This window comes from Elephas maximus, chromosome 3 (assembly GCF_024166365.1).
Source record: "Elephas maximus indicus isolate mEleMax1 chromosome 3, mEleMax1 primary haplotype, whole genome shotgun sequence".
NCBI classification, from domain to species: Eukaryota; Metazoa; Chordata; class Mammalia; order Proboscidea; family Elephantidae; genus Elephas; species Elephas maximus.
In genome coordinates this window covers 19,655,871-19,727,959 of record NC_064821.1, presented here as the reverse complement: position 1 = coordinate 19,727,959, position 72,089 = coordinate 19,655,871, and the positions used below count along the sequence as shown (strand labels likewise).

The following is a 72,089-nucleotide window of genomic DNA, read 5'->3' as shown; positions in this document are numbered from 1 at the left end:
TTCTTCTTCTCTCACACTTCACAGATGGGAATGCCCTTGTCAGGAACTAGAACCCCACCCTCACCCTTTCCTCTTTCTTGTCCCTCAGTCAGGGGATTTTAGATCAGGAAATATTTTACTGTATCCATGGAGAGTTAGACCCTACCTCCTCTCCCTCTTGGTAGAATCTCATCAAAATCCAATTCCAGAATGACTAAGGTTAAACGTTGTCTCCTGGCAGAATTTGTACTATGGCCAAGGTTTAGAATCGTACCTTCTCTGTCCCCTCAGTCTCCTGCAGGATCCTGGAAGAGTGACCCTTGGACCTTTTGAAGGAGATCAGAAAGAGCCACTGGGTGACCTGACAGGGCCCATTTTCTACCAGTCATTCTTAACAGGGCAGATATATGAACCATCCATCATGAAGCCCAAGGTGTTAGAGTAAAAATTTAATGAGACCCAGAGCTCTCAGCCCCCAGACTTCCTTCTCCATGAGCCAGGTGGACAAAAGAGAGGCGGAGATTGATGGGTTGGTTATTCTCCATAAAGACAGCACATTACTATAGCACAGTAGCTCCAAACCTTAGTGTACATCAGAATCACCCAAAGGGATTGTTAAGACACAGATCTCTGGGTTCTACCTAGGAGTTTCTGATTTAGTAGGTCCAGGTTGGGATCCAAGAAATTGCATTTCTAACAAGTTCCCAGGTGATACTGATGCTGCTGGTCTGGGTAATCACACATTAGGAAACACTGCTATAGAAATGTCTAAAGTGGATATCCTGTTTTCTTAGAGCTGCTGTAACACGAATAGAACAAGTGGGTGAATTCAAAGAACACAAGTTCACTTTCTCACAGTTCAGGAGGCTAGAAGTCCAAATTCAGGGTAGTAGGTCTAGGGGAAGTAGGTTTCTTGTTGGCTCTGAGGGAAGATCCTTTCTCAGCTTTTGTAGCCCTGGCATTGCTTGGTTCCTGGGTGGTCTTACTGTGGCATCTATCTTCCGCCATTTATGTTTCTTTCTCTTTGTCGATGCTGCTCTTTGTAGGAGCCTGGTGGTGCAGGCATTAAAGTACTTGGCTACTAGCCAAAAGATCAGCAGTGATTCACAACCACCAGCCACCCAATAGGAGAAGATATGGCAGTTTGCTTTTGTAAAGATTACAGCCTTGGACAGCTACCAGCACTGACCACTCTGACAGGGATCTTAATAGAGGATTCTGGACAGAGTAGGAGAGAAATGTAGAACAAAACTCAAATTCACAAAAAAAAATCAGACTTACTGGTCTGACAGAGACTGGAGGAACCCCTGAGAGTATGACCCCAGGACACCTTGCTAACACAGATCTGAAGCCACTCCTGAAGTCCACCATTCAGGCAATGAGTAGACAGTCCTATAAAACAAACAATAACACACTTGGGAACATGCTTCTGAATTCAATCAAGTATATGAGAACAAATGGGCAACACCTGTCCAAAGGCAAAGATGAGAGGGCAGGAAGGGACAGGAAAACTGGACGAATGGACACGGAGAGCCTGAGGTGGAAAGGGAAAGGTGGGAGTGCTGACACACTGTGGGGATTCCACCAATGTCACAAAACAAAGATTACAGCCTTGGAAACCCTAGGGGGCAGTCCTACTCTGTCCTATACTGTCACTGAGCGGGAATCCACTCGAAAGCAAAGGGTATTTTATGCTGTTCTTCATATCACTCAGAAGTGATTTGGTTTAGGAAACATGCTACACTGATATGGTGACATTAACAAAACAAAGAAAAGACTGTCCCCAAATGGAATTACACTCACAGGTATGGGGTGAGAATTCTAACTCAGATTTTGAGGGGACACAATTCAATCCATAATACATGGAGTATCATAAGCCCAAACTAGATCCAAATCCTGTCTAAAGCCAGGGGTGAAATCCTTGAGCTTGCCTGAGCTTTAGTTTCTCATTTGTGTAATGGGAATGATGATAGCGTACCTACCTTCCAGAACTACAAAAGAAAACGAAAAAAGTTAAGCATTCCACACAGAGTGCGTGCCCATTGCTCATACAATTTATACTGCTATTGCTATTACCAGAGCTGCTAACAGAAAGCTTGGAGGTTTGAGTCCACCCAGAGGTACCTTGGAACAAAGGCCTGACAGTCTACTTCTGAAAACTCAGCCACTGACAACCCTGTGGAACACAGTTCTACTCTGATACACATGGGGTTGCTAGGAGTTATGTCACCTCAATGGCAGCTGGTTTGCTGTTGGTTGTTACTATTTCCAGGATGTGAGCAGAGATCCTGACATGATTGCTTCCCCAGAAGGGCATGTGGTGTGGGGAGAGGGTATGATAGGAAAGGGCAAGAAAATTAAAGAGGAGGAGGAAGGTGGAAGGGAGAACATCCTCAAGGCAACACCTGTGATTTCTGAGGAAAGAAAACCATTTTGAAAATTCCACTAGGACCCTTGATCATATCAAGGAGCAAGTGGACTACGGAGACTAATCTTCTTACCCTGAATCTCAGTGTCTTCCCTAAAGGTGTGAGTCCAAAATCAGGAATGTGATGGTGCAGCCCATGGGTCCCCTCCTGCCTTTCATGGGAAGAAAGAGGAGGTATCAGAATGGCGTTGAGTGTTTAGAACCTTTTAGAAAATACTGATTGCTCTGAGTAAGAAATCAGTGCCTGCAATTCTAGGTTGAGAGAAAGGGGTCAGCAGAGTCAGGAGCAATTGCAAATCCACTGCTTGGGGACTTGGAAATATGCCAAGATGATAACGAAAAATTGGAAGGTATCTGATGTATAAGGCAGTAACTTTAGGTGGTGAGTCCCTGGGTGGATCAAATGGTTAAAGCACTCACTGCTAGCCAAAAGGTTGGAGGTATGAGTCCACCTAAAAGAACCTTGGGAAACAGGCCTGATGATCTACTTCCACAGAAATCAGCCACTGAAAACCCTATGGAGCACAGTTCTACTCTGACAGGCATGGGGCTGCCATGGGTCAGAGTCGACTGGAGAGCAACTGTTTTTTTTTTTTATTTTTTGGTTTCTCAATTTTTAGCATGCACCAGGGTCACCTGGAGGGCTTCTTAAAAGACAGATTTCTGAAGAAATAACAAAAATCAACTATAAAAAAAAAAAATCCCCATAGATTTCTGGGCTCCATCCACTGTTTCTGATTCAGCAGGTCTAAGGTTAACCCCGAGAAATTACATATCAAAGAACTCTCCAGGTGATGCTCAGACTGCTGCAGGACCAGCTATATAATTTTGGGGACAAGTGCATAATGTCGTGGTACCTTGTTCAAAAATTTCAGAGCATTAAACCAAGAGAGTGGGTCACAGGCCCATGAAGCCATCCCTGGATGCTGGGTTTGGGGACAACATTTTGAGAACCACTGCTTTAGACTTCCTACTTAACTAACCCAAGACTACCCCCAGATGGGATTAATAATAATAAATCCTTCTCTCTTTCCTTTGTAACTTACAAGGGATTTCTGTATCTCCACAACCGTCCCCGAGAGGATCACAGGCTGAGTTTCTTCCAAGGTTGTGAATACTGAAGACAGATCAACCAACTTCAAGGAGACAGTGGAGTTTATGGACAAGGCACATTCCCTGAGAGGAGAGAAGTTTTCTTCCTTTCTGGTGTGGTAGTGGTTAGGTTGTGTTGACAGGAAAGAGAGGGTCAATTTACAGATTTTTCTGGCCCTGGGGCCCTTATCACCAAAGGCCCTCATTAGCCAAATTGTTCTCCCGTCATCCCAGTCCTACAGCACAAAAAAGGAAACCACTGGCCGTAATGACCTGCCTCTGTCCTGTTCCAGATTTGAAGGTCACAGCAAGGGGCTGATCCAGGTACTGAAGGGCAGTGAATCTTTCACCAAGTGCTTTTGCAGGTGGCAGTTGCTCAAACGTCATTAATTTTGGAACCATCATTATGAATGTCACTAGTACACTCACCCACATAAAAATGACTCTTAATGAACTCAGAGTTTTAACTCAGCCTAATCATGAACACAGGAGCCCTGGAGGCTTAATGGGTAAGTGTTTGGCTGCTAACTGAAAGGTTGGTAGTTCAAACCCACCAGCCACTCCATGGGAGAAAGATGTGACAGTCTGATTCTGTAAAGATCACAGCTTTGGAAACCCAATGGGGGCAGTTCTAGTCTGTCTGAAACGGTTGCTATGAGTCGGAATCAAGTATATGGCAACAGGTTTTTGGTTTTGGTTAATCCTGAGCAAGGGGTCCCTGGGTGGTGCAAATGGTTAACATGCCCAGCTGCTAACCAAAAGGTTGGAGGTTCACGTTCACCCAGAGGTGCCTCAGAAGAAAGGCTTGGTGATCTACTTCCCAAAAATCAGCATTGAAAACCCTATGGAGCATAGTTCTGCTCTGACACACATGGGGTTGCCATGAGTCAGAGTCAGCTCAATGACAACTGGTTCTTTGGTTAATCCTGAGCAGAGGATATTTTAGTGTGTGCTGGTAATATATTTCCTAATGTATACCAAAATATGTACATAAATAGGAAATATTTGAAACACTCTTTGTATCCCATTTTGGAAACACTAATTATAAATTCTCCACAGCTTCTAGATTTTTGCTTTAAGTTCACCTGCCCAGGATAGCTTCCTCTGCCTCCTACTCTAGAGTAGGGTCCTTCGTGCTCTCTCATGGGGCTCTCTCATGTGCTGTTCCAGTCTTCGATGGCACTCATTTATGATTATACAGAGACCCAGGACTTGTATAATTATTTGATTAAAGCCCATCTGGCCCTACAGATACAAGTTTAAGAGAAGAAGAACTTGTGAGTTTCTGCTCACCATGGTTTGAATAGCATCGGATCCAAATGGGAGTCCAATAAATATTAATGGTATGCGCCAAGAAATTATTCCAACTGACTTAGTCATCTAGTGCTGCTATAACAAGAATACCACAAGTGGATAGCTTTAACAAAGAGGAATTTATTTTTTTCACAGAAAGTAGGTTGAAAGTCCAAATTCAGGGCCTCAGCTCCAGGGGAAGGTTTTTTTCTCTCTGTCAGCCTTCTCATCAATCTTCCCCTGGACTAGGAGCTTCTCCACACAGGGATCCCGGGTTCAGAGGACACGCTCTGCTCCTGGCGCTGCTTTCTTGGTGGTTTGAGGTCCCCCTCTCTGCTCACTTACCTTTCCTTTTTATCTCTTGAGAGATGAAAGGTACTGCAGGCCACACCCCAGGAAAACTCCCTTTACATTGGATCAGGGATGTGGCCTGGTTAAGGGTGGTACAATCCCACCCTACTCCTCTTTAACATAAAATTACAATCACAAAATGGAGGACAACCACACAGTACTGGAAATTATGGCCTAACCAAGTTGATGCATATTTTGGGGGGACACAATTCAACCTATGAAACCAACATATAGTTTATGCCTCTTCTGAATCCAACTTGAATTTCTGATAGTTTCCTGTTCTCATACTGCTGCAACCTTTTTTGAATTTTCTTCAGCATACTTTTATTTGCATGTGATATTAGTGATATTGTTTGATAATTTCTGAATTCCATTGAATCACGTTTCTTTGGAATAGGCACAAATATGGATCTCTTCCAGTTAATTGGCCAGGTAGCTGTCTCCCAAATTTCTTGGCATGAATGAGTGAGCTTCCAGCCTTGCATCCGTATGTTGAAATATTTCCAGAAATTCAAATGGGATTCAAAAGAGGACATGGAACAAGGGACATCATTGCCGATGTCAGATGGATCTTGGCCGAAAGCAGAGAATACCAGAAGGATGTTTACCTGTGTTTTATTAACGATGTAAAGGCCTTTGACTGTGTGGATCATAGCAAATTATGGATAACATGGTGAAGAATGGGAATTCCAGAACTCTAAATTGTGCTCATTTCAACCTGTACATAGACAAAGAGGCACTCATTAGAACAGAATAAGAGCATACTGAGTCGTTTAACATTAGAAAAGGTGTGTGTCAAAGCTGTATCCTTTCACTATACTTATTCAATCTGCATGATGAGCAAATAATCTGCGAAGTTGGACTATATGAAGAACAACCGCAGCATCAGGATTGGAGGAAGACTTATTATCCACCTGTGATATTCAAATAACACAATCTTACTTGCTGATAGCCAAGAAGACTTGAAGCACTTCTCAATGAAGATCAAAGACTACAGCCTTCAGTATGGATTACACCTCAGCATAAAACAAAAGCCCTCATAACTGGACCAATAAGCAACATCATGATAAACGGGGAAAGACTGAAGTTGTCAAGGATTTCATTTTACTTGGGTCCACAATGCCCATGAAGCAGCAGCCAAGAAATCAAACAGCACATTGTGTTGGGCAAATCTGCTTCAAAAGACCTCTTTTAAGCGTGAAAAAGCAAAGATGTCACTTTGAGCACTAAGGTGAGCCTGATCCAAGCCATGGTATTTTCAGTCACCTCATATGCACGCAAAAGCTGGGCAGTGAATAAGAAGAATGAAGAATTGATGTTTTTGAATTACAGTATCGGCAAAGACTACTGAATATACCATGGACTGCCAGAAGAATGAACAAATCTGTCTTGGAAGAAGTACAGCCAGAATGCTCCTTAGATTCTAGGATGGCGAGACTTTGTCTCACATAGTTTGGACTTATTATCAGGAGGTCCCAGTCCCTGTAGAAGGACATAATGAAGCTGGCAGCACGCCTGCCATTTTGAATAAGCAAGGGGTGGCACCTGCCATCTTTTGTGATTTAGGAACTAACTCCCTGTGTTTAAGCTAACTCCTTATTAGCTAATAGAGGAACTAACCCTTTGTCTTTCAGATATCTCCTTATTTAGGCTTACTTTCTGTTCTGGCTTTGTTAAGAAAAATAAGAGACTAGGGTCTCGAGAACAGTTAAAACTTGTCTTGAGCTAGGTGTGACCTGCCTGACATGCGAAGTACCAACAACTGTGTCCTTTGGATGACCTATTGATGTCAGAGGCCGAAAAACACACCCCTGTCTAAGCCCTGGACGTGGACAAAACACCATTTTTGTGGTCCCCCTTCAGACTGAGCAGGCACAGAAGACCTGACCACCCCAGGAACGCCTTTACGGGCCAAACCAATCAGCAAGCTGGCTCCACTTTGAGGTGTCCCTGAAGACCCCAGACCCAATTTACTTTACCCATATAAACCCCTTGAACTATTGTTCAGGGAGCCACCTTGGGGACATGAGTCCTGGTGTGCTCCTTTACTTGGCCAACTAAATAAAGCGTCTTCTTTCACTTTCACCCGCTTCTGTCTTCTTAGCCTCACCAAGCAGACCTGGAAGTGTCCCGTTACAATAATGTTGGTAAAGTAGAGGGTCAGTGAAAAAGAAGAAGACTCTCAACTAAATGAACTGTCACAGCAGCTGCATCAATGAGCTCAAACCTAGCAATGATTATGAGGATGGCTCGAGGCTGGGCAGTGCCTCGTTCTGTCGTAGGGAGGGTTACTATGAGTCGGAACCAAAAACAACAGTAATGAGAAAGAGCTTGGTATGCATTAATGTTATTTTTGTTGGTATGATTTATTCACTGTAAGAGTTAGGTGTTATTATGCCCACTCCTCACTTATCAACATGGTTAGGGTCCAAACACCAGGTCATTATGGGAAATAGGCGTTACATGAAAATACAGGTTTTTTTTTCTTTCTGACAACCCATTGTTCAATTTTTTTTTAATTTAGAAAATATGATCATAGAAATAATAACAGCTAAGATTTATATTGGTGTACTCATCAGTGTGATGAGTTCAGTTATGGATTATTCTGCTGAGAAGGAATCTTGGATGAGACAAAGCTGGATAAAGCCAGGTTGTTGAGTGAAGGGCCCAAGACTTAATCACTTCGCCTACCTCTTGTGCTGGGTCAGAGCCTCCCTCGAGGAGCTGCCAACAGGGCTTCACCCCCACCCCTGTAAGCCCTGCTTCATGATCCCAGAGTCTGTTCTGCTCTCCAGGCTTGGTGAGTTACCAAGGCTTCCTGCGAGGGCACTGTGACCCTGGCCAAACACCCGGTCTCACAGAGGCAGAGGCTTCAGGCCCAGTTCTGGTCACTTCGGGATGACATCAAACTCACACGCATTTCTTCTAAACACTATCTCTGATGCCTCTTTTTTTCCTCCCTTTCCACCCCACAGCAGTTTTGAGCTGCAGGGTCTCAGGCTGCGAAGGTACTGATAACCCAGGACAGGTACCATCGGTGCTACCTGCGCATTCGCCCGAGGCCGTGTCCTAGGAAAAAGACACCCCGCATGGCAGCTGGATGTGGCACCCACACCAGCAGAAGGGAGTGGAGGTCATAAGGCAGTGTGACCCAGTTTCCTGGAGGCCACCTGGAGACTGTCCTCAAGGGAGGGGATGCTCCACAGCAGTTCCTGCCATACCTGCTGCCTTGTTAATGCACAAAACAGTCAGGTAGGAGATTTTTTACTGTTGTCGTAAATGCGAAATGTTGGATAGCAAGATAGTCAATAAGGGAGGAGTTTTTTGTTTTGTTTTGTTTAGGTGTATATTAATATCTAATAGGGCAAGACTTTGGTTTGGGGTGTTTCAGGGCCCTAACAGACCCTGTAGATTTGCTATACTAGTTATTTTGATTGGCAAAGAACATATAGCTCAGGCTCAAGTGGGATATTTTTTAGAAGGAACCCTGAACCATGAATTTATACCTAAGGATAGGAGAGCTCCAGAGTGAAGAAAAATATATGATTGCCTCTAAATTTCCCACTTGGGAATAGAATTGCTGGCAGTTTCCATTTTGTTATGGTTTTCTTTTCAAAGGGCTAAGTTGCTCAGAAATAGAGTAACACTGGAACATTTCATTTAATTAAAGAGCTTTGAGATTTCAACCCTAGTTTCCCTGATAGGGTAAATATTCCAGCTCACCAACCCAGGCCAAGAGGAGAAATATCACTGCCCTGCCAACTTTCAATCTTATCCATGACTAATGCCATCTTTCTGCCATTTCTGAGGATCTCTCACCACCTGTCATTCCATCCATCAACACAAACAAGTTCTTCTTCCGTGCTACAATCTGGATGATTCATTTGGGCCTAGTAAGTGCATTTGGAAAAATGTGTGTGTGTGCATGCATGTAACTCCAGGAACACTGACATGGGTCTAAAAAAAAAAAAAAAAACTGATTACAATTGAGTCATTTCCAACTCACAGGACAGATTAGAGCTGCCCCACAGGGTTTCCAAGGTAGTGGTCTTTACAGAAGCAGACTGCCATGTCTTTCTCCCACAGAGTAGCTGGTGGGTTCAAACCACTGACCTTTTGGTTAGCAGTAGAGCTCTTAACCACTGTGCCATCAGGGCTCCTCTGACACAGGTAATGGATAAAAAAAAGTCTAATTAAAAAGTCCTGGAGAATTCACCTTTGGGACTCTGAAGGAGACTCCAGACTCCAGAGTGAGTGAAATCAAGATGTTGGTGACCGCAGACACACTTATCTTGTTTATAATTTTAATGGAAATCCAAGTACTGGTTTAATATTTGGTATGATGTTGCCTGTTGGTTTAAAGTAGATGTTCTTCATCACCTAGAGAAATAGCCTCTCTCTCCTTATTTACCAAAAGTTTCCCTCCAACCACCCAACTTTCATCATAACCCCCTGTCCTTTGGAAGCACTTTTAATTTACAATTTAAGATTTTGGCAAATGGTTTTATCATTTTTTCATCATGCATCTAATTATGTGAGGTATAGATTTTTTAATTTGCAATAGATTAGTTAGTCAACATCCCTGGACTCTGCATATTAACACTTCTGTCATGAACAACTCATTTTAATTTTCTTTTTTGTGTTATCTTTGACAACTCTTTGTATTACTGTTGTAACAATGTCATAAACTTATTGTGCAGACAAGTTTTACTCTCCCAGAAGAGTTTTAAAGACCGTTTGACCAAGAGTAATTTTTAGAAGATCATTTTGTAGCCTTATTAATTTTTTTTCCTGTTAATTGACATATCTCTCATTGGAATGTATTTTGGCAATCCCTATTTTTTCTAGAAAATTATCTACTTTATTGATATTTTAATAATTCAGTGATAAATTTTATGTGTTAATCTATTTTAGATGTTTGGTTTTCTCTCTATCTAATTTTTATCCCCTTTCTCCTTCTTAGTGTTATAAATTAGTCACAATTTTGACTATATGTTGTTGTTTTTAAAAGAATAAGCTTTTGGATGAATAAATAAGAACTTTTTTTTATTCTTAAATAAAGAAAAAAGTTGTACCACTTGAACAAGCAGAGTAAGGGCCAGGCCAGGGGCCAAGAGGCCAAGGTGACTATGAGCCTAGGGGCCAAGAGAGATAGAGGCCTGCCTGTGGCATGGCTGAGAAGAGGCTGTCTTGACTGAAGAACTGTATTTTGAGTTATTCTTGATCCTGAATTGTAACCTGTCACTCCCTTAATAAACTCCGTAATTGTGAGTTTAGTCTCTACCTTCTGTGTGGCCACTGCAAGGAATTATCAAAACCAGCAGAGAGGTAGAGAGTGCCATGGGAGGGATGGCTGGTGTCAGAGTTGGTAAAAAGGTCTGAGAGAGGAGGTATGTCTGATTTCCACCGCGTAAGAATCAGCCTTGGGCTGATGTTCATCTTGATTCTCTCTCCTCCCCCTTGTGAAGTTAGGCAAGTTCTGATGCACCCATGCTGCCATTTTTACTTAGTCATTTATTTTTTCCCTCAATATTTAAAACCCGTCTAACACTTCAGCTATTAGGTGATAAAAAAGTAATAGATATTAATGTTGGACAAGTTGGAAAATGATAAAAGATATGATAAGAAATCCCAAGGAAATCGCCATTAACAAAATGATGCATTTACTTATGGCCACTAACCATATCCATGTGCATTTATGTGCTTAAATACAAAATCATATTTTTCTGACTGGGCCATTCCAGGTTGACATAAGTACTCTCCCACCCGAGGAATGTGAGATTGATAAATTTGATAGAGTTTATACTTCAAAGTATTTGTACTTTTGGAGATAAAAAGAGAACGTCCTTTTTGTTGCTATTTACTGTTATTTTTGGTGAAATTGCAGACTGTTTAATACTTGTTCAGCTTTGGAAGTGCACTTATGTAAGGGACACACGAAGTGCACAGTAGGGTCTGGAATTGGGATCCTGAGAGCTAAATCCCAATCTAATTGGGTATGTAGCCTCAGGCAAGTCATCTCGCCTTCCTGTGCCTCAATTCAGTTGGAGATTAAAATAATACCTGCTGCCTGGAGCTGCTGGGAGGATTAAATGAGTTCATATTGATATAGTGTATCGAATTATGCCTGTTGTTATTATGTATGTGAGAGCCATTGTTGTTGTTAGACAGGAAAAAAGTTGCATGTTATTTAGAGAGTTGTTGCTGTTGTTATTAGGTGCCGTCGAGTCAGTTCTGACTCATAGTGACCCTATGCACAACAGAATGAAACACTGCCCAGTCCTGAGCCATCCTTACAATCATTGTTATGCTTTTGCTCATTGTTGCAACCACTGTGTCAATCCACCTCATTGATGGTCTTCCTCTTTTCCACTGACTCTGTACTCTGTCAAGAATGATGTCCTTCTCCAGGGAGTGATCCCTCCTGACAACATGTCCAAAGTATGTAAGATGCAGTCCCGCCATCCTTGCTTCTGTGGAGCATTCTGGTTGTACTTTTTCTAAGACAGATTTGTTTGTTCTTTTGGCGGTCCACGGTGTATTCAATATTCTTCGCCAACACCACAATTCAAAGGTGTCAATTCTTCTTCAGTCTTCCTTATTCATTGTACAGCTTTCACATGCATATGATGTGGTTGAAAGTACCAATGCTTGGGTCAAGCTCACCTTAGTCTTCAGAGTGACATCTTCATTTTGTGACACTTTAAAGAGATCCTTTGCAGCAAAATTTCCACTACTCAAAATGAGAAGAAACAGCTGTAAAAATCCATTAATAATTGGAACCTGGAATGTACGAGGTATGAATCTAAGACGATTGTAAATCATCAAAAATGAAATAGAATGCCTAAACATTGATATCCTACGCATTAGTGAGCTGAAATGGGCTGACGATGGCCATTTTGAATTGGGCAGTAATATAGTCTACTGTGCCAGGAATGACAACTTGAAGAGGAATGGTGTTGAATTCATCGTCAAAAAAGAATATCTTAAGATTTATCCTTAAGTCAATGTTGTCAGTGATAGGATAATGTCCATATGCATACAAGGAAGGCCAGTTAATATGACTGTTATTCAAATTTATGCACCAACCAGTAAGGCCAAAGATGAAGAAACTGAAGATTTTTGTCAGCTTCTGCAGTCTGAAATTGATCAAACATGCAATTTGGATGCAATGGTAATTAGTGGTGATTGGAATGTGAAAGTTGGAAACAAAGAAGAAGGATCAGTCGCTGGAAAATATGGCCTTGGTGATAGAAATAATGCTGGAGATTGAATGACAGAATTTTGCAAGACCAATGACTTCTTCATAGTAAATATATTTTTTCAACAACATAAACGGTGACTATACACATGGACCTCACCAGATGGAACACACAGGAATCAAATCGACTACATTTGTGGAAAGAGATGATGGGAAAGCTCAATATCATCAGTCAGAACAAGGCCAGGGGCCAACAGTGGAACAGACGGTCAATTGCTCATATGAAAGTTCAAGCTGAAACTGAAGAAAATCAGAGCAAGTCCACAAGAACCAAAATGTGACCTTGAGTATATACCACCTGAATTTAGAGATCATCTCAAGAATAGATCTGACACACTGAACACTAATGACCAAAGACTAAACGAGTCGTGGAAAGACATTAAACATGAAGAAAGCAGGAGGTCATTGAAAAGACAGGAAAGAAAGAAAAGACCAAGATGGATGTCAGAGGAGGCTCTGAAACTTGCTCTCGAACATTGAGCAGCTAAAGCAAAAGGAAGAAATGATGAAGTAAAAGGACTAAACAGAAGATTTCAAAGGGTGGTTCAAGAAGACAAAGTAAAGTATTAAAACGACATGTGCACATTACATACTATGGAGTAAGGGACTATTAATAATCCCATTTCCCAAAGAAGGAATCTGAGGCACCAAGAGATCAACTAACTTGCCCAGAGCAATAAGGGGTAGGGCCAGGGCTCAAGTCTGAGTGGTCAGATTCCAGTGTCCATCTTTTTTTTTTTTTTTTAATTGTGGTAAGTAGACATGTAACAAAATGTTTGACATTTCAACATCATTTACATGTACAATTCAGTGGCGTTAATCAAGTTAATCATGTTGCTCAACCATCACCACTATTCATTTCCAAATTTTTATATCACCCTTAACACAAAGCACCATGTCCCCTAAGCAATGTCAGCCCTTCTTTCCCCCTCTCTCTTTCCCACTCCTGGTTGAGATGTTGATGTTGTGTGCTGTGGAGTCCATTCTGACTTATAGAGACCCTATATGACAGCGTAGAACTCCTGCATAAGGTTTCAAAGGCTGTAATCCTTACAGGAGCAGATCACTGATGGGTTCAAACCACTGATCTCTAGGTTAGCAGCTGAGCACTTAACATTTGTGCCAACAGGGCTCCTTCCCATCACTGGTAATCACTAATAAACTTTGGTCTCTATACACTTGCCTGTCCTAGATACTTTTTGTAAGTAGGCTCATAAAATATTTGTCCTTTTGTGACTAACTTGTTTCACTTAGCATGATGTTTTCAAGGCTCATCCATGTTGTAGAATGTATCAAGATTTCATTTCCCTTTATTGCTCATATGCAAGTTCAAGTTAAAACTGAAGAAAATTAGAACAAACCCATGAGAGCCAAAGTATGACCTTGAGTATATCCCACATGTATTTAGAGGCCATCTCAAGAATAGATCTGATGCATTGAAAACTAATGACCAAAGACCAGACAAGTTGTGGAATGACATCAAAGACATCATACATGAAGAAAGTAAGAGGTCATCAAAAAGACAGGAAAGAAAGAGTAGATCAAAATGGATGTCAGAAGAGACTCTGAAACTTGCTCTTGAACGTTGAGTAGCTAAAGCAAAAGGAAGAAAGGATGAAGTAAAAGAGCTAAAAAGAAGATGTCAAAGGGTGGCTCAAAAAGACAAAGTAAAGTATTATAATGACGTGCAAAGATCTGGAGATAGGAAATGAAAAAGGAAGAACACACTCAGCATTTCTCAAGCTGAAAGAACTGAAGAAAAAGTTCAAGCTCCCAGTTGCAACAGTGAAGGATTCTTCAGGGAAAATATTAAATGACACCAGAAGCATCAAAAGAAGGTGGAAGGAATACACAGAGTCACTATACCAAAAAGTATTGCTTGATGTTCAATCTTTTTAGGAGGTGGCATAAGATCAGGAACTGGTGGTACTAAAGGAAGAAGACCAAGTTGCACTGAAGGTGTTGGAGAAAAACAAGCCTCAAGGAATTGACGGAATACCAACTGAGATGTTTTGACAAACAAATGCAGCACTGGAAGTGCTCACTCGTCTATGCCAAGAAATTTGGAAGACAACTACCTGGCCAACCAAATGGAATAGATCCACATTTATGCCTATTCCCAAGAAAGGTGATCCAACCAAATGTGGAAATTATCAAACAATATCATTAATATCGCATGCAAGTAAAATTTTGCTGAAGATCATTCAAAAGTAGCTGCAGCAGTACACCAACAGAGAACTGCCAGCAATTCAAGCCAGGTTTAGAAGAGGATATAGAACCAGGGATATCATTACTGATGTCAAATGCATCCTGGCTGAAAGCAGAGAATACCAGAAACATGTTTACCTGTGTTTTATTGACTATGCAAAGGCATTGGACTGTGTAGGTCATAACAAATTATGGGTAATATTGCAAAGAACGAAAATTCCAGAACATTTAATTGTGTTCATGAGGAACCTGTGCATAGATCAAGAGGCAGTCATTACAACAGAACAAGAGGATACTGCTGGTTTGAAGTTAGGAAAGATGTGTTTCAGGGTTGTATCCTTTCACCATACTTATTTAATCTGTATACTGAGCAGATAATCCAAGAAGTTGGACTATATGAAGAAGAATGGGGCATCAGGATTGGAGGAAGACTCATTAACAACCTGTGTTATGCAGATGACACAACCTTACATGCTGAAAGTGAAGGGGACTTGAACCACTTATTGATGAAAATCAAAGACGACAGCCTTCAGTATGGATTACACCTCAACATAAAGAAAACAAAAATCCTCACAACTGGACCAATAAGCAAAATCAGGATAATGGAGAAAAGATTGAAGTTGTCGAGAATTTCACTTCACTTGGATCCACAATCAGCACCCATGGAAGAAGAAGTAAAGAAATCAAAAGTCACATTGCATTGGGTAAATCTGCTGCAAAAAACCTCTTTCAGGTGTTGAAAAACAAAGATGTCGTCTTGAAGACTAAGGTGCACCTGACCCAAGCCATGGTGTTTTCAATCATCTTGCATGCATGTGAAAGCTGGACGATGAATGAGGAAGACCAAAAAGGAATTGATGCCTTTGAATTGAGGTGTTTGCGAAGAATGTTGAATATATTATAGAATGCCAAAAGAATGAACAAATCCGTCTTGGAATAAGTACAACCAGAATGCTCCTTAGAAGCAAGAACGGTGAGACTACGTCTCACATACTTTGGACAGGTTATCAGGAGGAATTAGTCCCTGGAGAAGGACATCATGCTTGGTAAAGGGGAGGGTCAGTGAAAAAAAGGAAGACCCTCAATGAGATGGATCGGCACAGTGGCTTCAGCAATGGGCTCAAGCATAATAAAGATTGTGAGGATGGCGCAGGACCAGGCGATGTTTCATTCTGTTGTACATAGGGCTGCTATGAATCAGAATGAACTTGATGGCACCTAACAACATCAACAATACTGCATTGTGGGCAGGTAGCATATTTTGTTTATCCATTCATCTGTTGATGGACCCTTTTTGACTATTGTGACTAGTGCTACAGTGGACTTTAGTGTACAAGTGTTCGAGTGCCCATCTTTTGACAGTTATATTACTGCCACTCCTACCTTAATGATTCAAAGTACACACTCTGGAGTGTATGTTGGCTTCTTCACAAACCTAACAATCATCACCTTTAAACTGCAGGCCTCTGGCTGATATGTCCCATCAAGTCCTTCCCCTCAGATTATTAACCAGAATCTGAGTTTCATTTTCAATTCCCAGGGGTGAAAATGTTTGGCCAACTTTGACCAGACACCATACTCTGATCCCCTTAGCTATTGTCAGGGGGCAGGACTGCAGAGCAAAGTGGGGCTTGAGCACCAAGAATAAAGATGGAATCTGATAAAATACAAAAGAAATATGGAAAAAGGCAAAATTATCCAAGATGCAAACTTCAGCCCAAAGAAAGGAAGAACTTCCAAGCCATTGATGTGCTGCAACAAAAATGGGCCAATGTTGAGCTGAACACTACAGTATTCATCAGAGCCTGATGGTCTGTGGAGATAGCTTGAAGGCCATGACTAATTTGTGATAAAGACTAGAAAGAGTGAGTAGATTTCCTCAAAAAGTGATACCAGAAGAAGAAAATGACATTTGTATTCCCTTTCGATGAATAAATACTGGATTGTTCATCAAAATGTGTACTTTCTATTTTCTTAAAGTATACCTATATTTGGAAACTTGTTTCTTTGTTTTAATTACCATTCCTCTCACCTGTTTCCTTACAGAAGTATCAGCTCCATGGAGTCAGGAAACTAAATGGGTGTCTTGGAATTCCTTTTCCTGGGCCTCTCAGAAAATCCCGAACCTCAGTGCCTCTTCTTTGGACTCTTCCTGACTATGTACCTCATCATTGTGCTTGGGAATCTGTTCATCATCCTGGCTCTCAGCGTTGACCCCCTTGTACTTCTCCCTCTGCAACCTGCCCTTTTCTGATATTTGTATCAATTCTACAATAGTTCCAAAAATGCTGTGAACATTCAGACACAGAACAAAATCATCAACTATGCCAGCTGCATCGCCCAGACATCTCTTTTTATGGTTCTTATGCATTTGGACAATTTCTTCTGGACTACAATGGTCTTATGACTGATTTGTGGCCATCTGCCACCCCTGCACTGCATTTTCATCACGAACCCCCATCTCTGAGGCCTCCTGGTTTTAATCTCTTGGTTTCTCAGTGTCATAATCTCCTGTCTTCATAGTCTGACATTGTTTCATCTCTCATTCTGTACACACACAGAAATTCTTCCGTGACTTCGTTGAGATCCACAAGTTTGCCTGTTCTGACACTCTCAGCAATTATGTTGTGCTGTTTTCTGTGACTGGTATGCTGGATGCTGTTCCTCTTGCTGGGGTCATTTTCTTTTACTTTAAGATTATTTCATCCATATTGAAAATGTCCTCAGCTGGGGGAAAGTACAAAGCTGTTTCCACTTGTGGGCCTCATCTAACAGTTGTTTCCTTGTTCTATGGTACAGGATTAGGGGTATATTTCTTTTCTACCATTACCCCCCTCCCCAATGGGGGCAATTGCCTCAGTGATACCACAGTGGTCACCCCCGTGCTGAAATCCTTCTTCTACAGCTTGAGGAACAGGAACTTGAAAGGAGCCCTTAGAAAAGTTTTCAGCACTCCTTTCTTCTGCCTGTGAAGAGCCATGGATATTGGGACTGGAGATGTGCTATGATTACCAAAGGTCAAAATACTGGGAGTCAGATACCTTGAATCTTGGACTTGTTTGTGTGCCTTGTCCCTCTTTTCCTGAAACATAATCACTTGAGTTTCTTCTGGGTTTAACATTGCGGTGTGATGGATTGCTTTTGTATGGCCTTTCTCACCATGGTCTTGTAACTTCCACCCAGGTGAATGAGTGGGAAGTGCATACATGGTAATCGTGGCCCACCAAATGGATCGATCTGTTTTGCCATCCCTTTGGGCTTGCAGTGACCCCTTTTCTTTCTGAAGGGTAGAAAGCAGTTTCTCCACTTTCATTTCAGGTTTAATTATTTGCATGTTCTCTTTTTCTTTGTCAAACTAGCCAAAGTTTTGTCAATTTTGTTGATCTTTTCAAATAACCAAGTTCTGATTTCATTGCTTCCCTCTATTGTTTTTTCTATCCTCTATTTCCATCTGCTTTTTGTAATTTCCTTTCTTCTTTTAGTTTGGGCATACTTTGCTCTTCTTTACCTGGACATACTTTGCTCTTCTTTTTCTAGTTCCTCAAGTTGTAAAGTTAGGTTGCTGGTTTGCGATATCTTTTTTTTTTTTTTTTAATTGTATTTTAGATAAAGGTTTAAGGAACAAACTAGCTTCTCATTAAACAATTAGTAAACATATCCTTTTGTGACATTAGTTGCCAACCCAACAACATGGCAACACTCTCCCATTCTCGACCGTGGGTTCCCCATTACCCTATTTCCTTTCCCCTGCTGCCTTCTCATCTTTGCCCCTGGGTTGGTGTGCCCACTCAGTCTCATTTCATTTTATGGGCCTGTCTAGCCTTTAGCTTAAGGGTGAACCTCAGCAGTGACTTCATCGCTGAGTTAAAAGAGTGTCTAGGGGCCATAATCTCGGGGTTTCCCCAGTCTCCGTCAGACCAGTAAGTCTGGCCTTTTGTGTGTGTGTGTATGAGTTAGAATTTTTTTCTACACTTTTCTCCAGCTCTGTCCGAGGCCCTGTATTGTTATTCCTGTCAGAGCAGTAGGTGATGGTAGCTGGGCACCATCTAGTTGTGCTGGACTCAGTCTGGTGGAAGCTGTAGTACTTGTGGTCCCTTGGTCATTTGGAGTAATCTTCTCTTGCATCTTTGATTTTGTTCATTTTCCCTTGCTGCAGATGGGTGAAACCAGTGGAGTATCTTAGATGGCTGCTCACAAGCTTTTAAGACTCTAGACACTACTCATCAGAGTGTAGAACATTTTCTTTATAAACTATGTTATGCCAATTGATCTAGATGTTCCCCCAGACTATGGTCCCCACAGCCCTCAGTCTAGTAATTCGATCCCTCAATGAGTTTGGATATGTCTGTGGAGCTTCCATGACCTTGCCTTGGACAAGATGTACTGCTTTCTCCAGTATTACCTACTGACTTACCCTTCACCAAAGTTACCACTTATCTATTTTGTGTTTTTCCATCCCCACCCTTCCCCTACCTCGTAACCGTCAAAGATTGTTTCTTTTTGTATGTAAACCTTTTCATGAGTTTTTATACTGGTGATCTTATATAATATTTGGCCTTTTGTGATTGACTTATCTCACTCAGCAAAATGCCCTCCACCTTCATCCATGTTGTGAGATGCTTGCCAGATTCATCATCGCTCTTTTTCGTTGCAAAGTATACCATTCTGTGTATGTACCGTAGTTTGTTCATCCATTCATCTGTTGATGGGCATCTAGGTTGTTTGGATCTTTCTGCTGCTGTGAAAAATGCTGCAAGGAACATGGGTGTGCATATGTTTATTCATGTGAGGGGTCTTATTTCTCTAGGATATATTCCTAGGAGTGGGATTGCTGGATCATATGGTATTTCTATTTCTAGCTTTCTAGGGAAGCACCATATTGTTTTCCAAAATGGTTGTACCATTTTGCTTTCCCACCAGCAGTGCTTAAGAGTTCCAATCTTCCCAATGCCCCTCCAAAATTTATTATTTTCTGTTTTTTTGACTTGTGCCAGTAATTTTGGGGTGAGATGGTATCTCATTGTGGTTTTGATTTCCATTTTGCTGATGGCTAGTCATCATGAGCATTTCTTCATGTGTCAGTTAGGTGCCATGTGAATGTCTTCTTTGGTGAAATGTCTATTTATCCTTTGACCACCTTTTAATTGGATTATTTGTCTTTTTGTTGTAGAGGTGTTGGATTTTCCCGTAGATTTTAAAGATCAGACCTTTGTAGGTTTACCAAAGCCCCAATTTTTTCCCCAGCCTGTATGTTCTTTTCTTAATCTTGTGGTGAAGTCTTTTGATGAACATAGTGTTTAATTTTTAGAAGATCCCAGTTATCTAGCTTATCTTCTGGAGTTTGTGTGTTATTAGTTATGATTTGTAACCTGTTAATGCCATGTATTAGGGACTCTAGAGTTAATTCTAATTTTTCTTCTATGATCTTTATAGTTTTTGGTTTTATATTTCAGCCTTTGATTCTTTTTGAATTAGTTTTTGTGTATAGTGTGAGGTATGGGCCCTGTTTCATATTTTTGCAGATGGGCGTTCAATTTTGCCAGCACCATTTGATAAAAAGACTGTTTTTTCCATATTTGATGGACTTTGGACCTAGGTTGAAGATCAGGTGACCGTAGGTGGATGGGTTTACATCTGGGTTCTCAATTCTGCTCCATTGGTCAATGTATCTGTCATTGTACCAGTACTGGGCTGTTTTGAGTTCCGTAGCTGTATAGTAGGTTCTGAGGTCAGGTAAGGCAAGCCCTCCTACTTTACTCTTCTTCAGTAGTTCTTGACTTATCTGGGGCCTCTTTCCTTTCCATATAAAATTAGGGATTAGTTTTTCCATATCTTTAAAGAATGCTGTTGGTATTTGGATCGGGATTGCATTGTATGTGTAGATTGCTTTTTTTTAGGTAGAGTTGACATTTTCACAATGTTAAATCTACCTATCCATGAGCATGGTATGTTTTTCCACATAGGTAGCTCTCTTTTGGTTTCTTGCAGTAGCGTTTTGTAGTTTTCTTTGTATAGGTCTTTTACATCCATGGTTAGATTTATTCTTAAATATTTTATTTTTTAGAGGCCATTGTAAATGGTATTTTTTTCCTGATTTCCTTTTAGTTGTTCTCTTTATTGGCGTATAGGAATCCAACTGATTCTTGTATATTCACCTTATATCCTGCTACTCTGCTGAATCTTTCTATTAGTTCCACTAGTTTTCTTGTGGAGTCCTTTGGATTCTCTAAGTATAGTATCATATCATCCACAAATAGGGACAGTTTTACTTCTTCATTATCAATTTGGATGCCCCTTCTTTTTTTTTTTTTTTTGCCTTATTACTCTAGCTAGGACTTCCAGCACAATGTTAAATAGGAGTGGTGATAAAGGACATCCTTGGCTTGTTCCTGTTTTTAAGGGTAATGTTTTCAGCCTCTCTCCATTAAGAATAATGTTGGCTGTTGGTTTTGTATAAATGCCCTTTATCGTGTTGAGGAATTTCCCTTCTACACTTATTTTATTGAGAGTTTTTGTCAGGATTGGTATTGGACATTGTCAAATGCCTTTTCATCGTTAATCGATATGATCATGTGATTCTTTTTTTTGTTTTACATATGTAGTGGATTACGTTGATTGATTTTCTGATATTGAACCATCCTTGCAAAACTGATATGAACCCTACTCGGTGGTGGTGTACTTTTTTTTTGATATGAGGCTGAATTCTATTGACTAGAATTTTGTTGAGAATTTTTGCATTTATATTCATGAGAGATATCGGTCTGTAATTTTCTTTTTTTGTGGTGTCTTTGCCTGGTTTTGGTATCAGGGTTATGCCGGCATCATAGAATGACTTTGGAAGTATCCCTTCATTTTCTATGTTCTGAAATAGTTTGAGTAGTACTGGTGTAACCTCTCCTCTGAGTGCTTGGTAAAATTCTCCAGTGAAGCCATCTGGGCCAGGGCTTTTTTTTTGTTGGGAGTTTTTTTTTTTTTTTTTAACCTTTTCAACCTCTTCTTTTGTTATGGATATGTTCAGGTTTTCAACTTCAGTTTGAGTTATTTTGGGTAGGTAATGTGTTTCTAGAAATTTGTCCATTTCCTTTAGGTTTTCAAATTTGTTGGAGTATAGTTTTTCATAATGCTCTGTTATGATCCTTTTTATTTCAGTTGGGCCTGTTGTAATGTCCCCCATTTCATTTCTTATTTAGGTTATTTTCATCCTGCCCTGTTTTTCTTTTGTCAATTTGGCCAATGGCTTGTCAATTTTGTTGATCTTTCAAAGAACAAACTTTCAGTTTTGTTGATTCTTTCTCTTGCTTTTCTACTCTGTGTTATATTTATTTCTGCTCTGATCTTTATTATTTCCTTTCTTCTGGTGGCTGTAGGTTTCTTTTGTTGTTCTCTTTCTAGTCGTTTGAGTTGTGTAGCCAACATTTTAATTTTGTCCCTTCTTTTTTGATGTGTCCATCTATTGCTATAAATTGACTTCTGAGCACTGCCTTTGCTGTGTTCCAATCCTTTTGGTATGATGTGTTTGATTCTAGGAATTTTTTGATTCCATCTTTGATTTCTCTTATTACCCATTGGTTTTAAAGCGAGGTGTTACTCAGTTTCCATGTATTGGATTTTTTTCCCCCTCACTCTTCCTGTTAATTTCTACTTTGTTGGCATTGTGATCAGAGAAGATACTTTGTATTATCTCAGTGTTTTGGATTTTGTTGAGGGTTGCTCTGTGGCCTAAGTTTTTTTTGTCTATTCTGGAGAATGTTCTGTGTGTATTGAAAAGAATGTGTCCTTTGCAGCTGTTGAGTGATGTGTTCTATATATGTCTATTAGGTCAAGTTGGCTGATTGTGGCCTTTAAATATTCTGTATCTTTGTTGAGTTTCTTTCTAGATGTTCTGTCCTTTACCAAGAGTGGTGTGTTGAAGACTCCTACTATTATTGTGGAACTGTCAAGTTCTTTTTTCAGTGCTGCTATGGTTTGTTTTATGTATTTTTATGGTTATGCCTTCACAATAGATTGTCCTTTTAATCATTATATAGTGTCCTTCTTTGTCTTTTATGGTGGATTTTGTTTTAAAGCCTATTTTATCTGAGATTAGTATTGCCACTCCTGCTCTTTTTTGGTAGATGTTTGCTTGATATATATATTTTTTCCATGTTTTGATTTTAATAAATTTATGTCTTTGTTTTTAAGGCATGTCTCTTGTAGACAGCATATTGATGAGTTTTTTTTTTTAATCCATTCTGTCTCTCTTTGTCTCTTTATGGGTGCATATAGGCCATTTACATTCATTGTAATTGATAGGTGTGAGTTTATTGCTGTCATTTTGTGGCATTTTTTTTTTGTGTGTGTGTGTGTGGTGTTGCCATTTTCTTTTTGCTCTTACTTCCCTGTGTTGAATTCCTTTTGTTTGTGCACTTTTTTTTTTCTGTTTCTTTCACTTTTGTAGATTTTTTGTTTACTGAGACTTTATGTTTTTCTTCTTTATTTTGATGAGTAGGTTTGTTCACTTTCTTTGTGGTTCTCTTGAAACTTACCCTTATCTTCCTAAGTTTGAACCAGTCTTTTATTTTTTGACATTGCCTTGACTGCCTCTCCATTTGAAAGTTCTATACCTATACCGTTTATTCCTTCTTTTGTTGTTCTAACATTGTTGTCATGTACAGATTAACCTTTTTGGTTCTTTGTTGTAAATCTTTTAGTTTTGTTTTATCCTTGGGAGTTCATTACTTAGGTTGGCATCTGGCTGATGCAACCTTGTGTCCTAGATGTAGGCTGTTGTCTGATGTCATTGGCTCTCTAACCAAAGGACTCTCTTTAATAATTCTTGTAAGTTTGACTTGATTTTTACATATTCCCTTAATTTCTTTTAATCTGGAAATGTCCTCATTTCATCATCGTATTTGAGCAAGAGTTTTGCAGGATATGTTATTCTTGGTTGGCAGTTTTTTTTTTTTTTTTTCAGGGTTTCATATATGTCATTCCATTGCTTTTTACCTGCATGGCTTCTGCTGTGTAACCAGAACTTAGTCTTATTTTTTCCCCTCTGTGTGTGACTTTTTGTTGTTTTTTTTGAGTTGCTCTCAGTATTCTTTCTTTGTCTTTGGTTTTAGTGAATATGATTTTGATATCTCTTTGTGATTTTATTTTGGGGTCTATCCTATATGAGGTCGTTGAGCTTTTTGGATGATCAGCTTTTCCTCTTTCATGATACAAGGGAAGTTTTCTGTCAGCAATCCTTCAATGATCCTTTCTGTGTTTTCCAGTTTCTTCCCCTATTCTGGAGCTCTGATCACTTGTAAATTTTTGCTTTTGAATGTATCCCACAGCGTTCTCAGGGTTTCTTCATTTTTCTTCATTCTTTTCTCTGATTTTTCCTCAAATAAATTAGTATCCAATGACTTGTCTTCAATTTCACTGATCCTGCCTTCCATTGTTTCAAACCTGCTCCTCAAACCTTCTATGACTGCCCATTTCTGAAATCTTGTTGTTTATCTTTTGAATTTCTAGTTGCTGTTTTTGTATGATTTTCAGTTGTGAGTTTATTTTGACATTCTGTTCCTGTATTATTTTCCTGAAGTCTTCCATTGTTTCATCTGTCTTTTCCATGGTTTTGTCTATTTTTTTCCTCATTTTTGTCTGCCTTTTCCTTCAGGTCTTGAATAGCCCTGAATATTAGAGATTTGAATTCCTTATCACATAGTTCAAATGCCTTTTCTTCCACTGGAAAGTCATCTGGTGTTTTGTTTTAGACACCTACTAGAACAACCCTATCCTTTTTTTTTTTTTAATGCGTTTTGATATTGTCTGTTGTCTTCAGTCATTCAGTAATTATTTTCTTCATTTACTGATTATAGATATTTTTGTTTTGTCCTTCTTTTTTGTTTTATTTTGTTATGTTTGAGCACACAGGCTGGGCATTCTCTGTTGTTTGCTCATCTGTGGGCATGATACTTCTCACCACCTTGTCCAATGGGTAGGGGCAGTCGCTTAGCAAGGTGCAGCAGGATAGGTCCATCGGAGGGGGAGGGCCTGGGAAGAGTGTTTTACAGCATATACTGGGGCCGACAGGGCAAGACCAGGAGCATGACAGGTTCCAGTACACTATGCCAGTGCCTCTTTGGGGTGCAATCTTCATCACATGGTGCAGATAGGCAGGAGAGAATAGGGAGGATGTGATGTGTGGAGCTAACTGGCTGTGGGAAAGAAGAGAAAGAGTAGAGAGAAACAAGAGCAAAAAAAGAAAAAAGTGCATAGGGAGCCTTCTGTTGTAGCTGCGCAGACCTGGGGAAGCCATGTACCAGTGGCTTTCTAGCCAGCCAGTGTTGCACAGTCTTTCAAGAAGGGACAGGTACAACACATGCAGCTCGGTGGGCAGGAGAAAGGAAGGGAAGAATGGGAGAGAGAGGTAAGAAACTAGATTAAAAAAAAAGAAGAAGAAAGAAAAAGGCACATGCAGCCAGGTGGTCGAGAGAAAAGAATGGAAGGGAGGTAGAGAGACACAAGAAACCAAGAAAAAAAGAAGAAAGAAAATGCCCCAAGTGAGCACAGTGGATGTGGGTCTCCAGCTGAGTGGCACTGCACAGCATATCAAGAAGGAGTGGAGATGGCACTCAGCTGCAGGCATTCAGGAAAGGGGTAATGAAGGAAGGTAGAGAGAGACAAGAAACAGGGAAAATAAAAGATGAGAAAAAAATGCCCTGAGAGAGCCAGCTGGTACGGTGGCATGGATGAGGGAAGGGGCTCCCTATCAGAGAGGCACTATACAGCATGTCGGGAAGGATTAGAGATGACACTGCACCAGGTGTCCAGGAGAGAAGATAGGAAGGAAGGTAGAGGGAGGCAAGAAACTGAGAAAAAAAAAAAAAAATGCCCCAAAGGAGACTTCTGGCTTGGTGGCGTGGACCAGGGAAGGGGCTCCCTAGCTGAGTGGCACAGCACAGCCTATCTAGAAGGCATGTGGAGCCAGGTGTTCAGGAGAAAAGAAAGGAATGATGGTAGAGAGAGACAAGAAATCGAGAAAAAAAAAAAAAAAAAGCCCCAGGAAGCCCACTGGCTTGTTGGCACTGACTGGAGAAATGCACCCCAGTCAAACAGTGCTGCCTAGTTCATCTAGAAGGAGTGGAGATGGCACACAGTGCCAGATATTCAGGAGAAAGGAAAAGAAGGAAGGTAGAGAAAGATAAGAAACTGAGAAATGAAGAAAAACTAAAAAGAAAAAACAAAAAATGCCCACAGGAAGCCCACTGGTGTGTTGGTGCAGACCAGAGGAGTGGCTCCCAAGCTGAACGGTGCTGCACAGCCTGTAAAGAAGGAGAGGATGTGGCACACAAAACTAGGTGTTTGAGAGAAAAGAGAGGAAGGAGGTGAGAGATAGAGAAGAAAAAAAAGAAGCCCAAAAAAACAACAACAGCAACAAAAAAATGGCACTGAAGGAGCCGGCCAGTGTGGGCAGGGAGAATCCAAGTGGCAAGGAGCTGGCTTCTCTCCAGCAGAGCCCACTGGAAAGTGGCAGAGGCCAAGCAGGGGAAGAAGGGTGATGGGTGGGAAAGCATGTATCACTGGTTACCAGATGCTCTGTTTCCTGCTGGGAACTCTGTGAAGCTGCCTTCCTATACTCCCTGTCTGCCATTTTTGGTGGCTGAGGGGTCCAAAATGGTGGATCGGTACCACATTAGTTGATAGGTGACGTCCACTCTGTAGCTCTCCTCACTCTGTTCTCTGTCAGTTTCTTACTCCATTCAGTTCTTGGTTGAGTTCTTTATCCCTTCATTTGATGCTTAGGGTTCCAGGATTGACATTTGTCTCCGTTTTACTTAGTTTTTTGGATTTTTGCTGCAGAGGAATGACATGGTGCTTCTGTTTATAGCGCCATGTTGGCTCCACTTCCTGTTTCCTCTGTTTTAATGCAGGAATTTACCACTATAAATTTACCTGTAAGCTCTGCCTTCACCGCATCCCGTAAGTGTTGGTATGTTGTGCTTTCATTTTCTTTCGACTCTAGGTATTTTTTATTTCTCTCTTGATTTCAACCTTTACTCATTGGTTATTTAATAGTGTGTTGTTTAATTCCATACATTTGTGTAACTTACTGTATTCTCCTGTCATTTAGTTCTAGTTTAATTCCTTTGTGGTCAGAGAAAATACTTTGTAAAATTTCAATCTTTTTAAATTTATTGAGACTTGTTTTCTAACTTAATTTATGGTTTATCCTTGAGAATGACCCATGTTTGCTTAATGTGTATTGTGCTGTTGTTGTCTGAAGTATTATAGAGTGGTTCAAATTCTCTTTTCCCTTACTGATCTTCTTTCTAGATATCCTGTCCATTATTGACAGTGGAGTTTTGAAATCTCTAAATGTTATAGTACAACTGTCAATTTCTCACTTCATTTTTGTCAGTGCTTGCTTCATATATTTTGGAGCCCTTTTGGTAGGTGCATATATGTTTATAATCATTATATCTTCTTGATAATTGACTCTTTTATCATTATATAATCCCTTCTTTGTATCTCATTAGATTTTGTAAATGAATTAAGTCTCTAATAAAAACACAGAGATAGTTAGAATGGATAAAAGAGGAAAAAATAAATAAAATGGAATAAAACCCAACACAACAACATGCTGTAAATGACAGTCACTTTAGATTCAAGAACACAAATAAGTTGAATAAATGTTCCATGTAAACAGTATCTAACAGAGAAACATAATGGCTATACTGATATTACAAAAAATAGACTGTAAGTCAACAACCATTACATGAGACTAAGAAGGACATCAAATAATGGTCAAAGGGTCAAGAAGATTTATAAATATATATGCGCCTAACGATAGAGCACCAAACTATATGAAGCAAATATTGATAGAATTGAAGGGAAAAATGGACAATTCTACAATAATAGTTGGAGATTTCAATACATAACTGTCAATAGTGATAAGAACATCTGTACAAAAGACCAGTAAGGAAATAGAGAACTTGAACAACATTGCAAAGCAACGAGACTTAAAAGTGTTTTTTACAGAAAATGCCATCCTTGCCCTTGCATTTTGGTAAAAATTAAGAGTAAAATAGTGAAGTGGGAAACCTGCTTAGAAAAATGAACATAGTCAAAGGAACCTGGGCAATGAGGCATCATTCCAGGCCATGTCACATAACTTGGATGCCTCCATCATTAGTTTACTTCTGCTTGTTCCATAGGGTTGACCCAAAATATTAGTTCAGGAGTGCTATGGTGGAAGATAACAAGATGGTATAAAAGGGACCAAAGTGGTATAAAAGGGCAAAAAAGAAACTCTTGCAATTCAACAACCATACCCAAATTACCTAAAAAAGAAAAGGAAAAGGGCAAAGGATGTGAATAGACATTTCTTTAAAAGAGATATCAGAGGGTCAAGAAGCATATAAAAGATGTCCAGCATCATTAGTCATTAAGGAAATGCAAATCAAATCACATTGAGATACAACTTCATTTCCATGAGGATGGCTTTAATAATAATAATAATAGCAATAAAGAGAAAATAACAGTTTTGGTGAGGATGTGGAGATATTTCTGGTGGGAATGTAAAATGGAAGAAGCACTCTTCTTTTAGGAATTAAGACCTTTAAATCTGAAGAGGCCAGAGTTGTGTAAGCCTGAAACATAAACTCCCTAAGTGGGTCACTGGGAGTGATGTCATGTTGGGACATTTATACTTCTACCCTTTGATTTCTGGATCCAGGTGTTCTACACATTGGGGATACAGAATATTATGATTGCCATTATTTACTGTATATACTAAACCAAACCCACACCAGTTGCCATCAAGTCAATTTCAACTCATAATGATCCTATAGAACAGATTAGAACCGTCCCATAGGCTTTTCAAGGCTGTAATTTTTACAGAAGTAAACTACTACACCTTTCTCCCACAGAGCTGCTGTTGAGTTCTAGCCACTGGCCTTTTGGTTAGCACCACCAGAGCTCCTTCAGTGTATACTACATCCTGCAAATTACGTAGCCATAACTGCCAATGTATTCAAATGTTGCACTATATATGATGATTCCCTTTGAAATTAACCGTCTTCCCTTATCTTCCACTAATTTTTAGAGTGAAACCTCCCATACTCCATATTCACTTTACCTGTATACCTGTTGCCGCTGAGTCAATTTTGACTCACAGTGACCTTATAGGACAGAAAAGAACTGCCCCATAGGGTTTCCAAGAAGTGACTGGTGGATTTGAACTGCTGACCTTTTGGTTAGGAGCTGAGCTATTAACCACTGTACCACCAGGGCTCCATATTCACTTTAGGCTATGATTTTTCTCTCTCCTTTCCTTTCCTGACAACTTTTATACAGTAGGTCTATACCTACCACCTACATTTACTCAATGCTGAATCATCCTTCAACCACCCCATGTGAATTATTTCTGTCTCTACCCCTTTATCTAGAGAGCCAGGAAATAAAAGGAGTCCTCTCCAAGATCAACAAAGTCTTCTATGTCACTAAGTGTATGTCAAGAGATATTTTTCAGTCCTTGTCTTTTTAGTTAACAGCATTAAAACTATTGACCAGTTTGCTTTTCTTCAGACAGGACCTCTTTGCCTCCATAACCTTGAGAACACCAAGCGACTTATAAAATCTCCAATTATTCCTTAAGGCAAACACTTCTTAGGGTGGGATTTCACTCTAAGAGAGATGATTCCTAGATCTGGTTCCTTGTGCAGTTAACTTTTCTTAGGGGACAGCTTTTTACTTTAAAATGAAACTAAAGACAGAAGAATTTCTCCTTGGAGGAAACAAATCCATCTTACCCCACCCCCACCCTCAATAGCTGACTACAAAGAGACAAAATTGGCAGAAAATTTTCCATTTTATCTTCTTTGTACCCAAGGGAACTGAATTGTTTAGACAGTGGAAGGACAATAGAACAATTTATTTAATGAAGAGCTCTGAGATTCAACCTGGGAGACTCAGGAAACTTTAAACATGTCCTCATTGCCCCTCATCCTGTAAATATTTGATCCCAGCCTTGGTGAAAACCAAATTGGGCTTCTCGGAGACAGACCCTGGAGAAGAGAGACTGCTTCAATGATACCATCAGAAAGAGTTAGTGTGTCCCCCTCAGGCCTGGTGGAGTAAAAAGGAAAAGAGGAAAAAAGTGAGTACTGGGCCACATCAATCTGGTAAGAATACTCAAATTTTCCATATTTGTTTAGGAAGGTGAGCTACCTGTATTTTGAAAGCATTTTAGTTTCCACTGCAGCCAGCCTTTTCCAGCTCTCACTCTGTTTCTGCTTTGTCTTTCCAGCATCTGGCCCTCTCTCCAACAAGTGAGTTGGAAATAGCCATTTCTTCAAGGTGTAATTTGCTGGAGAACCTCTGACTCAGCCAGTTTTGAGATTTTATCTTATCTCTCTTACCAGACATCACATCTCCACTTTCTTCTATGTATCGTAATTGCTGTTAGGTTTCCTACATCCAGTAATTTATTCATTACCTACTCATTGAACATTGATTACGCAGGAGGTATTGTCTATTTTATTCCTAATGTGATTGGATTTTTCTATATATTCCCTAAGTATTTTTGCTTAAATGAAAAGCTATTGGCTTCTAAATATTTCTTTAATATCCAGCCAACTTACTGATAGCACTTGAAAGCTCTATTTTTTATGCTATTTCTCCTTGGTGACCACAATATGGTCTACAAATAGTGCAATTATTTCTGAAGTTTTGGTACTCAGACTTATTTCTTCTTCTCATCTTAAATGTTCAGGAGAATGATTAAAGTGAGATTAGATTGCGTTGGTTTATTCATGAATTTAGCACAAATATTTTAGTGTTTTAATGTAGATTATCCTGTTGGCTGTTGTTTTAAAACAAACATTCTGTACTGGGTTAAGGTGACGGTGGGAAAAACAAAGTCACAATCTCTGACACGCAAGTAAACATAAAATTACCCGTGTAAGAGGCACATCAGGGAATCATACTGAAGGCTCTATTTCTAGGCCTCACAAGCTCAGTCCTTCCTATCCTTCATCCTCTGCTCTCTATCTCACTGACCTCTGAAATCCCTTCCATTACCAAGCTCACTGCCTCACAGGGAGTTAAGTCTTATATCATCTCAATCTATTGTGCTTGTCCTTTTCTTACTTCCTCTGACTAACAATTATCTACTCTTCCTCTGTCAGCCAAATAATCCCATTTCAGAGAAGCCTTCCATTGTCATCTGCCCAGGCTACATGTCCACAATGATTTTTTTTTTCTATTTTTAATTAACTTTGTTTCTTTATGCATGAATAATACTACTTTTCTTTTTTTTGGAAAAAGTAAACATTTATTTCCAAATCTTAAGTTTGACTTTTAATTTCCTTTGGTATAATTTGCTCTATAGGATTTTTTTTTTTTAATTTTTACTGTGCTTTAAGTGAAAGTTTACAAATCAAGTCAGTCTCTTATACAAAAATTTATATACACCCTTGTGTATACTCCTAGTTGCCCTCCCCCTAATGAGACATCACACTCTTTCCCTCCACTATCTATTTTTGTGTCCATTCAGCCAGCTTATGACTCCGCCTGACCTCTCATCTCTCCAGACAGGAGGTGCCCACATAGTCTTATGTGTCTACTTGATCCAAGCAGCTCACTCTTCACCAGTATCATTTTCTGTCCCATAGTCCAGTCCAATCCCTGTCTGAAGAGTTGGCTTTGGGAATGGTTCCTGTTTTGGGCTAACAGAAGGTCTGGTGACCGTGACCTCCGGGGTCCTTCTAGTCTCAGTCAGGTCTTTTTACGAGAATTTGAGGTCTGCATCCCACTGCTCCCCTGCTCCTCAGGGGTTCTTTGTTGTGTTCCCTGTCAGGACAGTCATCGGTTGTAGCTGGGCACCATCTAGTTCTTCTGGTCTCAGGCTAATGTAGTCTCTGGTTTATGTGGTCCTTTCTGTCTCTTGGGCTCATAATTACCTTGTGTCCTTGGTGTTCTTCATTTTCCTCTGCTCCAGGTGGGTTGAGGCCAACTGATGCATCTTAGGTGGCTGCTTGCTAGCATTTAAGACCCCAGACGCCACTCTCCAAAGTGGGATGCACAATGCTTTCTTAATAGATTTTATTATGCCAATTGACTTAGATGTCCCCTGAAACCATGGTCCCCAAACCCCTGCTCTTGGTACACTGGCCTTCAAAGCGTTCAATTTATTCAGGAAACTTCTTTGCTTTTGGTTTAGTCCAAATTGTGTGTTGTCTTTCTCTTCACCTGAAATAGTTCTTATCTACTATCTAATTAGTGAAAACCCTTCTCCCTTCCTCCCTCCCTACTCTCATAACCATCAAAGAATATTTTCTTTCTACAGAAGTTTTTTAATATTTTAATCTAATCTATCCATAATGTACTGTAATAAACTCCAGTGATTTTAGTATAACACATCCTCTTTCAAGAGCATGTACACATGAGCACACGCATGCTTTGTATTTGATTTTAATGGTTGTGTGCTTTTATTTCCTCCTTTTTTATTTATAGAGTCCAAATGGCCTTTCATCTTCTTGGAAGAATCCATCTGGCCTGTGGTTTCTGCAACAGGGAGTCATAGGGATTGTCACTAATTGAAAGAGCTGCATGGAGGCCAGAAGAGGTAACACACTTGTGTTTATAGTGATCACAGATCTATCCTCGATGGCTGCCCTAGTTTAAAGGAGCTATTGATAAATGATAGACATACAAGACAGATTTATTGTGACGATAAAAAGAGAAAATCACAATTACCAAGCACTTACTCTATATCATAGGCACCATTCTAGAAAAATGACATGCACCGTCTCATTTAATTCACTCATAAATCTCATTATTTAGGGAGTATTTACTGCTCTCATTGGTGAAGTAGGTATTTGCAGCTAAGAGTGATTAAGTAATTTTCTCACGGCCACATAGGTAGTAAGTTTGTAGAGCCCAAATTCTATTCCAGGCAGTATGATTCAAACACTCATTTTTGAAATCACACCTTTGTATTGAAGCTTGGGAGAATAATATATCTAAAATAATTGTCATAAAAGAAACAGATTAATAATAATAATATTTGTTAGTAATTGGAAGCCCTGTTTGCACAGTGGTTAAGCGCTAAGTTGCTAATTGAAAGTTAGGCAGTTGGAACCCACCAGGTGGTCTGCGGGAGAAAGGTGTGGCAGTCTTCTTTAAAGATAACAGCCTTGCAAACCCTATGGTGAATTTGTACTTTGTCATACAGGGTTGCTTTGTGTTGGAATCGACTTGACAGCAATGGGTTTGGTTTTTTTGTGTGTGTGTGTGGTACTATTAATTGAGATCCTCCTGTTCACAAAGGCAATTATTTCTAAACCTCACAAAGAAGGTAATAGCATTAACTAGATTTTTAATAATGAAAAAATAAAGTGCCAGGAGTTAACTGACAAATCAGTAGGATATGACAGGTCACGTTTAAGACATGGATTTTCAACTCAGATAACCTTTATTCACTAACATAGAGCTACCAGAATGAAGGAGGTATGGGTATTAGCACAGAAAAGTACATACTTGAGAGCTCACATAACATGTTTTCAATTAGTGTGTTAAGGGTCATATCAAATAAGAAATTGGTTTATGTGTATAGATTCAAGTAGGAAAATTAGAACCAGTGAATAGAAGCTCAAAAGAAAGAAATTTTTGCTGAAGTATCTACATTATTATAAACCCACTGCCACCAAGTCAATTCCAACTTATAGTGACCCTATAGGACAGAGAAGAGCTGCCCCATAGAGTTCCCAAGGGGCACCTGGTGGATTGAAATTGCAGACCTTTTGCTTAGCAGCCTTAGCTCTTAATCACTTTGCCACATTTAAAATAGCAAAGTGCTACTTGTGACTGAAGAGAGTCAGTGTCATTGGAAGGACTCAATAACAAAATACAGGTGGTATTGTAAAAGGTGATGACTAGCTGAGATGCCACTTGGCAGTTAATTGAATGTTGCTTTCACTTTCTCCAGCCTACACATTAGCTACATGGGAGCAGAAAACCAAACAGCATTTTCAGAATTTTTCCTGCTGGGCTTCTCAGAGGATACTGAACTTCAGCCCCTGTTATTTGGACTCTTTTTGTCCATGTACCTGGTCACTGTCCTTGGGAACCTGTTCATCATTCTGGCTGTCAGCTCTGACCCCCACCTCCACATCCCCATGTACTTCTTCCTCGCCAACCTGTCCTTTGTTGACATCTGTTTCATCACCACCACGGTTCCAAAGATGCTGGTGAACATCCAGACACAGAGCAAAGTCATTTCCTATATAGGATGCCTCACTCAGATGTATTTCTTCATGATTTTTGTTGGGCTGGACAATTTTATCCTGTCCTTGATGGCTTATGACCGGTTCGTGGCCATCTGTCATCCTCTGCACTATACAGTCATCATGAACCCCCAGCTCTGTGGATTCTTGGTTCTGATGTCTTGGGTCGTTGTTTTCTGGGTCTCTCTTCTTCATATTCTACTGATAACATGGCTGAACTTCTGTATAGACACTGAAATTCCGCATTTCTTCTGTGAACTGGCTCAGGTTATCAAATTGGCCTGCTCTGATACCCTCATCAATAACATCTTTTTATATATGGCGACCGCCCTGCTGGGTGTGTTTCCCCTCTCAGGGATCCTTTTCTCTTACTCTCAGATTGGCTCCTCTTTAATGAAGATGTCTTCTGCTGGGGCCAAGTATAAGGCATTTTCTACCTGTGCGTCTCACCTCTCTGTGGTCTCTTTGTTCTATGGAACAGCCCTTGGGGTCTGCCTCAGTCCTACTGTGATCCATGCTTCCCAGAGAAGCTCTATTGCCTCAGTGATGTACACTGTGGTCACACCCATGCTGAACCCCTTCATAGACAGCCTAAGGAATAAAGATGTGAAGGGAGCCCTGGGAAGGCTCCTCTGTAGAGCACCCTCTTGTCCATGATGACAGCCACTGGCCTAGGGCTAAATGGACCTCATGTTCCCCAAAGCCAAAAATCATGAATTTAAATACCCTGATTCTTTTTTCTTCCTCAAAAGACATGCATCATTTCTTCCAATCCCAAAGCAACCAGGATTTGCTTTCTACTTGTTATTGTACCATTTTTCTTCAACTCTTTCCTAAGCGAATCCTTTTGATTCTTCTTTCCTATACGCTGTCCATAAAATTCCTTCTTTGCTCTGCTTTCTTAGAGCCATTCCTGAAAATTCCAACCTTAGATTTGCTTCATTAATCTTGTGAAATGCAGATGTGGTTTCCCCAAATGTTAATCTCTTAAAAGTTGGTGCCTTTCACCTTAATTTGGTTATGTGTGTGCTTTTCCCCAAAAGAAATAAAATTAAAAAAATACAACAGTCATAACCAACTGCTTGCCACATCTGGATTGTGCTTATTGTTTTACACATATGATTTCATTTAACCATGACAATATTTCTTTGAGATATATTTTCATTCACCGCATTTTTCAGAGGAATAGTCTGAGATTGAGATGGATCCAAACCTGGCAAACTATCATTGAGTTAATACTCCTAGTTCTACTATCTTACTTTTCATAAGAACAATGATGGTGTTTTCAACTTCAAGGGTGGGAATCTAGATTTGGTAGATGGTTTTTTCAGATGATTCATAGTAATATTCTTCCTTGGATAATATAAGACTTTGATTCCTTCTTTGTGGTCCTTCTTTGCTTCTTCTCTTCCCCTTCTTTCTTCTTTACATCCTCCCTTTCCTTAGTTTATTTTACCTTTATGTCTCATCATTGCTGTTTTAAGATATAGTCCCCAAGATCCTAAAATATGTAGTAAGGGACGCAATGGAATAAGAGTTGTTCCCCCACATGGTTTAATTTTTGGGGACTCTCTGGAGGTGTCATAAGAAATGGTAGTTACACACTTGTGGAATACATTCAGAACTTCATTTTTTGAGATTATTGGTAGAATTGAGTCTGTTCAGTGAATGGTGGGGTAGTAGATGCTGTCAATCAATGCTCCACCTGCATTCCCTGGGATTGTCTCCCCATCTCTGTTGCACACCAGTCTGAGTGCCAATGGACAGCACCAGCTGGAACCTGCTTTGTCCAATGCATGGTGGCAGAAATGACCCAGAATTATGTATCTCCAGGGGCAGGCTTCATTGAGAGGTGTGGGGTATACCTCTTTATTTGGGGGTAATTCCGAGATGTGACTTTTGCACATTTTCCAAAATTTTCCCAGGATGAAAACTCTGCTCATTCTTTGTGGTAGCTGACTTAATGCAAGCTTTATTGGATGTGTTTTCTTCACTTCTCTTTCCCATCCGTATTGCTTGCTCCTTCAAGTAAATTGCTTGCATTTGAATACTTCTCTCAGTATCTGCTTCTGAGAGAACTAAAACTAAGACAGTTGATAAAGACTGTGAGGGGTGTTAAGGAAGTCATGAAAGGAACTGGGGACTTTGGGGCCAAAACAAATCTCAGAAGAAAGAATTTACTGAAAAATCATAATTCATTAGTGAGAAAAGACTTGCTTCATATGGCTTCAATTCACTTTGATTCCATGAAGTTTGTCCAAATGTGTATTTATTATCTGCTATGACGGAACTGGGTTTTTTTTAATGTACAAAGTGTGGAGTAGACGAGAGGTATAAAGAAAGAAAAAAAAAGATTTCAATTCAGAGTAGTAAGCATAATCATATTGATGTGTACTAGAAGCTGTTGAAAACAAAAATAAATATATTCCTCTCACCTTGTATAAATCCATGGAAAGCTTTCTGAAAATTTATTTTCAAGAGCTTTATTGATGTATGATTTGCATACCATGAAATCGACCCATTGTTTAATCCAATGTTGTTGTTGTTGTTAGGTGCTGTTGAATCCTTTCCACTTCATAGCTACCCTAGGTACCATAGAACGAAACACTACCCTGATCCTGTGCCATGCTTACAACCGTTATTAGGCTTGAGCCCATTGTTGCAGCCTCTGTGTCAATCCACCTCATTGAGCGTCTTCCTCCACTGACCCTGTATTTTACCAAGCATGATGTCCTTCTCCAGGGACTGATCCCTCCTGGCAACATGTCCAAAGTATGTGAGACGCAGTCTCTCCACCCTTGCTTCTAAAGAGCATTCTGGTTGTACTTCTTCCAAGATAGATTTTTTTGTTCATTTGGCAGTCCATGGTATATTCAATATTCTTCATCAACACCACAATTCAAAGACATAAATTCTTCTTTGGTTTTCCTCATTCATTGTCCAGTTTGTACATCCATATGATGTGATTGAACATACCATGACTTGGGTCAGGTACAGCTTCATCTTCAGGTGACATCTTTGCTTTTCAACACTTTAAAGAGGTCCGTTGCAGCAGACTTGCCTGGTGCAATGCATGTTTTGATTTCTTGACTGTTGCTTCTATGGGTGTTGATCGCGGATCCAAGTAAAATGAAATCCTTGACAACTGCAGTCTCCTCTCTGTTGATCATGATGTGGCTTATTGGCCCAGTTGTGAAGACTTTTCTTTATGTTGAGGTGTAATCCATACTGAAAGCTGTCGTCTTTGATCTTCATTAGTAAGTGCTTCAAGTCCTCTTCACTTTCAGCTAGCAAGATTGTGTCATCTGCATAACGCAGGTTGTTAGTGAGTTTTCCTCCAATCCTGATGCCCTGTTCTTCTTCATATAGTCCAGCTTCTTGGATTTTTTGCTCAGCATTCAGATTGAATAGGTATGGTGAAAGGATACAATCCAATGGTTTAAGTAAGTTTATTGAGTTGTACGATCGTCAGCCCAATCCAGTTTTAGAGAGTCATGTACAACAAGACAGAGACATTTGCTCAGAGGAATCTTAGAATGTGTTGAATATGTGGCATCCCCAATGACACAGGAATCAGGCAGTGCTCCACGTCCACAAATATTTTATAAAGAAATGTTTTACATCATTTTCCTAGTCTCCTCCAGTAACGACTTCCTTTCCATAACTGTACAGGAAATAGGTATATAAGGAGAGTTCCCTGTTGCTCTCAGGTCTTTTATACTGACTGGTTTATTAAAGTAACCCCAGGAGTTCTGAATTTATCTTGTAAAACTTTTTTACCTAAAATGTACTTATCATTGGGATGGCATCCTAATAATATTTGGGAAAAATTAGTATGTTTGTAAACATTTAATTAGAGTAGGGAGAATATCTGTCCTGTTTGTTTTATTTTCAATCGCTTTCAATCTTAGGCTTCCAGGAGATTTACTGATACATACATTTTATAAGAAGGAATGTTTGTTGAAAATCTACTATGTTTTAAGTGCTGGGGAGAAAGCCGTGAAGAAAAAATAGTTCCTGTCTTCATATAGGTTACATTCCAGTAGGGAAGAAAGAAATTAAAGAAATGAACTAACAGAAAACATTTGAATTGTGGTAAAACCAAAACCCCGTTGCCATCAACTTATAGCAACCCTATAGGACAGAGTAGAGCTGTGCCATAGAAGCACCAAATAATGGAGAAAGACTGTGAAATTTATTTTGTGTAATATTTTCAATACCATGATAAAACGATAGAAAATGGCTGGGATGTTTTAGATAATGTTTTTAATATTATTCCCCTACAGTCTAGACCAGGGTTTCTCAACCTTAGCACTACTGACACCTTGGGCTGAATAATTCATTGGTAGGTGTCTTAGACCAGGTTCTCTAGAGAAGCAAAACCAATAAAGCCAAACACTGAGAATCACGGCTGTACCAAGTTGACACACAATCTTAACCATCACAGTCTACCTGTTGTTAACTTGACACTTGTACACATCTCCTTAAACCATACATAATCTCTGAATAAAGACAATTATAAAGTCAAATGTGCACCTGGCTTGATACAATGAACACACATACAACCAAAAAAGCACTAGCCCTGTTTATGTCTTATATTTTATAAGTGAAGAAAACAAAAATATTTGATGCACACACAAAAAATGGTAATACACATAACAATTACAGTCATCATTTCTGCAACTGATCATCACATGGCCATAGCTGGTATTTAGAACTACCGTCTTCCACCATCCACCACCCGTTCTGTATTCCCTTTGCCCTCAGCAAGTACCTCAGCTAGTCATAGTTCTTTGCTTGGTGGGATGACCTGAACCTTCATTCCTGAAGTGTCTGGGCCATTAGTAGTTATGTTGGAATTGGGTTGCTGTAGTTTTCCACTGACTTTAAAAAACAGGGCATGGTAGTACTAAGAGACGCCCTAAGGGATCTCCTGCATTCAAGACATACTGTTCTTACCTCCATTATGTAATATCAACCTGATTTTCTCTTGGTAATCAGGATCAGTCACACTAGCCAGTATAGTAACTCCCTTCTTTGCCCATGGATCCAGAGGAATAAGGAGCCCAAAGAGGCCAGGTGGCGTTCTCAGTTTTCAGATCAATGGAATCAGTGATATGACTCCAGGTGGGGGAATTCCTCTCTTTGGAACTAAGACCTCTAGACTTAAGGATCATAAGGTCTCCAGGACCAAAAAACCCCACTGCCATCAGGAAGTAAAAATCTTGTAAGTGTGTCACTAGTGGTAATAGGGTGTGGTGCCACTCCCATTTCCACCTCTTGAATCCTGGGCCCATGAATTCTGGCCAAGGAAGATATAGCACCACGTACTGGACACTGGTTTAGAGCATATAGAACCTCCTGGAGAACACTGCCCTAGCCCTGTAAGGTACTGACACCAGGCTGGTGCTGTAATCGTGTCTTTAGGAGGCCATTCCTTCATTCTATCAAGCCAGCTGCTTCAGGATGATGGTGAACTTGTTAAGACCAGTGAATTCCATGAACGTGGGGCAATTGCTGCACTTCATTTGCTGTGAAGCGTGTCCCTTAACCTGAAGCAATGCTATGAGGGATACCATGACAGTTGATAAGGCATTCTGTAAGTTCATGGATGATAGTTTTGGCAGAAGCATTGCATGCAGGGAAGGCAAATCCATATTCCCTGTAAATATCTATTCCAGTAAGAAAAAACGCTGCCCTTTCCACTATGGAATTAACTTGCAACCGGTTTGCTGGCTGATCACCTCGAGGGATGGTGCCATATCAGGGACTCAGGGATGGTGTGTGCTGCTGGCAGATTGAGCACTCAGCAGTGGCTGTAGCCAAGTCAGTCTTGGTGAGTGGAAGTCCATGTTGCTGGGCCCATGCATAACCTCCATCCCTGCCACCATGGCTACTTTGTTCATGAGCCCATTGAGCAATGACAGGAGTATCTGGGGAAAGAGGATGACTGGTTTCCACAGAATGAGTGGAATCACTCGATGGTTAAAATTTTCCTCTGCTAAGGTCGCCTCTGGTGAGCATTCTCATGATAAACAAGTATCTTCACTTCTTCAGCCCATTCAGAGAGGTCTATCCACGTACCTCTTCCCCATGAATACTTGTGTACAATTTTCCAATCATGTTTCTTCCAAATTCCTGACCATCTAGCCAAATCGTTGGCCATAGTCCATGAATCAATATAAAATCACACATCTGGCCATTTCTCCTTCCAGGCAAAGTGAACAACCAGGTGCACTGCTCAAAGTTCTGCCCATTGGGAGGATTTCCCTTCACCACTGTCCTTCAGAAAAGTGCCAGAAAGGGCTATAGCACTGCCGCTGTCCACTTTCAAGTGGTGCCTCCCTATCTCGCAGAGCCATCTGTAACAAGGCATGAGTTTTCTCTTGCTCAGTCAACTGATCATATGGAACTCCCCATGAGGCCATAGGTGGAGACCGGGAGATGGAAGGTAATTTGACAGGAGTGAAGACCATGGGCATTTGGTGCCACTTCCTCATGCTGCTTATTTGTTCCTTCAGGTCCTACTCAGGCTCTATCTCATATATACTACTTCCATTTAATGATGGAGTGCTGCTGTGCACATCCAACTTTATGACTTTCGTGGGTCAGACAACACCCTGTTCATGATGAGCAGCTCAGGCTGCATGGTGAGTGGTCTCATGGTTAAGCATTCAGTCTCTACTAACCCCAATAACAAGCCAGAAGCTGTTTCTTAAAAAGGAAGCATTTATCTGCACATGATGGCAGGGCTTTCCTTCAAAATCCTAAGGGTCTGCACTGTGATTCAGCACCAGGCATTTGCCAAAGACTCCAAACAGCATCTCTATCTGCCACGGTCACTTCAAGCACCATTGGATCAACCAGATCGTATGACCCAAGTGGCAGAGCAGCTTGCACAACAACCTGAACCTGTTGTAGAGCCCATTGAAAACTAGCAGCTTTTTCATTCACTTAATAAATAGGCCAGTGTAGCACACCCAAATGAGGAATATGTGCTCCAAAATTCAAAGAGGCCTACTAGGTGTTGTGCTTCATTTTTAGTTTTGGGAGAAACCACATACAATAACTTTTCCTTCCCTTTAGAAGGAATATTTTGACATTCCCCACACCACTGGACCCCTAGAAATTTCACTGAGGTGGAAGGTCCCTGAAGTTTTGTGGGATTAATTTCTCACATTCTAGCACACAAATGTTTTATCAGTAAGTCCAAAGTCATTGACACTTCTTTCTTACTAGGTCCAATCAGCATAATGTCATCAATGTAATGGACCAGTGTGACATCTTGTGGAAGGGAAAGATGATCAAAATCTCTGTGGACTAAATTATGATGAAGGGCTGGAGAGTTGATGTAGCTGTGAGGTAGGCAACTGAGGTGTATTGCTGGCCTTGCCAGCTAAAGGCAAACTGCTTCTGATGGTCCTTCAAAACAGATATGGAGAAAAAGGCATCAGCCAAATCAATAGCTGCACACGAGATACCAGGAGATGTATTAATTTGCTCAATCAGTGAGGCTACGTCTGGAACAGCAACTGAAATTGAATTCACCACCTGGTTAAGTTTCTGATAGTCCACTGTCATTCTCCAAGATCCATCTGTTTTTTTCCGTAGACCAGATAGACGAGTTGAATGGGAATGTGATGGGAATCACCACCCCTGCATCCTTTGGGTCTTTGATGGTGGCAGTAATCTCTGCAATCCCTCCATGAATGTAGCATTGCTTTAGTTTTCTGTTTTCCTAGGTAGGGGGAGTTGTAATGGCTTCCACTTGGCTTTTCCTACCATAATAGCTTTTACTCCATTTATCAGGGATTCAGTGTAGCAGATCTGCTACTTTCTGAGTGTTTTTATTCCAATTATGCATTCTAGAACTGGAGAAATCACTACAGGATGGGTTCAGGGACCCACTGGACCTACTGTGACATGGACGTAAGCTAAGACTCCATTAATAACCTGACCTCTGTATGCCTCCACTCCGTCTGGTGGGCCATAGAGATGTTTTAAGTCTCCTGGAATTAATGTCAATTCATAGCCAAACCAAAAAAAAAAAACCAAACCCAGTGCCGTCGAGTCGATTCCGACTCATAGTGACCCTATAGGACAGAGTAGAACTGCCCCATAGAGTTTCCAAGGAGCACCTGGTGGATTCAAACTGCGACTCTTTGGTTTGCAGCTGTAGCGCTTAACCACTACACCACCAGGGTTTCCCACACAATTCATAGCCAGTATCCAGTAATCTCTGAAAACTCTGATTATTTCCTTTTCCCCAGTCAACAGTCTCTCTCAAAAAAGGCCATAGATTCCTTTGGTGAAGGGTGGAAGAAAGATTAATAGTACAAACTCATGACTCTGTATTGGACTCCTTCCTCAAGTGAACCCAGCCTCCCCTTGAATCAAGGGGTTGTGGGTTAGTAAACTCCTTCAAGTCTAGGAATTAATTGAAAGGCCATGACTCTCTATTCTGGTGATTTGAGTCAGACCGCTGTTCACTTGACCTAGAATTCATACGCTGGTATAGATCCAATAAATATTTAGATTTCCTATCTATCTCACTCCTAGGACCACCGTGACTAAGTACCCAACACCATAAGTTAATACAAGCCAGACTATTCTGATTACTGCTTTGACTCTGCTGGCCATTACGGTAACCATGTCCACCTTTTCTTTGTTGATTGGGTGCTGCCACTTAGTCCCTACCACCACAGGGTCAAATCAGCCCCATTGCAGTTAAGTATCTTAATTCCGTTAGAGCAGTTCCCACTTTCATATCTGACTTACATGAAATAGCCATCACTGCAGTTTTCAAGGATGCTAGGTTTCCTTTTTCAAATTTGTTTCTCACAGTTGTGGTAAAAGCTTGTGTCTTCTGGGCACTCAGTGTGTAGGTCTGTGGATCTAAACATAAATCCACCCCAGCATGCTGATTTCCCTAAGCCTTTGGATATCTTCCTCTACAGTAACCAACGCAGTTGTGGTACTTCAGCTCCATTTAGAGTAGGCCACCAAGTAATCCATGCTTCAGTGACCCAACCAGATAAACTACGAAACCCTTTTCTAACTTCTCAAGCTGAAACATTGAATAAAGACTCTGTGCTTAAAAATGTGCTTAGTGAGCGCATATTAATAAAATCAGACTGATTCATTTTTATGTTCCTTGCACCATTATCAACCACCCTTAATAGCCATTTCCACACATATTCCCCAGGTTTCTGTTTGTACAGAAGTCAAGCAGTTCTTTTGGAGTGTAGCATACCTCCTCCTGGCTCACACTTTGTACTTCACATTTTGGGGCTTGCTGGGACTTAAGTCTAGTTATAGGTCTAGAAACCAAAATTGGTGGGGAAATGCTTGAGAACATTCAGCATTGTCTTGTAAAGCATTTACCTCAGGCAATGTCCCAGGCAGTGACTCAGGCAAAGGGGCTTTAGATGTAGCTGGGTTAGTCTCATTAGCTGGGAGTGGAGGGGCTAATTGTTCTGTTGGAAGGAGTGCTTCAGGAGAATTTAGGGCCTCAGTGCTTCCATTTTGTGATTATCTGCTCATATATCCCCATTCCAGGAATCAGGATCCCATTTCTTCCCAATCATTCCCCTGGCTTTAACTTCAGACACTTTTTGAGGTTGGCAGTTGAATTGTCATTGTAATTCAGCCATTCTTACAATATGACTCTGTGTTTGGTTTTCAGCAATATCAGCTCTGTTACTCCAAGAAATAGGGCTTTCTTTCAAAGCACAAGTGGAAACTTTGAGGTTGTTTATGCAACACTTGAGCTTTCACTCTGAATCCCTAAGCTCATCTCTTTCTTTCACCAGTTCGTCTAGCAAAAGTAGGACCAACCAACCAGCTTCCTTATACTTCTCCTTATGACCAGATTGTAGAACTGTATCATGCAGGCAATCACCCAGAGCTTCACCTTTCACCAATTCCTGATCAGTTGATGATGGTATTTTGCATGTTTGAATTGCCACCTCAGGCCATGGATCATCAGTGCCCTCTTTACTACTGGAATTAATCAACATCTTTGAGAGTAACCAGACTTGAGAACCAATTTAGAAATTCATCCTTACAATTTTGTTTCTCTAGAAGCACTCTCAGTACCAAATGTATTAGACTGGGTTCTCTAGAGAAGCAAAACCAATAAAGTATATAAATATATATATATAGAGAGAAATGTATATCAAGGAAATGGCTCATGATGTTGTAGAGCCTGTAACCTCCCAAATCCATGGGTCAGGATAGAGGCTTCTCCTGATTCATGTAGCTGCAGAGGCTGATGAACACAACACTGGCAGATGGGAGAGCAGTGCTGTTGCTCACAGGCTGTTAAGATCGATGAATCCAAAGATCAGCAGGCAAGACCACAGGTAAACTACTAGCTCAAGTCCCAAGAACTGGACGTCAGATGAAGAGAAGCCAGGTTCAGGATCCAGAATAAGTTAAAAGTCCCTGAACGCTGCCAGAATGTCCGCCTACTCTCCATGCAGGCCACATGCCCAAGAAAATTTCACTTCAACCAATTGGCTACTCACAGCAGATCCCATCATTGGGGTTATCACGTATCAAATCTCAACAGGGAAGTGACCACATCACAGGACTGCCAAAACACTGAGTATCATGGCCCAGCCAAGGTGACACACAATCTTAACCATCACAGTGGGGGCCTGTCCTGTGCATTGTAAGATGTTTAATAGCATCTCTGGCCTCTCTATCCCCCAATTGTGAGAACTCTGAATGTGTTCAGACATTACCAATTGCCCCCTAGGGGGGTAAAATAGCCCCAGCTGAGAACAATTGGTCTAGATGGTGCAGGAGTTGATGCCCTTAACATTACAGAATATAGAAAAAGAAACATTTAAGGAAGAATAAAACATCAGTTTATTATTGCAAGAACTGAGAGGAGATTACAGAATACTTCATTGGTGCTATTACTTCAGAGGTGAAATATATTGGTTTGGCACTCATTGGTCTGCACTTGTGGCAGTATAGTCAATTAATTGGACAGATAGAGGGAGAAATTCCTGCTTAGAGAGTCAAGAATTAGAAAGGCAAAATGATGCTTGGTTGAATCCTACCCATGTTTCTTCAGTTCTCCGTTATAGGGCCCCCACCAGACATATGCTGTGATTGGACACTGTACCCATCCATCACAACATTAGCCACCATTGTAATTAGATAATTTTATGTATGATTATTTTATTGATGAATGTCTCTTCAAAATATCCACCTGAGCTTTGCATCTGATCCATTCCTGAAGTGTTACTACTTTACACTATCACTTAAAAAAAAAAAATCACTTAGCCCTTCTTTATGCTGTATATCCCAATGTCTGCATGCAAGATTATAATTTCCAATATAGTTCAACACATTTCCATATCTTTTAATGTAAATGAGACTCACTTATCTCCCCACTTTCCCCTTTGGGTATTGCTTCAAACTTGTAAATATTTGGTCTGCACTTGCATTTTCTTTTCCACACTGCTTACTCTCTGTTCAACCAACCTGATCTGGAGTCTTTCTACCTCCATCACAGTCACTGTCCCTGAGGTCTGCAGTGACCTCATATCCTCAATACATTCTAAGGGACATTTCCAGTCTTCAAAGTGGTTGATTTTTTCAGTATCAAAGTTACTAGTGACTGCATTCTCTTTCTTGAAATAGGGACCTTATTCAGCTTTCATGGCATGGTAGACTCCAGATGACCCATAAGGCTGCAAAAGATAGCTTAACCAAAATACTTTTCATTTGTCACATTGGGATTTTGAGGGTCAAGATTATTGAGACTTCTTGAAGCATTAACCCATCCTCTAGGGAGCAACTCTTAACTTTGAAATTAATCCTTGTTAAAGAAAGGCAAGAGTTATGGCAATATATCAAGAAGCATGCGGGGTCCTGGGAGACTCCTTTAAAGGAAGATGAGGGAATTCGTTAAATATCCAGGAGAAAGAACTTGTTGACTGCAAGTGTTTGAAAATACTAGGTAAAGAAGGAATAATTAGAAGAAAGATAGTCACCTGTCTGCCAATTCTAGGGAGGCAGAATTGGCAGAAAGTTTTCTATTATTCTCTTCACCCCAAGGGAACTGAATTGTGTAAAGAGTAAAATGACAATAGAATAATTTATTTAATAAGATGCTCTAAGAATTCAGCCCCTGAGTTCCTGGAAATTTAAAATTAGCTCCCAGGGCCCCTAAAGCAAACCATCCTGGACCTCCAGAGATGTGAGTTCAGCATTGCCTGCTTGGCGTATCTCCATGTACTTCCTAGGGGAAATCATTGTACCAGAAACAGCAAAGGCATCCAAGGGCTTCCATGATGCTATCTGAAAGCCAGTGTATCCTGCTGAGGGCTATGTGCGAAAGAAGTAAACAGTGAAGGAAAAGCCTTTATTAGGCCCAAGCACCAGGGACAAAGACAAGAACAGTGGTTCTGAAAGTGTGGTTTCTGGACCAGCAGGTTCAGTACCGTCAGGGGACAGCCCCAGCAAGGAAATACCCTCACTGTGTGTCCTGGCAGATCATCTGAAGAACTGACATGTAGCCCTTTCCAGATTCATGAGTTCAGGGAAACTTACTAACACAGGCAAGCAGCTGTTCTCCAGTGGCATCCGGCTGGAGTATTTTCCGCAACCACATAGCAAGGGACCAAAGCTTATATACCATTCCAGTTGGGACCAAGGCTCATTGTTTGTCTCCCACGTCCTTGGGTAGTAAGTGCTCCCAAGGACTTCACGTCCAGGCCCAGATGTTTTCCTTCTTGTTGCTAAGGTATTCTTCAGCCTTGGCTGCCAGCCCAGTCACACCACTCCTGGCCTTGTACCTTAGCCCGAATCCATCCCGAATTCATCCCCAGCATGCTTCATGGAAGAGCAAAGCTTATTCCATTAGGATGGGTTGCATATAGCTGAATAACATTACCCTACAGTCCACCACTGCATACTCTCCTAATGTCCTTACGATCTTACTGCCCCCTCTTCCGTGATAGCCCTCGGACTTGGTATGCAGAGGAGCATTGCAAAACCAGACCACATACTCAGTATAACCAGCAACACAGGAAAAGACATAGTAATGAGTCCCAATATCACCAAGAAGCCTGTCCGCCAGGCGGACGGGAGGGATTGTAACCAGCTGGAGACAGGGTCAGCAGCATCATGTTTGATAGAAGTGATGTGTTGCTGCAAGTCCTGCAGAGCCAAGGACACATTTTTAGAGGCATCAGTGCTATACATGTAACATTCAGTTTTTATCATGGCACAGGTGCTACCCTGGGTGGTGGTCAGGATGTCAAGGGTCATCCTAACCTGAAGAACAACTTCAATATTTGTTGAGTCTCCACATTCAGAAGGGTGATAGCCCACCTTGTGTTGTTAAGTGCAGCTGTGGTGTGTCTGGCTAGCACCTCTACCTGTCACTCTACATCTATAGCGGTGGCCTGGGTCAAGAACAGGGACAAGGAGCAAAACCACCATGATATGCGCTGGTATCTGTGCTGGGCTGTTGCAGTTTGCCAATTGCTGGGAACACCGGGGGAAAAAAAAAACTGGGGAGGGTGGTGTAAATATTAGCAGCTATGTACAGCCGCCCCCAGGTGCAGCGCCCTACCCAGTTGTAGGGCAGTTAGGGCCACATGTCCAAAGCCACTCCTTGGTCGATGTGTATGCTGCTGACCGTAGGCTTTGTTTTTGCTTCCCTAACCAACTATTGGCAACAACTAGCAGGGTTCTAGCACACTGTTGTCAGGGGTCCAACCCATCTCTCTGAGGGGATAAGAGGTGTTAGTCCCATTCTGACACTCCCAGCAAAAGGGAACTTGGCCCTTTATAAGGACTTGCTTCCACTTGTAGTAGGGCATCATACACTGCGCATGACTGTTTTTCCAACATGCTTATACCCCTCTTCGGAAACCCTGGTGGCATAGTGGTTAAACACTACAGCTGCTAACCAAAGGGTCAGCAGTTCGAATCCGCCAGGCGCTGCTTGGAAACTCTATGGGGCAGTTCTACTCTGTCCTATAGGGTTGCTATGAGTCGGAATTGACTCGACGGCACTCAGTTTGGTTTGTTTTTTGGTTCTACCTCTTTTCTGCTCCTCACCACAACTGGGACCAAAATCCCAGTGGCACTCTCTCATTGCTTTGCCATTGCCACAGGCCCTACCCGTACCCCTCGGGGTAACAGGCTACGGTCCAATTCGCAAGGCTGACCTTGTATTAACAGTCCCAAAGCCTTTTATTTATTTATTTTAAATAATTTTTATTGTGCTTTAAGTGAAAGTTTACAAATCAAGTCAGTCTCTTACACAAAAACCCATATACACCTTGCTACACACTCCCAATTACTCACCCCCTAGGGAGACAGTCTGCTCTCTCCCTCCACTCTCACTTTTCGTGTCCTTTTCGCCAGCTCCTAACACCCTCCACCCTCTCATCTCCCCTCCAGGCAGGAGATGCCAACATAGTCTCAAGTGTCCACCTGATCCAAGAAGCTCACTCCTCACTACCATCCCTCTCCAACCCATTGTCCAGTCCAATTCATGTCTGAAGAGTTGGCTTCGGGAACGGTTCCTGTCCTGGGCCAAAAGAAGGTCTGGGGGCCATGACCACCAGTTCCTTCCAGTCTCAGTCAGACCATTAAGTCTGGTCTTATGAGAATTTGGGGTCTGCATCCAACTGCTCTCCTGCTCCCTCAGGGGTTCTCTGTTGTGTGCCCTGTCAGGGAAGTCATCGGTTGTAGCCGGGCACCATCTAGTTCTTCTGGTCTCAGGATGATGTAGTCGTTGGTTCATGTGGCCCTTTCTGTCTCTTGGGCTCCTAATCACCTTCTGTCCTTGGTGTTCTTCATTCTCCTTTGATCCAGGTGGGTTGAGACCAATCGATGCATCTTAGATGGCTGCTTGCTAGCATTTAAGACCCCAGACGCCACTTTTCAAAGTGGGATGCAGAATGTTTTCTTAATAGGTTTTATTATGCCAATTCACTTAGATGTCCCCTGAGACCATGGTTCCCAGACCCCTGCTCCTGCTATGCTCGCCTTCGAAGCATTCAGTTTATTCAGGAAACTGCTTTTGGTTTAGTCCAATTGTGCTGACCTCCCCTGTATTGTGTGCTGTCTTTCCCTTCACCTAAAGTAGTTCTTATCTACTATCTAATTAGTGAATACCCCTCTCCCACCCTACCTCCCTACACCCTCTCATAACCACAAAAGAATGTTTTCTTCTCAGTTTAAACTATTTCTCAAGTTCTTATAATAGTGGTCTTATACAATATTTGTCCTTTTGCCTCTGACTAATTTCACTCAGCATAATGCCTTCCAGGTTCCTCCATGTTATGAAATGTTTCAGAGATTCCTCACTGTTCTTTATCAATGCGTAGTATTCCATTGTGTGAATATACCATAATTTATTTATCCATTCATCTGTTGATGGGCACCTTGGTTGCTTCCATCTTTTTGCTATTGTAAACAGAGCTGCAATAAACATGGGTGTGCATATATCTGTTCATGTAAAGGCTCTTATTTCTCTAGGATATATTCCAAGGAGTGGGATTGCTAGATTGTATGGTAGTTCTATTTCTAGCTTTTTAAGGAAGTGCCAAATCGATTTCCAAAGTGGTCGTACCATTTGACATTCCCACCAGCAGTGTAGAAGTGTTCCAATCTCTCCAGAGCCTCTCCAACATTTATTATTTTGTGTTTTTTGGGATTAATGCCAGCCTTGTTGGAGTGAGATGAAATCTCCTTGTAGTTTTGATATGCATTTCTCTAATGGCTAATGATCGTAAACATTTGCTCATATATCTGTTAGCTACCTGAATGTCTTCTTTAGTGAAGTGTCTATTCATATCTTTTGCCCGTTTTTTTAATTGGGTTATTTGTCTTTTTGCAGTTGAGTTTTTGCAGTATCATGTAGATTTTAGAGATCAGGTGCTGATAGAAATGTCATAGCTAAAAACTTTTTCCCAGTCTGTAGGTAGTCTTTTTACTCTTTTGGTGAAGTCTTTGGATGAGCATAAGTGTTTGATTTTTAGGAGCTCCCAGTTATCTAGCTTTTCTTCTACATTCTTTATAATGTCTTGTGTACTGTTTATGCCATGTATTAGGGCTCCTAACATTGTCCCTATTTTTTCTTCCATAGTCTTTATTGTTTTAGATTTTATATTTAGGTCTTTGATCCATTTTGAGTTAGTTTTTGTGCATGGAGGGAGGTATGGGTCTTGTGTCATTTTTTTGCAGACAGATATCCAGTTATGCCAGCACCGTTTGTTAAAAAGACTGTCTTTTCTCCTTTTAACTGTTTTGGGGCCTTTGTCAAATATCAACTGCTCATATGTGGTTGAATTTATGTCTGGATTCTCAATTCTGTTCCATTGGTCCATGTATCTGTTGTTGTACCAGTACCAGGCTGTTTTGACTACTGTGGCAGTATAATAGGTTCTAAAATCAGGTAGAGTAAGGCCTCCCACTTTGTTCTTCTTTTTCAGTAATGTCTTATTTTTCCGGGACCTCTTTCCCTTCCATATGAAGTTGGTGATTTGTTTCTCCATCTCATTAAGGAATGTCACTGGGATTTGCATTGGAATTGCATTAAATGTATAGATCGCTTTTGGTAGAATAGACGTTTTTATAATCTTAAGCCTTCCTATCCACGAGCAAGGTATGTTCTTCCACTTATGTAAGTCTCTTTTGGTTTCTTGCAGAAGCGTACTGTAGTTTTCTTTGTATAAATCTTTTACATCTCTGGTAAGGTTTATTCCTAAGTATTTGATCCTCTTGGGGGCTACTGTAAATGGCATTGATTTGGTGATTTCCTCTTCGATGTTCTTTTTGTTGGTGTAGAGGAATCCAACTGATTTTTGTATGTTTATCTTGTATCTTGATACTCTGCTGAACTCTTCTATTAGTTTCAGTAGTTTTCTTGAGGATTCCTTAGGGTTTTCTGTGTATAAGATCATGTCACCTGCAAATAGAGATACTTTTACTTCTTCCTTGCCAATCTGGATGCGCTTTATTTCTTTATCTAGCCTAATTGCTCTGGTGAGGACTTCCAACACAATGTTGAATAAGAGTGGTGATAAAGGGCATTCTTGTCTGGTTCCCAATCTCAGTGGGAATGTTTTCAGGCTCTTTCCATTTAGGGTGATGTTGGCTGTTGGCTTTGTATAAATGCCCTTTATTGTGTGAGAAATTTTCCTTCTATTCCTATTTTGCTGAGAGCTTTTATCATGAATGAGTGTTGAACTTTGTCAGATGCCTTTTCTGCAGCAATTGATAAAATCATGTGATTCTTGTCTTTTATTTATGTGGTAGATTACATTAATTGTTTGTCTAATGTTGAATCATCCCTGCATACCTGATATGAATCCCACTTGGTCATGGTGAATTATTTTTTTGATATGTTGTTGAATTCTATTGGCTAGAATTTTGTTGAGGATTTTTGCATCTACATTCATGAGGGATATAGGTCTATAATTTTCTTTTCTTGTGGTGTCTTTACCTGGTTTTGCTATCAGGGATATGGTGGCTTCATAGAACGAGTTTGGTAGTATTCCATCCTTTTCTATGCTCTGAAATACCTTTAGTAGTAGTGGTGTTAACTCTTCTCTGCAAGTGTGGTAGAACTCTGGACCAGGGCTTTTTTGTTGTTGGGAGTTTTTTGATTACCTTTTCAATCTCTTCTTTTGTTATGGGTCTATTTAGTTGTTCCACCTCTGTTTGTGTTAGTTTAGGTAGGTAGTGTGTTTCTAGGAATTCATCCATTTCTTCTAGGTTTTCAAATTTGTTTCAATATACTTTTTCATAGTAATCTGATATAATTCTTTTAATTTCAGTTGGGTCTGTTGTAATGTTGCCCGTCTCATTTCTTATTTGGGTTATTTGCTTCGTCTCCTGTTTTTCTTTTGTCAGTTTGGACAACGGTTTATCAATTTTGTTGAGTTTTTCAAAAAAGCAGCTTTTGGTTTTGTTAATTCTTTCAATTGTTTCTCTGTTTTCTATTTCATTTAGTTCAGCTCTAATTTTTATTATTTGTTTTCTTCTGGTGCCTGTGGGTTTCTTTTGTTGCTCTCTTTGTATTTGTTCAAGTTGTAGGGATAGTTCTTTGATTTTGGCCCTTTCTTCTTTTTGGATGTGTGCATTTATTGATATAAATTGGCCTCTGAGCACCGCTTTTGCTGTGTCCCAAAGGTTCTGATACGAATTGTTTTCATTCTCATTGGATTCTCTGAATTTCTTTATTCCATCCGTAATGTCTTCTGTAATCCAGTCTTTTTTGAGCAGTGTATTGTTCAGTTTCCAAGTGTTTGATTTCTTTTCCCTGCTTTTTCTGTTATTGATTTCCACTTTTACAGCCTTATGGTCAGAGAAGATGCTTTGTAATATTTCACTGTTTTGGATTCTGTTAAGGCTTGCTTTATGACCTAATATGTGGTCTATTCTAGAGAATGTTCCGTGTACACTAGGAAAGAAAGTATACCTGGTTGCTGTTGGGTGGAGTGTTCTGTATATGTCTATGAGGTCAAGTTGGTTGATTGTGGCATTTAGATCTTCCGTGCCTTTATTGAGCTTCTTTCTGGATGTCGTGTCCTTCACCGAAAGTGGTGTGTTGAAGTCTCCTACTATTATTGTGGAGCTGTCTATCTCACTTTTCAATGCTGATAGAGTTTGTTTTATATATCTTGCAGCCCTGTCATTGGGTGCATAAATATTTAATATGGTTATACCTTCTTGGTGTATTGTCCCTTTAGTCATTATATAGTGTGCTTCCTTATCCTTTCTGATGGATTTAACTTTAAAGTCTATTTTGTCAGAAATTAATATTGCCACTCCCACTCTTTTTTGATTGTTGTTTGCTTGATATTTTTTTCCATCCTTTGAGTTTTAGTTTGTTTATGTCTCTAAGTCTAAGTTGTGTCTCTTGTAGGCAGCATATAGATGGATCTTGTTTTTTAATCCATTCTACCAGTCTGTGTCTATTGGTGCATTTAGTCCATTTCCATTCAGGGTAATTATGGATAGGTATGAATTTAGTGCTATGATTTTGATGTCTTTTTTTGTGTGTTGACAGCTTCTTTTTCCCACTTGATTTTATGAGCTGAGTAGATATTCTTTGTATATTATCCTTTCCTTATATTTGTTGTTGTTGATTTTCTTTGTGCTGAGTCTGTATTTTTCCCTTGTATTTTATTTTGGTGAGTAGGATAGTTTGTCTCCTTTGTAGTTACCTTATTATTTACCCCTATTTTTCTAAATTTATAATTTTTATTTCTTTGTATCACTGTATCTTCCTCTCCATATGGAAGGTGTATGATTACATTTCTTAGTCCCTCTTTATTATTTTAATGTTGTCTTCTTTTTTTTTTTTTTAATCTTGCTTTGTTTATTTTTTTTGGATTTCCCTGTCTGGGTTGACTTCTGGTTGCTCTGCCCAGTGTTCTAGTCTTGGGTCGATACCTGATATTATTGATTTTTTAACCAAAGAACTCCCTTTAGTATTTCTTGTAGTTTTGGTTTGGTTTTTACGAATTCCCTCAACTTGTGTTTATCTGGAAATGTCTTAATTTCACCTTCATATTTAAGAGACAGTTTTGATGGATATATGATTCTTGGCAGGCAATTTTTTTCCTTCAGTTTTTTAAATATGTCATCCCATTGCCTTCCTGCCTGCATGGTTTCTGCTGAGTAGTCCGAGCTTATTCTTATTGGCTCTCCCTAGTAGTTGACTTTTCTTTTATCCTTCACTGCACTTATAATTGCCTCTTTATCTTTGGTTTTGGTAAGCTTGATTATAATATGTCTTGGTGACTTTCTTTTCAGATCTACCATATGTGGAGTTCGATGAGTATCTTGGGTAGATACCTTCTCATCTTTCACAATATCAGAGAAGTTTTCTGCCAACAAATCCTCAACAATTTTCTCTGTATTTTCTGTTATCCCTCCCTGTTCTGGTACTCCAATCACTTGTAGGTTATTTCCCTTGATAGAATCCCACATGATTCTTAAGATTTCTTCATTTTTTTTAAATTCTTTTAATGATTTTTCTTCAAATATATTAGTGCCAAGTGATTTATCTTCAAGTTCAGAAATTCTAGCTTCTACTTCCTCAATTCTGCTCCTCTGACTTTCTATGGAGTTATCTAATTCTGTAATTTTATTGTTAATCTTCTGAATTTCTGATTGTTGTCTGCCTATGAATTTTTCTAGCTTATTAAACTTTCCATTATGTTCCTGAATAACCTTTCTGAGTTCTTCAGTTGCTTTATCTGTGTGTTCCTTGGCTTGTTCTGCGTATTGCCTCATTTCCTTCCTGATGTCTTGAAGGGTTCTGTATATTAAACTTTTGTATTCTGCGTCTGGTAATTCCAGGAATGCACTTTCATCTAAAAGATCCCTGGATTCTTTGTTTTGAGAGCCTGTTGAGGTGATCATGGCCCGTTTCTTTATGTGACTTGATATCGACTGTTGTCTCTGAGCCATCTGTAAGTTATTGTATTAGTTTATGCTTGCTTACTGTGTTGTAGCTGCTTGCTTTGTTTTGTTTTGGTATACCCCTATGGGTTGCTTGACTGAGCTAGCTTGATTATTTTTGCCTTTGGAGCTCTGGTGTCCTGTCCCCAGATGGCTAGAGCTGTTATCAGGTATATCAGTCTAGGAGTCCATTCAGTTTTCTTGTATGAATTCAGCTCAGGTTTCCAGGTAGCTGATATCGAGTATGTGGTACAGTCTATGTCCTACAGTCTTAGAGGGGCAGGGGTGATTGATGTGTATACCCGTATCTGATTGCAGCAGGGGGTCATGCTCTGAACAAGGCAGGGGGCTGAGAACCGACCCCCAAGTGTCTCTGAGGAAAACACATCTCTGTTCCCTAGAGCGTGGTGGTGGGTGGGCTCTGCATTGAGACCATGGGCACCCAAAGATTTTGTTGTAAGGACTTGGAGGTACCAGTTATGCCTGGACCCCTGTCGCAGGTGGCTGGGTGACCCAAGTGGAGCCACCAGTCCTTAGGTCCATGTTGTGGATAGGTGAGGAATTTGTTTAATAGGCAAAGCAATGTCAAATGTCAAACACCCACCTCTTCACTGCACAGCTGAAATGGTTGGAGTTTGCCAACAAGGGCCTATTCTCCCGAAATAGGCCCACTCAGGTCCATGCAGAAGGGAAAGTTGCTCGAGGTCCATGGACGGTTTATGCCTGGACAGGAGCCGCTTGTGTCCTGAGCTCCCCCAGTTAATGGAGCTACCAAATTATCTTTTCCCCCCAGTTGCAAATTTTTTCTTCCCCAAGGCTGGGAGGACAGCTCCAGATCTCCATCATGGTCTATCTTAGGCCTAGGGATTCAGCCGCTGAAGCTGGCTTGGGGGTGTGGGCGGGGGGGAGCGGTAAAATATACGCAAGTACTTAGCTTTTGCTGAGAGCGCCCTTCTCCTCAGCTTCTGGAGGTGTGAGTGGGCTGTGTGGCTGCTGCTTCTCCCTGAGGAAACAGCAGTTAAGCGCTAGTGCCAGCCCGCCCCCGCTGCCTCCGCTCCGGGAATGGTGCCTGAGGGCTCCCCGCGATTCAGGTCTGGTAACTCCTCTCTGCTTCTGAACAGTCTCTTCCTTCCCCTGCCCCTCAGTTCGTTGTCTTAGCTTGCCTTTGATGCTCAGGGTTCCCAGCTTGTCACAAATATACTCTTTTCACTTTTTTGGGGGGGGGGGTCTTTGTTGTAAAGAGGGCTGGACGGAAGTGTCTGTCTATTCCGCCATCTTGGCTCCACCGCCTCCCTTTATTTGTTTAACAGTGACCTTCGCCTGCTGGAAGGTCTCCTCTTCCTTGGTCTCTCAGTCCCATACTGCTCACTTCTTCACATTCTCTGTGTCTCTGTCTCTCTTCTCACACCCTCACTTTCTAGGTCTCTCCCCAGTTTCACCTGTCTGTCTCGCACACATTCTCTTCCCCTCTAGCCCCATTTCAGTTCCTCATCCAATCTTCCTGTTTCTCTCTCCTTCGGTCTCACTTCCTTTCCCCACTAACCTATACAGGGGCCGTAGGGTGTGGGCTACATGGGATATGAAGGGGCATCAATGCCCTAGGAGCTCAACAAATCCCTCTAGTTGCTTCACAGTTCCTGGGCATGGGTAGGCTTGGACTTTATCACTGTTTCAGGCATCACTTGCGTCTTACCCAAGCAGATAACACCCAAGTACCTGACCGACAAACCAGGCCCCTTCATTTTCCCCTCGATCGCTTTCCATCCCTGTGACTGGAGGCACATGACTACCTCACTAGCTGCAGTCTGCAAAGAAGCAAATGAGTCAGAGGTCATCATGACATCATCAATGTTGTGGAATATAGCCATCTCAGCAGGGGAATCCACTGCTTGAGGTCAGTGGCTACCATGCCATAGTATATGGTGGGGCTATGCAGGTACCCTTATGGGAGCATGTTGAAAGTCCACTGCCTCACCTCCCAACTGAAGGCAACTAGTCCTGGCTGTCTGAATGTAGAGGGATGGTAAAGAAAGCATTAGTCAAGTGGTAGGTGCCCAGTGCCACCCCCATTTGCCCCATCATCTGTGTGATGTTGGGTACAGCTGCAAACAGTGGGGGAGTCACATCATTCAATTCCCAGTAGTCTACTGTCATTCTCTAGGAGCCATCCAGCTTGCACATTGGCCAGACAGGACTATTGAAGGGGCTCTTGGCTTGGCCTCAGAATTCCCACTGGGTGTAGCTCCAGCACAGCCTCAGTGATTTCTTGGTGCCCGCCAGGGAGGCGGTACTGCTTAAGGGCCATGATCTGAGCTGGGGAGTGCAACTGCACAGGAGACCATTTAACATTACCTTGTACTACAGTCTTTATGGCTCTCACTTACAGATGGAACTCACTGGAGGTCTGCAGCTCCAGCCCCAACAAGATATCTCTGCCCAGAATGTATTCCGGTATTGGGGCTATGTATACTTGGTAGGCCTTTGGGGGTAGCCTTCCAATCTGCAGCACTAGTTTGATTTGGAGCACCCTGATGGCCTCACTCTCGTACCCGTCAATAACCGTTAGCGGCCCTTTAAACCTATGTGGGTTATCATACATCAGGGTGCATTCTGCTCCAGTGTCTACCAGAGCCAAAACATATTGCTTGCTAGTGGAGGTCCAGTGCGCGATCATTTCAATGTGTTGTCTCTGGTCCCCTATCACCCAGTGGAGGGCTTCCTGCACCTGTGGTGTGCCGTGGCCATACCCCCACTTGAGGGGTGAGGGAGACTTCCACCCCTCCGTTGGGGGAGCCGTAGGCTTGGCCTCCGCATATGGGCTCTGGTCAGTGCCTTTGCGGAACCCAGATCTTTTGTCAGGAACAATTCTACACCAAAGAAACACATTTTATAGAATAAAAAGTTTGATCAAACATATGGCACAAATAAGAAATGCCCTTGCAGGGAACTGCTGCACTGAGACCCCAGACTGCTTGTCTGAGATGCATGGTTCAGGCTGCAGTTGTCTTGTCCCTCCCATCAGCCATTTAAACCTGTTCACTGAAGTGGTCAATTGCCCCTATGTCTTGGGGGTGATAAAGAGTGCGAAGAGTTCATTCAAGATCCAGTGGAAGCTTCTATATAGGACAAAAAGCCCCAATATGATTTACCTGCTGAGAACACCCTGGCCTGTTGGCTCGGGAATCTGTCCCTGCACAGGTTTTAGCCTTGGCCAGGGTTCCATAGGCAGGTCAGCTTTCCTGTGCTATCCAGCGTTTTCTGATGACAGTGGCAGACCTTGTGTATAGGCCCAGTCTAGGATGGTACGTGAATCTCCAAGGACGGTCCTCTCTTAAATCCAGAAGGTGATCGATTGCAAATCTCTTTACTCTGGAGCAGACAATGCTTCAGCCTCTGTAGTCAGCTGGTTAAAACTGGTCTGCTTGTTGGCTGTTTTCTACTTTCAACGTAGGGGCTTTTCTAAGGACTACCCACACAAGTAACCAAAGCTTCTGTGAAGCAGAACCAATTTTTTTTTTTTTTTTTTTTTTTTTTGTCCAGATGTCTAATTTATTGCATTGCATATACCTCACTCCGAGGGTTGTCAGTGGCCAGATTGAATGGCCAGGCAGTTAGCTATAGCCCACGTCACGGTTTCCTTGTGTCCCTCTAAAAACAGCCCTAACTGCAGCAATTCCCATCAGGACTTGGAGGAAAAAGTTTACAAAGGTGTGCATTAATACATCAACATTGTCAGTACATACAATAAGGATTTGTAGGGGCCCCAAGAGACTTATCCATAGCCAGGCTGGGGCAAGTGTCTCAATGATAGTGACTTCAGACCCAAAGTATACCTCATTGGACTTTAGTTGTAACACAAGGCCTTTGCTCCTCACTGGTGACACATAAATTAGGATTATTCCTCAATTAAGACATAAACATTCTTAATTATTTCTGAAAGACGATCTGGGAAAAGTTGGCAGAGCCCTCACTCATTTGTGGAGCCATGCCTCCACCACACCAAGCGCAAGCATGGGTCCAGCTCAGTTGCCTGGTAACCTGGAGGTGGGCCCCCCTCTTTTAGTTTACCCCTTACCATTGCAGCTGCAGCTACATTGCTGTTCAGTTATCTTGGCAGGGGCAGCTGTCAGAGAATTCTGAGGTCTCTTCAAGTTCGCCCAACACAAGCTATCTTGAAGGGCTTTTTCCTCCTTTTTTTCCTTTTTCCCTGCTGTTTTAACTCTTGCTTTGCACTGGATGTTACAGGGTGTTCTCAGTTCCAGGAACTTGTTTAGCCCCTCCAACTAGCTCCAGTCCCATGTGCTACCAGTTGAGCTAGCTGGACTTCATTGGCCACCCTGGGATCCCTCCCACAGAAAAGCATACAGGACAGACCTCCCCTCATAGAGGTCACTGACCACCCCAGGATGTCCCCCAGAGACACCTCTTGCTTCTGCAAATGGGACGCTAATGTTTCAATGGAGGAGGAATATGCTGCCTGCAAATCCTCCAGCTGCAGCTCTGCTTCCAGCTGCCTAATTAGGGCCCTAGCAGCTGGCTCTGCATCGGACACCCCTCTCAATGCTGCCAGTAGAAGCCACCCCACCCAAGCACTGGCTTTTGCTTTGGGGCCTCCCATGAATATCGCCACGCCCACGACAGCGACCACGCAACTCCCACAATTTTCGGGGTGCCCTCGTACTCACAGGTCCTTAGGCATCAACAGCCTGGACTAGTGGTCCCAGGGCATGCGTCCCTGGCCACCCTGGGATTTCCCCCAGCAGAGCCCGCTTTTCCTCAACCATCTGGGAAGGCCTAGTGTGCTCCCTGGTATCCTGCTGACTACACCACTTGTTGGGGGACAGCCCCAGCAAGGAAAGACCCTCACTGTGCGTCCTGGCAGATCATCCAAAGAAGTGACACGTAGCTCTTTCCAGATTCATGAGTTCAGGGAAACTTACTGACATCGGCAAGCAGCTGCTCTCAGTGGCAGCTGGCTGCAGTATTTTCTGCAACCACCTAGCAAGGGACCCAAGCTTATATACTGTTCCAGCTGGGACCAAGGCTCGTTGTTTTCTCCCAGGTCCTTGGGCAGTCAGTGTTCAAAGGGACTTCATGTCCAGGCCCAGATGTTTTCCTTCTTGTTGCTAAGGCATTCCTCAGCCTTGGCTCCTGGCCCAGTCATATCACTCCCGGCCTTGCACCTTAGCCCGAGTCCATCCCGAATTCATCCCCAGCATGCCTTGGGGAAAAGCAAAGCTGATTTCATTAGGAGGGGATGCATATAGCTGAATAGCATTACCCTGTAAGTACTACCTGGAAGCTTGTTAGAAATATAAATCTTTGGGTTGTACACAGATCTACTGAGTCTGAAATTCCATGGGTGGGTGGGTCCCAGCCATTTGTGTTTTAGTAAACCCCCAGGTGAATAGGAGAAGCTGGACTATAAGAAGAAGAATGGGGCATCAGGATTGGAGGAAGACTCATTAACAACTTGCATTATGCAGATGACACAACCTTGCTTGCTGAAAGTGAAGAGGACTTGAAGCACTTACTAATGAAGATCAAAGACCACAGCCTTCAGTATGGATTACACCTCAACATAAAGAAAACAAAAATCCTAACAACTGAACCAATAGGCAACACCATGATAAACAGAGAAAAGATTGAAGTTGTCAAGGATTTCATTTTACTTGGAGCCACAATCAATACCCATGGAACCAGCAGTGAAGAAATCAAGACGCATTGCATTGGGTAAATCTGCTGCATAGGACCTCTTCAAAGTGTTGAAGAGCAAAGATGTCACCTTGAAAACTAAGGTGTGCCTGACCCAACCCATGGTATTTTCAATCATATCATATGCATGGGAAAGCTGGACAATGAATAAGGAAGACCAAAGAATTGATACCTTTGAATTGTGGTGTTGCCGAAGAATATTGAATATACTACGGACTGCCAAAAGAAGGAACAAACCTGTCTTAGAAGAAGTACAGCCAGGATGCTCCTTAGAGGCAAGGATGGCGAGACTACGTCTTACATACTTTGGACATATTGTCAGGAGGGAACGGTCCCTGGAGAAGGACATCATGCTTGGCAGAGTACAGGGTCAGTGGAAAAGAAGAAGACCCTCAATGAGGTGGATTGACACAGTGGCTGCAACAATGAGCTCAAGCATAGCAACGATTGTAAGGATGGCTCAGGACCGGGCAGTGTTTCGCTCTGTTCTGCATAGGGTCGCTAGGAGTCGGAACCAACTCGACGGCACCTAACAACAACAGGTAAATCTTATCTCTTCTTTTTTTTTTTTTAATGACATCAGCCAGGCCATTGTTTTCTCTGTACATTGTCAGGCTTAAAGAACAGGGTCAATAAGTGTTACAGGTATGATGATGGAAGACTGCACTTGTTGATGAGCCCTTGGGGACAGAAAAGGAGAAAGTTTTCATTATATCCTTGGAAAGGAGAATTGGAAAAGACTTCCATAGAGGGAGTGATGCTTGAACCGAGATCTTCAACAGTAAGCTTTCGCTGTGTAGTTGGGCCATGGAACAAGTATTTCAAGAGTAGGAGGTTTTGTGAACAACTGGACATAGCATTCTGGAAAATGTAATCTGGCATAGCTGGACGAAGGGGCCTCTTTCAGGTAGGGAGAGGGATGGTGTGAGGCAAAAGTGAGTATCAACCCAGCTAGGAAGAATTCACAAAACCTTTGAGTCAAGCCAGCTCTTGGATTCTCCATCACAAAGGAGATTTGTACAGACCTTTTAGGCTAGTGGTTCTCAACCCCAGCTGCACGTTAGAACCAGCTCCCAAAATTCTAATTCAATTGGTCTTAGGTGGGGCCTGGGCATGGTGACCCCCTATGTTATAGAGTAGAACTGCTCCACAGAGTTTTCTTTGTTTGACTTGGAACTACTAGACAACTAAGAACAACAATCCTTACGGAAGCAGATCGTTAGGTCTTTCTTCTGTGGTGCCACTGGGTGGGTTTAAAGTGCCAATCTTTTTTTCTTTTGCTTTCGGTGAAAGTTTACAGCTCAAGTTAATTTTTCAGACAAAAATTTATACACATTGTTTTGTGACATTAGATGCAATACCCACCATGTAAGAACACATTCCCCCTTTCCACTCCAGGTTCCCTATGTCCATTCAACAAGTTCGTGCCCCTTCCTGTCTTCTCACCCTGCCTCTGGACAGGAGCTGCCCATTTGGTCTCCTGTATCCTATTGAACTTAGAAGCACACTCCTCACACGTAAGTGAATCTTATCAAGCACAGCTGAACTTTGGGAACAATTGCCCTAGGGGATTTGCTAAAACGGATCAATGAAGGAGTCATACAGGGCTGCGTCTTTAGAGATCTAAGGGCTCCTCACCTCCCAATGGTTATCTACAAATAATGACACATTTGTTTTCAACATTATAATATTTATGCACACTTTCTTTGTCATTGTATTGCATTTGCTTGAATTAGCAGAATATTATTAAATACTTATTTCTAGCATTAGTCCTTTGAATATTCATTAATTGCCATTTCTTAATGCTTCCAAGGTGAATGCCGTCTCTCATTTAAAAATCAACATCCTTTATCATTTTAAAGATATATCCCCATTTTTCTAGTTTGAGAGCCTGAATTACACTTCCTTCCCAACATACACCATCATTTGCAGTGATGCTTGTTAAAAATGATCAAATATATTTTGATTTCTATTGAAAGTAACATTTGTCCTCATGAAGTCACTGGACCAACATTCCCAATTCAATATTTAAAAAAGTAAAATTTTTGAAGGAATGAGCTATGGGAGAGCACATGTTCACTTTGCGTGTAATGGCATGCGCTGCCTTCCAGCCAAAACAAAGAGATACTTAACAAGTGGAGTGAACACAAATAACAATTTTACATCACAGCAATGGCAGGAAAGGAGGTGAGATTTACAAGGTTGGCAATCAATTGTGAAACTTTCTTTACATCAGTTTCTAGTCTAATTCAAATCTCTCATTCTTTACACTAATGCACTATTTCTAAAATGAAAAGCATAAATAATTTTAAGATGAAAGTTTAGCGATACAGGAAAAAAAGAACAAAAAACAAACCCATTGCACTGGCGTCGAGGCTGGTATATTTATAGTGTTCAAATTCTCTATTTTCCTATTGATCTTCCCTCTCAATACACTGTTTTTCGTTAGTCTTCAGTACGGCTTGAAATTCTTCCTTTAGTACCATCGGTTGCTGAACTTATGCTTTGTCCTTAAATGGTTGAATGTCAATCAATTATTTTTGGTATAAAGAAAACCAAACCCCACGGCTGTCGAGTCGATTCCAACTCATAGCAACACTATAGGACAGAGTAGAACTGCCCCACAGAGTTTCCAAGGAGCAGCTGGTGGATTCGATAGTGACTGTGTATTCCTTCCATCTTTTTTTTTAAATGCTTCTTGCATTGCTCAATATTTTCCCTGTAGAATCCTTCACCATTGCAACTCAAATTTTGAATCTTTTCTTCAGCTTTTTCAGCTTCAGAAATGCTAAGCGCATTCTTCCCTTTGGTTTTCTACCTCCAGGTCTTTGCCCAAGTCGTTATAATCCTTTGACTTCTTGACCTGCCCTTTGAAATCTTCTATTCTGCTCTTTTACTTAATCATTCCCCCTTTCGTTTTAGCTACTCAATGTTCAAAAGCAAGTTTCAGAGTCTCTTCTGACATCCATTTTGATCTTTTCTTTGTCTCCTGTCTTTTTAATGACCTCTTGCTTTCTTCACGTGTGATGTCCTTGATGGCATTGCACAACTTGGCTGGTCTTCGGTCATTAGTGTTCAAGGAGTCAAATCTATTCTTGAGATGGCCTGTAAATTCAGGAGGGATGTGCTTAAGGAGGTACTTTGGCTCTTGTGGACTTGTTCTAATTTTCTTTAGTTTTAAGCTGAACTTGTATATGAGCAATTAATGGTCTGTTCCAGAGTTGGCCCCTGGCCTTGTTGTGACTGATAACGTTGAGCTTTTCCATCGACTCTTTCCACAGAAGTAATTGATTTGATTCCAGTATATTCCGTCTGGTGAGGTCCATGTGTATAGTCTCCATTTAAGTTGGTGAAAAAAAGGTATTTGCAATAAAGAAGTCGTTGGTCTTGCAAAATTTCTATCCTGTGATCTCCAGCATCATTTCTATCACCAAGGCCACATTTTCCAACCACCAATTCTTCTTCTTTGTTTCCATCCTTAGCATTCCAATTACCAGTAATTATCAATGCATCCTGATTGCATATTTGATCACTTTCAGACTGCGGAAATTGGTAAAAATCTTTAGTTTCTTCATCTTTGACCTTGGTGGTTGATGCCTAAATTTGAATAATAGTCTTAACTGGCCTTTCTTGTTGGCTTATGGATATTATTCTATCACTGACAGCATTGTACTTCAGGATAGATCTTGAAATATTCTTTTTGATGTTGAATGCAACACCATTCCTCTTCAAGTTGTCATTCCCAGCATAGTAGACCATATGATTGTCTGATTCAAAATGGCCAATACCAGTCCAGATCAGCTCACTAATGCCTAGTATATTGATGTTTATGCATGCCATTTCTTTTTTGATGATTTCCAATTTTCCTTGATTCGTACTTTGGACGTTCCAGGTTCTGATCATTAATGGCTGTTTGCAGCTGTTTATTCCCATTTTGAGTGGTGCCACATCAGCAAATGAAGGTCCAAAAAGCTTGGCTCCATCTATGTCATTAATGTTGACTCTACTCTGAGGAGATCGCTCTTCTTCCCCTGTTGTCTTTTAAGTGCCTTCCAACCTGAGGGACTCAACTTCTAGCACCCTATCAGACAAAGTTCTGCTGCTATTCAAAGGGTTTTGGTGGCTACTTCTTTTCAAAAGTAGACCGCAGGGCCCTTCTTCCTAGTCTCTCTTACTCTGGAAGCTCAGGTGAAACTTATCTGCCATGGGTTACACTGGTGGTATTTGAAAACTGGCAGCATTGCTTCCAGCATCACAGTAACAGGCAAGCCCCCACAGTATGACAAACTGACAGACACTCGGGGGATAATAATGATAGAAATAATAAAAAAAGACAAAATAACAGAGTTGGGGAGGATGTGTAGATATTTCTGATGGCAATATAAAATGGAAGAAGACCTCTCTTTATGTGCTGGGGTCAGAGTTGAAGAAATCTGAAGCACAAACTCCCCAGGTGGGTCACTGGGAGTGATGTTATGTTAGGCCATTTATACTTCCACCCCTCGATTTCTGGAGCCAGATATTCTACATGTTGGGAACACAGAACATTATGATTGTCATTAATTTACTGCATATACTAAATCAAATCCAAACTTGTTGACATCAGGTCGATTCCAACTGCTAGTGACTTTATATGACAGGATAGAGCTATCCCATAGGTTTTCCAAAGCTGTAATCTTTACAGAAACAGACCGCCCCATTTTTCTTCTGCAGAGCAGCTGATGGGTTTGAATCACCAGCGTTTTGATTAACAACTGATCTCTTAACCACCGTACCACCAGGGCTTCTTCGGTGTATGCAGCATCCTGAAAATTAGGTAGTCATAACTACCTATGTAGTCAAATGTTGCAGTATGTATGATGATTATCTTTAAAATTAATTACTTTCCCATACTACCACTATTTTTTCTTTCAATTCTCCCATACTCCAAATTGACTTTAGGCTGTGCTTTATCTCTCTCCTTCCCTTTCCTGACAAACTTTTGCAAAATAGGTCTTTACCTGCCACCTACATTTCTTCAATACACAATCATTCTTCAACCACCCCACTTGAATTATTTCTGACCCCACCCCTTTTTTTAGAAAGCCAGGAAGTAAACAGAGCCCTCTCTAAGATGAACAAAGTTTTCATGTCACTAAGTGCAACTCAAGGGATATTTTTCAGTCCTTGTCTTATTAGTTCTTTAACAGCACTAAAAGTATTGACCAGCTCCCATTCTTCATATAGAACCTGTTTGCCTGCATAACCTTGAGGACACTAAGTGTTGCACAAAATCGCTGAATATTCTTTAAGGCAAACACTTCCTAAGGTGGGATTTCACACTGAGAAGGATGGTTCCTAGTATTGGTTCTTTGCAGCAGTTCACTTTGGTTCAGGGACAGCTTGTTATTTTAAACCGAAACTAAAGACAGAAAAATTTGTCCTTGGAGGAAATAAATCCATCTCACAAACCCCTCACCTGACACTGTTGTCTACAAAGAGACAAAATTGGCAGAAAAATTTTCATTTTATGTTTTTTGGGATTGGCTGCTAACCCAAAGCTGAATCCACCAGCTGCTCCTTAGAAACCCTCTGAGGCAATACCACTGTGTCCTGTAAGGTCGCTAGGAGTCTGAATTGACTTGAAGGCAGTGTTTTTTTTTTTTTTTTTTTTGTCTTTGTACCCATGGGAGGTGAATTGTTGAGAGAGTGAAAGGACAATAGAACAATTTATTTAATGAAGAGCTCTGAGATTCAACCTGGGAGACTCTGGAAACTTTAAACATGTCCTCATTGTCCCTCACCCTATGAATACTTGATCCCAGCCTTGGTGAAAACCAAATTGGGCTTCTCAGAGACAGACCATGGAGAAGAGAAACTTCTTCAGTGGTACCATCAGAAAGAGTTAGTGTTTCCCTTTCAGGGCTGGCGGAATAAGAAGGAAAAGAGGAACAGAAGTGTGTACTGGGACTCATCTCTCTGGTAAGGGCACTGAAACCTTCCATACTTGCTTAGGAATGTGAGCTTCCTGTACTTTGAACCACTTTAGTTTCCACTGTAGCCTGTCTTTTCCAGCTCTCGTGTTTCTTCTTTGTCTTTCTGGAATCTAGACCTCTCTCCAAGAAGAGTTAGAAATGGCCATTGATTGAATGTATAATTTTCTGAAGAAACTCTGACTCAACCAGCTATGATACTTTATCTTATCTCTCTCATCAAACATCACTTCTCCAATCTCTTTTATAAGTTATAGAGTGCTGTTAGATTTCTTACATCCAGTAATTTATCCATTACCTACTCAAAGAAAATCTATTATAAGGGAGGTATTGTCTATTTTGTTCCAAATATGTTTCAGTTTTTCTGTATATTCCCTAAGTATTTTTGCTTAAATAAAATGTTACTGGTTTCCTAATATTTCTTTAGTACCCTGCCAACTTACTGATAGCACTTAAAAGTTCTATTTGTGGAGGCGGAGCCAAGATGGCGGACTAGGCAGACGCTACCTCGGATCCCTCTTACAACAAAGACACGGAAAAACAAGTGAATCGATCACATACATAACAATCTACGAACCCTGAACAACAAACACAGATTTAGAGACGGAGAACGAACTAATACGGGGAAGCAGCGATTGTTTCCAGAGCCTGGAGCCAGCATACCAGTCAGGTACGGCACAAGCACAGAGACCTGCTCCACCCCCCTGAACTAACCCCGGGAGGGGGACTAGCCGGTTCCACGGGCGGCGTGGGACGCAGCCGTTAGGAGAAGTCCCCGGGAGGCAGTGACTGATCTTGGAGCAGAAAGAGCAGCATCCGAGCCGGGGAACCGTCCCACAGGGATTTGGACTGCACGCAGGTACGCCATAAACACGGAGAGTTGCTCCACCCCCTGAACTAACCCCGGGAAGGTGACCATCCGGGTCGCGCGGGCGGCGTGGGACGCAGCCGGTAGGAGAAGTCCCCGGGAGGCAGCGACTGGTATTGGAGCGGGGAGAACAGCGTTCCAGCCGGGACACTCGGTCGCGGCACAAGCACGGGGAGCTACTCCACCCATCTGAACTAACCCCGGGAGGGGGCCCACCTGGTTTACGGGGGCGGCACGGCCACGCGGCTGGAGGGACGAGAAGTCCCCGGGAGGCAGCGACTGATTTTGGAGTCGAGAGTGCACCGTCCCAGTAGGGGAGCCTTGACGCTGGGCGTGGGGCTGGAAGCGGAGGATCTGACCGTGACTCCAGCGGGCCAGACCCCCCGGGGGCAATCTCCACACAGACAGCACACATAGGCGACGCGCCCGCGGGAATCTCAGATATAATAGTCTTTCCAAGCAAGACAAGCAACTCTGGCTATATTCTGAGGTGCTACTCTCCTATCTCTCTGTTCCCTCCCCCACCCTCCCCAGGCGGCTTCATTAACATCTGAATAGCCTGAGCCAGAGGGAGAACTCTGATAGGGATCTGACTGCAGTTTTTTTTTAGCGGATTTTCTGGAAAAACTAGTTTCCCAGTGATGGCTCGGAGACAACAATCCATATCAAACCACTTAAAGAAGCAGACCGTGACAGCTTCTCCAACTCCCCAAACAAAAGAATCAAAATCTTTCCCAAATGAAGATACAATTTTGGAATTATCAGATACAGAATATAAAAAACTAATTTACAGAATGCTTAATGATATCACAAATGAAATCAGGATATCTGCAGAAAAAGCCAAGGAACACACTGATAAAACTGTTGAAGAACTCAAAAAGATTATTCAAGAACATACTGGAAAAATTAATAAGTTGCAAGAATCCATAGAGAGACAACATGTAGAAATCCAAAAGATTAACAATAAAATAACAGAATTAGACAACACACTAGGAAGTCAGAGGAGCAGACTCGAGCAATTAGAATGCAGACTGGGACATCTGGAGGACCAGGGAATCAACACCAACATAGCTGAAAAAAAATCAGATAAAAGAATTAAAAAAAATGAAGAAACCCTAAGAATTATGTGGGACTCTATCAAGAAGGATAACCTGCGGGTGATTGGAGTCCCAGAACAGGGAGGGGGGACAGAAAACACAGAGAAAATAGTTGAAGAACTTCTGACAGAAAACTTCCCTGACATCATGAAAGACGAAAGGATATCTATCCAAGATGCTCATCGAACCCCATTTAAGATTGATCCAAAAAGAAAAACACCAAGACATATTATCATCAAACTCACCAAAACCAAAGATAAACAGAAAATTTTAAAAGCAGCCAGGGAGAAAAGAAAGGTTTCCTTCAAGGGAGAATCAATAAGAATATGTTCTGACTACTCAGCAGAAACCATGCAGGCAAGAAGGGAATGGGACGACATATACAGAACACTGAAGGAGAAGAACTGCCAACCAAGGATCATATATCCAGCAAAACTCTCTCTGAAATATGAAGGCGAAATTAAGATATTTACAGACAAACACAAGTTTAGAGAATTTGCAAAAACCAAACCAAAGCTACAAGAAATACTAAAGGATATTGTTTGGTCAGAGAACCAATAATATCAGATATCAGCACAACACAAGGTCACAAAACAGAACGTCCTGATATCAACTCAAATAGGGAAATCACAAAAACAAACAAATTAAGATTAATTAAAAAAAAATACACATAACAGGGAATCATGGAAGTCAATAGGTAAAAGATCACAATAATCAAAAAGAGGGACTAAATACAGGAGGCATTGAACTGCCATATGGAGAGTGATACAAGGCGATATAGAACAATACAAGTTAGGTTTTTACTTAGAAAAATAGGGGTATATAATGAGGTAACCACAAAAAGGTATAACAACTCTATAACTCAAGACAAAAACCAAGAAAAACGTAACGACTCAACTAACATAAAGTCAAACACTATGAAAGTGAGGATCTCACAATTTACTAAGAAAAACGCCTCAGCACAAAAAAGTATGTGGAAAAATGAAATTGTCAACAACACACATAAAAAGGCATCAAAATGACAGCACTAAAAACTTATTTATCTATAATTACCCTGAATGTAAATGGACTAAACGCACCAATAAAGAGACAGAGAGTCACAGACTGGATAAAGAAACACGATCCATCTATATGCTGCCTACAAGAGACACACCTTAGACTTAGAGACACAAACAAACTAAAACTCAAAGGATGGAAAAAAGTATATCAAGCAAACAATAAGCAAAAAAGAAGAGGAGTAGCAATATTAATTTCTGACAAAATAGACTTTAGACTTAAATCCACCACAAAGGATAAAGAAGGACACTATATAATGATAAAAGGGACAATTGATCAGGAAGACATAACCATATTAAATATTTACGCACCCAATGACAGGGCTGCAAGATATATAAATCAAATTTTAACAGAACTGAAAAGCGAGATAGATACCTCCACAATTATAGTAGGAGACTTCAACACACCACTTTCGGAGAAGGACAGGACATCCAGTAAGAAGCTCAACAGAGACACGGAAGATCTAATTACAACAATCAACCAACTTGACCTCATTGACTTATACAGAACTCTCCACCCAACTGCTGCAAAATATACTTTTTTTTCTAGCGCACATGGAACATTCTCTAGAATAGACCACATATTAGGTCATAAAACAAACCTTTGCAGAGTCCAAAACATCGAAATATTACAAAGCATCTTCTCAGACCACAAGGCAATAAAACTAGAGATCAATAACAGAAGAACGAGGGAAAAGAAATCAAATACTTGGAAAATGAACAATACCCTCCTGAAAAAAGACTGGGTTATAGAAGACATCAAGGAGGGAATAAGGAAATTCATAGACAGCAACGAGAATGAAAATACTTCCTATCAAAACCTCTGGGACACAGCAAAAGCAGTGCTCAGAGGTCAATTTATATCAATAAATGCACACATACAAAAAGAAGAAAGAGCCAAAATCAGAGAACTGTCCCTACAACTTGAACAAATAGAAAGTGAGCAACAAAAGAATCCATCAGGCACCAGAAGAAAACAAATAATAAAAATTAGAGCTGAACTAAATGAATTAGAGAACAGAAAAACAATTGAAAGAATTAACAAAGCCAAAAGCTGGTTCTTTGAAAAAATTAACAAAATTGATAAACCATTGGCTAGACTGACTAAAGAAATACAGGCAAGGAAACAAATAACCCGAATAAGAAATGAGAAGGACCACATCACAACAGAACCAAATGAAATTAAAAGAATCATTTCAGATTATTATGAAAAATTGTACTCTAACAAATTTGAAAACCTAGAAGAAATGGATGAATTCCTTGAAAAACACTACCTACCTAAACTAACACATTCAGAAGCAGAACAACTAAATAGACCCATAACAAAAAAAGAGATTGAAACGGTAATCAAAAAACTCCCAACAAAAAAAAGTCCTGGCCCGGACGGCTTCACTGCAGAGTTCTACCAAATTTTCAGAGAAGAGTTAACACCACTACTACTAAAGGTATTCCAAAGCATAGAAAATGACGGAATACTACCCAACTCATTCTATGAAGCCACCATCTCCCTGATACCAAAACCAGGTAAAGACATTACAAAAAAAGAAAATTATAGACCTATATCCCTCATGAACATTGATGCAAAAATCCTCAACAAAATTCTAGCCAATAGAATCCAACAACACATCAAAAAAATAATTCACCCTGATCAAGTGGGATTTATACCAGGTATGCAAGGCTGGTTTAATATCAGAAAAACCATTAATGTAATCCATCACATAAATAAAACAAAAGACAAAAACCACATGATCTTATCAATTGATGCAGAAAAGGCATTTGACAAAGTCCAACACCCATTTATGATAAAAACTCTTACCAAAATAGGAATTGAAGGAAAATTCCTCAACATAATAAAGGGCATCTATGCAAAGCCAACAGCCAATATCACTCTAAATGGAGAGAACCTGAAAGCATTTCCCTTGAGAACAGGAACCAGACAAGGATGCCCTTTATCACCGCTCTTATTCAACATCGTGTTGGAAGTCTTAGCCAGGGCAATCAGGCTAGACAAAGAAATAAAAGGTATCCGGATTGGCAAGGAAGAAGTAAAGTTATCACTATTTGCAGATGACATGATTATATACACAGAAAACCCTAAGGAATCCTCCAGAAAACTACTGAAACTAATAGAAGAGTTTGGCAGAGTCTCAGGTTATAAAATAAACATACAAAAATCACTTGGATTCCTCTACATCAACAAAAAGAACACCGAAGAGGAAATAACCAAATCAATACCATTCACGGTAGCCCCCAAGAAGATAAGATACTTAGGAATAAATCTTACCAAGGATGTAAAAGACCTATACAAAGAAAACTACAAAGCTCTACTACAAGAAATTCAAAAGGACATACTTAAGTGGAAAAACATACCTTGCTCATGGATAGGAAGACTTAACATAGTAAAAATGTCTATTCTACCAAAAGCCATCTATACATTTAACGCACTTCCGATCCAAATTCCAATGTCATATTTTAAGGGGATAGAGAAACAAATCACCAATTTCATATGGAAGGGAAAAAAGCCCCGGATAAGCAAAGCACTACTGAAAAAGAAGAAGAAAGTGGGAGGCCTCACCTTACCTGACTTCAGAACCTATTATACAGCCACAGTAGTCAAAACAGCCTGGTATTGGTACAACAACAGACACATAGACCAATGGAACAGAATTGAGAACCCAGACATAGATCCATCCACGTATGAGCAGCTGATATTTGACAAAGGACCAGTGTCAATTAACTGGGGAAAAGACAGCCTTTTTAACAAATGGTGCTGGCATAACTGGATATCCATTTGCAAAAAAATGAAACAGGACCCATACCTCACACCATGCACAAAAACTAACTCCAAGTGGATCAAAGACCTAAACATAAAGACTAAAACGATAAAGATCATGGAAGAAAAAATTGGGACAACCCTAGGAGCCCTAATACAAGGTATAAACAGAATACAAAACATTACCAAAAATGATGAAGAGAAACCCGATAACTGGGAGCTCCTAAAAATCAAACACCTATGCTCATCTAAAGACTTCACCAAAAGAGTAAAAAGACCACCTACAG

General features: G+C 41.0%; 1 protein-coding gene across 1 annotated transcript; it reads left to right on the top strand.

The window, feature by feature from the left end:
* Positions 1-33,586: 33,586 nt before the first annotated feature.
* On the top strand, positions 33,587-34,525 carry LOC126074044 (olfactory receptor 7D4-like). Its single transcript, XM_049881388.1, has one exon. The coding sequence runs from the start codon at positions 33,587-33,589 to the stop codon at positions 34,523-34,525; it is 939 nt and encodes a 312-aa protein (XP_049737345.1).
* Positions 34,526-72,089: the final 37,564 nt, after the last annotated feature.

Excerpts from the sequence above, each read along its gene's own strand:
- LOC126074044 (XM_049881388.1), top strand. The coding sequence starts at position 33,587 with ATGGGAGCAGAAAACCAAACAGCATTTTCAGAATTTTTCCTGCTGGGC.